Here is a 72,089-nt window from a genome sequence, read left to right on the forward strand (position 1 = left end):
ATAGTTCTTTTAAATATATATTTGTATACTAAAATCTATTTCAACTTATAAATTTAGCCTATATTTTTTTCATTAAGTTAGAAAATTACAATTATTTATTTTATTTTATTCCATGGGTTCTAGCTAATTTAAAATTAGTTGATGTAAGTTTATTCAATGACTTGTTTGAATATTATATTAGTAGCTTAGATGTAGGAGATTAAATAGGAGATAAGATTATATGGACATTATTTTTGATTTCTACAGTATACATACAATTTGATAATTTAGGAAGATGAAGTGCATCAGAATAGTAATCATGAGGAATCCAACGGCTCTTCAAATATTTGATTAGAAATGGATAGGATCATTTTTGAACTAAGATTGAGACAGTTTAAAAGATAACAATCTTTAAATATTTATCAATATAATTTTCCCATGTCAAAAATACAACTTATTCTTCCTTGATATTGTATATTCCTGAAAATTGTCTAGTCTCCATGTATATTGGAGTCCCCACTATTTCTTTTGTTTGCATTTTGTTTTTTCTGAATCGCATTCATTTCCGATGAAATTGTGATGTTTTTTCCCCCAAAGTATCATTAACTTTTTAGTTGTCTTCTGATCAATATAAAACTCTAAATCACTACGTCTATGTAAATACATGAATTGCTTCTTTCTTGAGACATTTTCAAGCACTTAATCATTGTTAAATGGTCAGATAAATCACCAAATAACCAATGATATCTAAAGTTTTTGGTCCCTAATCTTTAAATTACATGGTCCCATTTTATGATTGAGTTTTGGAAACTGTGTGAAATATTGATTTGTTTTGATGACTGTTTCTTACTTTTCTACTAATGGAATTGTTCGGGGGATATCAAAAAGTATTTATTCTCGCAACCTCACACTAAAATTAGACAAAATTTTAAACATTTCGGGGCGAGTTTTGGAAAGACTTAGAGTGAAACCAAAAATATTTTTGTCAACCTTAGGTATGTCAAATTCACCCTTCAAATGTGCACCTTCATACTATTTCATTTTAAATATAGTGGGCACTTTAATGTATATTTTAGTGCTTCCTGAATGCGTAGATGAGGAACAGGTTTATTTCCTTTTTATTTATGTCGTTGTTGTTGATTTGATTTTATGGGTGTCTGCTCTTTCGAGTGACGTTTGCAGGGGGGGGGGGTACGGCCCATCTCAAATGAAGGAATTTTTGTCTTGGTCAAGAAAAAATTATCATTTTGGAAAAATTTAAAAAACGGGGGCCCCCCATAAAAAAAATTATATATATATATATAATCCTATCGGCACCCCTGCTTAGACCTTTTATTATGTCTACATCATAACGAAGTCATATAGTACAATATTCATTAATTGTTGTGTCTAGTACTATTTTCAGATGATTTTCTAAATATATGTCTCCACAAAACCTCTTGTTTAAATTTTACAAGGGATTGTATTACTGTCCTTAGGAGACAGAGCGTATGTATTCTAACACTTATGTGTTACTTCGTTTATTCATCAAAAAGAATAAAAAATGAAATACCTATGACATATTAAGTGAGATGAGGGGCCCACATCTGACAATAAAATACATTGGGATTAATTATTTATGAAGATATTTTCGGAAAAAAAAAAATAAATCACACTATTTCTGAGTAGATTTAGTATTAAATATACATATCTTATTAATAAAGCAAAGTTTGTGTCTTTGAATGTCTGAAAAACAGTCACAGGGTACACTTTATATAGTGCTCCATGATATATATCAACAACATAATTTGATCCAAGAAATAACAATGTAGTTGTCACTTTTTTTTCTTCTCAAACTCTTTAATATTGTTATTCGTTCATTCTTGAGGAGAGAACATGTCATATGAATTGATGTAAGTATTGAGTAGCTACGTGTGGGTATGCTTATGAAATCCCTATGGTTACCCTGACAATTTGAAAAATGGTTTGGAGGATAAACAGAATAATGCTCATGACGTTTCATTAAATCAGCTACAATCAGCTGTGACAAGGATGGAAGGAGAAAATGAAATAAACAAGGACTTTGGCAAGAATTACTCCGATGTCAATATTTCATTCTACTTGGAGACCAAAAAGGACTTAGAATTATAACTATGCAACAAATCCTCTGGGTCTGTTATGAGCACACACGAATATTCAAACAGGTTTTAAATATAATTGAATCTATTTGGGAAAGGAGGTTCACTACTCCATGGAATTAAATAATAATGACAAATGGTAAGTAAAAGAAAATTCATTTTTCAGATTGCCAATTCCAAGAAAACAGGCCAGATAAAATTTTTTCTTGATTTTCATCACTGTATATTAATATAAATGATTTCTTGAAAAGAAATGCTGTCTCTTTGAGAGCATTTAATCCACTAAGAATAGTTAGTTTATGTTGTGTACAAGTTGTAACTTGTATAAGCAAATTGTGAGATAAATAATTTTAAATGAAGGATTTTTCAGTACATGGGATGAGAATAGTGGAAGTATTAAATATTCCATGGGTAATCTATTTATACTATGTATGGTATTTTTGCTATTTTAATAATAATTACTAAAAAAATCTCTGTATTATGTAGCACATTATACAGATCAAATGCTTACAGTTATATTACTAATAAATACCTAATAACCATGTAATTTAATAAATGAAAATGAAACGATAGTATCAATGTACATATAGTTGATAATTAGAATAACCAATGTTGTAATTAAATAATGCATCTTAAGACGAAGAAATGGCAACTTATACAGACATTGAAACTTGTAACGGAATATATATATATACGTATACACTGTACACGCATGATAGATGTGGTAAATTGCCTTTAGTCCTTGTTGGGCTCGGAGTAGAATTGAGGAAAACATCGTTTTAAATCCTTCTTATATCATTGCTAGATACGGAGTTGGTCATTTATTTATTCCTTGGTTTACATAGTTGAATCCCTTTTTCTGACTTTAAAAATCTATGTACTTGCTAATTTAAGATATATCAATCCTATATGTAAAGGACTAAATTAATAATAGTTAACAGAATTCCAATATTTTTAATGGATTCTTTTTTAAATTAAAAAAACAAAAAAATAAATTAACATTCATCTCCTTAACAACCAAAACAGTGTTTACATGACTCGACGGTTTTCATTATTTTATACATATTTTCAACAATTGACCTTCCAGAGCGTGGTGCACCCTTGACATCAAAAATTGCTCGTTTATTAGGACCATAAAAACTATTCATATTTTTAGCCACCTTGCCTGCATTTTCGTCGTTATCGAATAAAAACTATAAATATGGCGCATTTTCTCTTTGCTATTAATATACATTTACATTTGTGTATTTAACGTCGTTGTCCTGATTTTTTATTTATTCATATAGTCTATGTGTAACATAGCACATGGGCTTAAAAGTCCCTGGCTTCACATATATATGGACTATTTCACAATACAATCAAAACAATGACAAAACTATACGAACTGAACTTAGAATTGCATCCACCTTACTTTTCAGATTTGTACCTAAGTGACTACTGGCTGTTCGTAGACCTTTAAAAAAAAAAGCTTGCCGGTAAGAAATTTCACTGCAATAAATAGGTTATCATCGCTTAAACTAAGGACTATTTTGAGGGAAAATATAAAGCCTTTCATAAAAGTGGAATTGAAATGTTAAAGCAGCTCTTGAATGATTGTGTTGCTCTTGATGGAGATTATATTGATGAATAAAGCCAATTTTGAACGCAAAAAACCCTGGTTTTTTCAACACATGTGTTATGTATTTGTAATTTACGTTGCCGTATTGATAGATTATCAATTAAAAAAAATAGCCTCTAGAGGGACCTCCTTTTTAGTGATGAAAATTGTGTGTATTTTGGACATGCAAAAAAATAATAATAACAGTTGAAGAATGTTTGAATGAGAGTAGCTTAGCTGTGAAGGCGTTTCGTTACATCATCTGCAAGCAGCTGTGATGAAAGGCAGAGGGAGATGGAAATGAACAAGGACTTTGGCAAGAATTATTCCGATGTCGATCCATAATTCTACTCGGATTCCAACAAGGATGTACAATTATAACTCCACAACAAATCCTCAGGGTTATGCTCCGTCTTTTATGAGCACACAGATAATTGTTCAATCAGGTTAATTTATTAGAAAGGGAAGTTCACTAAGCAGTAGTTAAATATGAATGACAACAGCTAAGAAAAAGAAAATTAATCGGACAAGCTAAAAAATACACACAATTTACATCACTACCTATTTTTCATAATCAAGGGCTGACTTAAGCTCGAATGATGTCTTTATGAATTCAAAAAAAAAAAAGAAGATCTATGTGGATTTTATAAATTGATATATTTCATTTAGGATATAATATATTTTCGAACATTTTATAAATGGAGGAAAATTTGTATTGTTTAATTACATAATAAGATTAAATGGTTCGTACAATGGAACATATACAGTCAATTCATTTTCTCTAAACTTAGAGAGAGTACAATTAAGAGCAAGATCTATTCAGAAAAAAAGGAGGCAAATTGATGGGGAAATAACTTTTTATTTAAAATGTATGAAACTCTTCGAAACTTAACCAAATACTTTAAATCTCCAAATCCGAGTCAAACTCATCCACCAATGTCTTTCCTGCCAAACTCAGCTTAAATTCTTCAAGTGTGATTTTGCCATCTGAATCGTAGTCCGTTTTTTCTATCCATTCTTGAATTTGCCACTAATTAAATAAATTTATATAACACCATATTAATTAATTATAGGTAATTTTATTTCAAGTACATATTATTTTATATATTATTGCTGGATTTTTGGTTCATTATGGGTTGAAGAAGGTAGATTGCAAATATGATTTTATAGGTCTACTTGACCTTTTCTTTATTGCCCTTTGCCTTTTTGTTGGAGATATCTCTACTCTTTTATATAGTTGCGTCATAAATGTGTGACAGTTCATATATATTTTAAAAAAATGTATATTTGTCTCCTTTAGACAACAAAACAGCAGAATCAAATCAGTAGCTTTTTGACATCATTTGAGCACTTAGGGATACTTGGCAAAACATGTGTTATTCTTTTTGCCCTTAGCCCATGAATTTAAATACACATTTATTTGAATTTAGGTACTTTACTAAAAGCTTGTTTTACACAAAAATGTTGGTCTATAGCATTATGCCTTTCCCTAAAATTAGAGGAATCCTAGAGCTAAATGAGGTAACGGGGCCCTAATGAGTAATTTCCCCCCTTGCTTTTTGGGCAGAAATTCACAGTAAAATAAAGCAAGACAGAGGGTTTCATTATGAAATACAAATTATTCCTTCACTTTTCTGACACAGCATATACAACTGATTTATCCTGGCCCTAACTCTAACAGGCTAACCTTTTTGGACAAAATTCATTTTTTAGTAAACTCTAAGGATTTTATTAAATAAATCTGTAAAATAACTGAATTTACAGACGGCCTAAAGATGCCCTGGGGATACGGCCATAAAAAAAAGCAGTGGTTTAGTAAAACTTATAAAACAAAATAATTGTATTATTTTTTAAATCAATTTTATATATATAATAAAATGATTTAAAAAATCAATCTAATAAAAAGCATGTCATTCTATAGAACAGTAATTTTTAAATGACCACAACATAGATATTAACCAGTAAAGTACTCATCAATCAATATACAACCATTTGAATAAGTATAATAAATACTTCAAATAGGTCAGAATTAAAAAAAGTGGAAAACTATTCTTGTGTTTGAAAGGGACTTACTTGAGTTGTACTTAACTCATTCAAACGTTAAACTAAGATACTTTATAATGTTGAGACTAGTTTTGGGTCCATTCTTACTTAGGACTCAAGACGGCAGTCCTGTTGAGTCTCAGTCCAGACCAGTTCAGTCCTGCATATGAGACTTAAAAACTTAAAAAGTTTGATCTTTGATGATGTCACTTATCTTTATTTCTTTTCTTTTTTTAATCAGTTCAAGTACTGACAGTCCGATTGGACTGATCCTAAGACTAGACTGGACCTAATAAATAAAGATTGGCACAATCCTAGTTGAGACTCGATCAAAGACCGAATCTTTTTTCTAGGTTCGGTCTTAAATGTGATTTTTCTAGACCACGGTCTGAAACTGTGGATCCGAAAAAAAGGTAACTTTTTTATCAAATTTCTTTTTAAAATTCTTATTTTTTTGTAGAATGAACTTTTTACAAGACCGAGCTTGAACATAAATTATTTATATAATTCTCAGATCGGTCAAAGATTTCTGGTTCGAAATTCAAAATGAGTACTTTACTATAATATTGCTGGAAAGGATATCTTATTTACGGCACTTTATAATTATGTAAAGAACATATTTTTTAAGGACCGATAATAAGGTTGGACTGGGACAGATTTAAAATCCTATATATGGGACCGATACAGGCCACCTTTCAACCTAAATAACCTACTTCATGAATGGCAAATCGTTCACGTAGCTTTTTAAAAGCCTTAATAGCCTCTTTTGGAGTGATATATCCATCATTATTATAGTCTATCTCTTGAAAAATGGAAGTAATTTCCTTCTCACTAAACATGGACTTTTGAGAACGAATCTTGATCATTGCATCCTATGTTGAGAGAAGACGACATATATTAGACTATGTACTCTAGATACAAGAATTGTACCTACAGAAAATTCCTCCCATTTGATATAGTGATCCCCGTCAATGTCAATTTTACTGAATGCCAATTTTAGTTCATCATCGTTGACGGACTCTTCGTTTCGTGTTGTCTTTAGAAAGGCTTTGAATTCTCCAAGGGAAATGGTACCGTCTTTGTCCCAATCCATTTTTTGGAATATTTCCTATAATAAATTGTCAATTATAGTAATGAAGATAATATATAGGCCACAATGAGTAGACATATCCTTTATTGAATACCTACTACAGCTATAAATATATAAATAATACGTAGCATGTACCAGAAGACAATACATATTGGATTTGTACATATATTTTTTATAAAAAACCTTGACATTTACTCTTCAAAAAGTAATAAATATCATTTTTTATTTTCCATTAAAAAAAAATCGTACAAGTTTTATATTTCAGCAGTTTTTTCTCATATCTAATAGGAAGTATACTCCATGGAAGGGCCCTTGACTATAGGGTAGAGGAAGGGGTGCTACATCCCAGAGAATAAAACCTTTTAGTCAAATTTGTCGATAAGAAAACGTTTTTTCCCAATTATTATTTTGTATTTGTTGTCACAACTTTGAAATCTATATTACTAAAGTAAAATTTATCTGTCTATCAGTCTTGCTTTCTGACTGAATGTATGTCTAGAGAAAGTCTTTGTTAATTAAAGAAATAACTAGAATGGACACTTGGTAGAGTGCAAAACCTCCTTTTAAAATCAAATTGAGTTACGTATCTCAATTTGTTCCAAAGTTATCGTCAATTTTGGATTTTTTTTCCCACCCCAATGTGATAGTTTATTCACAGATACACACTAAAAAAAATATGTACACATTAGTAAATTGAATAAAATAACATTTGTGTTTAGAATAAAGTATAAATAAACGTTATAGTTCAGAAATTTCTTTTTTCTTTAGACCTCTAAAATCTTATAGATATATATATAAAACCCTCGACATAAATAAAAAAACATTGTACTCAACGTAAACAACTATAAAATGATCGTTGAAAGGCCTTATGGTAAGACAATATATATATATAAAACACTTCTCAGCATGCAATATTCTTACAGTCTCTTTTGTACATATTCATGATGGTTTGTAAAGTGGCATGTCTTATCGTAGAAGATACGTGGTATTTTATAATATCCGAATCGTAATTCCAGGAACTACCATGCAGCTGTGTAATCATAGAAGATAAAAGCTGTATATCTAGCAGTACTTTCTACGTTTTATGTTACCGTGAAGTTGAGCGCTCAAAATTTAATGGCTTCTTACTGTGACCATATATAATAGTGATGGGGCGATTAATTGGGCTCGGGAGTTTTTTCTGGAATCGGACTTGGCATGGGGAAAATAATGTTTAATTTGCGATTCCGCTTCTTATTTATTACTCGTATTTAACTATTTATTACTTTTCCAAGTTTTGAAAAAAATAGCAAAATGAATTTTTGGTTTTTACTAGAAAATTTAATATTTGAATTTTTTTTGCAAAAAATTTCAAATCTTTGAAGTTAAATTATATTTTTCAATTTTTCTTTCACAAAATTAAATTTTCCTATTTTTTCCCAAAAAATTAATATTTATATTTTTTTTTCAAAAAAATTTTGATGAGAAATTTAATTTATGAAATTTTTTACCAACTAAATTATTTTTTAGAAAACAAACGACTCGGAATTTTTGAATTTTTTTTCAAAAAAAAAAAATATTTAAAATTTTTTTCCTATTTTTTTTATTTTTGTGTTGATAAATGTTGATTTTGAAATTTTTTTCCAAAAAATTTAATATTTAAAATTCTTTTCCAAAAAAATGTATTTCTTGTAAACATTTGTGGATTTTGGAAATGTTTCTCCCCAAAAAAGTTTCTTATATGTAGAATAGCCATGGGTTTTTAATTTTTTTTCTCCAAAAATTTAATTTTTGACAAAAGTTATGGATTTTTGAAAAGTTTTAAATATCATTTTGCATATTTGAAATTAGATATTTCAAAAATTTTTACCAAAAAATTTAACTTTTGGATTTTTTTGTCAAAAAAATCCCAAAAAACCAAGCCCCCTCCCTCCCCAAAAAATATAATCCTGTGGACGCCTATGATAGCAAAATTGTATTTTTTTAACTATTATTTAAAATATTAAAGAATCGGAAATCGTTACTAGAATCGCATCGGTATCGAAATTTTTTTTGGAATTGTTTCATCACTAATATATAATCCTTCTACTAAATTTCATCAAAATCGATCTGTTACTTTTGACGTTATCCTGGTGACTAACAAATAAACCAACTATCAAACAGGGTAATAACATAACCTCTGTTAACCCAATAGAACCGAAGTATTTATTTACTTCTTTGGCAGAGGTAACAATGTAATCATAATAATTAAATCTCGCAGTCGTTTTTCATGTAGCATCGAGCGCTTGTGTCATATTAAAAAAAAGAAGATAAAAGGGAGTATATTTATTATAGCTGTAAAACACGGTGCGTAAAAATGAATGAAATCTTGCAGGCGTTTCGGACAACACATATTTTATATTCTCTGTAACGAATGTGACTTTAAACGAGTTTTAGCAACGAGTGTGTGTAGCACAAGCTACGTTAGGGAATGCTCTCAAGAAGAAATTACTCCCTGGGTAATCATGTCAATTGAAAAAAAACAAAAAACAATCAAACATTTGTACGTATTATGATCAAAAGAAATTGGATTTAGTAGAGTTTGAGTCATTGAAGGCTAGTTATAAATAGTATGAATATATTTAAAACTAATGTTTATATATTCTAAAACAATATTTATGATCTTCACATCCACAACAAAGTTGAACAGGGGCTATGTTTTTGCTTCTGTTTGTTAGTCACTCGGATTACAGCAAAAATTAAAGATCGAATTTGATCAAACATAGGATGAAAATTAAATATGGTCAACGTAAGAGGCCATTAAATTTTGAGAGGTCAATGTAGCACAAAATGTAGCAAATACATAATGGACCATAACTTGAGAACAAATTGAGATCCATAACTCAATTTGATTTTAGGTGGAGGTTTTGCGCTCTACTGAGTGCCCATTATAGTTTTATTATGTTTTAAGTTCAAGTTGTCTATGTTTGAGAAAGAAAATGGTCCTTTTTTCTTTGGTAGCTCATAGCTCCAATGACATTGGATCAAAAAAGTATATAAATATTTTTTTATTAATTGAAAGTTTGAATTTCGCTTTAAAGTTAAAACACCTTCAAAAATCTTTTTTGTCATGGTAAGGCCTTCAAAATATTTCATAAAGTTAAACTAATTTCTTGAGATTTGAGAAAAGTTCCAATATTGTAATAAGAGTGGACATACAACGACTTACGCGTCGCGTGTCAAGCCGTAAATACTTTTTATCGAAAAAAAGCTTCTATTAATTTTGTTGAAATTCTATTGTTGATTAATAAATTATATCTTTCTGAAGTTTAAACTTCAAAGTGTTCAGATTTTTATAGAACACTTGGTAATCAGTTCTACTTACTAATGTCTTTGACCTCTCTTAATCATTAATTTAGCCGCCCTTAGTGGAAAGGATGGCTTCCAAGTAGTGGTAGAAGGCATGGAACCCACAGCGGGTATAGTCCTCTGTCATGGCTCCCAGTGCTGTCTGACAGTGGGTTTCAGGGCCTCAGTGTTTCAATGACGGACACTACAGGCCTTCTCCTCGACATACATAGAAAATCTGTAATCGGAAGGTTGACATCAGGGCTATAGATGTCCAAAATTGTCAAAAAAAAACACGTTCAAAATAACTCAAAAACTAATTCAGAAGAGTCTTGAAAATGAGGAGATGGGTTTCTTTCATTTCTGGTGTCAAAAGTGCCTCCATCCTCACGAGGCTCTTTAAAAACACTTTTTTGATAGCTCTCTAGACAGTTTGGTGTGAAACTCTAAGATTGTTTGAATGAGTTTGATTGAGAAGATTGGCCTGGTCGGTTTTTTTAACTCCTCTGGGTACAGTTTGGCCTTTTTAACAGAGTCCGCCTTCATCTCCAACATTTTGGCTTGCTCAAGGCCTAGACCATGGTTCTAGAGACACCCAATTGCTCGGAGTGCGCTAATAGAAATTCATCAATCACGTTCAAATGTCATTTTCTCGAATTGTACATAAGCTAAATAGCTCAGATTTGCTTTGTTTTGTAACTAATTGCTTATGCTTTAATATATGGAAATATGAGCTAATTTCAATCACTCAACCTTAATTAATAAATGTTCGGATTTCAATATACCACCCGGTATATAAAATATATTCTGAAGTATATCTAGGAATTTTTTTCCTCACTTTATTTTAGGACTTCATTTTTATTTTGCAGTACCTTTGTTGCAAAATCTGTGATATTTCTTTCGCTTATTTATAAACTTGATTCAATTTCCTTTACAATAAAGTAAACGATATTTAAATTATGTTTATGATTTTTTACAGAAGTACAGCCTCAAAAAATGGTTATTATATAGGATTAAAATGGTAAAAAATAGTTGGCGGGACGCAAGAGTGCGTGCATTTTGGTTTAATTTTATGTAACTATGGATTTTTACAGACTTACACCAAAGAAACTGTCCACTCTCCTCGGTCTTGCTCATAAGAACAAATCACAATTCTATTGTTTGGTTATTTTTGACTCTATGTAGTCACAGTTAATGTATACGGTATATATTTGAATACAAATAAAATTCACTGAAAAAAAAACATCATTCAATATGTGATCTAGTGGATCCTCTTTCATTTTATGGAAACCAAGACGGGTGTGAGTGATCAAATGATAAGACCAAAGGTCTTGCTAGGTTTTTCTATAACAAATAAAATGATTGCAGTCTTCTTGGTTAATTTTTCGAGAGAGGTTTGAGTGAATTAATAGTAGGCATTTGTTCACCTCTAAACCAATTTCGGAAAATTATCCTAGTCCATATCACCCCTTTCGTTCAATCAGTTCCCATGAGTGTGCAATCAAACTGTGTACTATTGGAGGTATGTGAATTCATCTACCATCAATGAAGCTGTTAAGGGTTAGGTGATAAAATTCAATTTAAAAGCGACGGCATCTTTTAGTGCGGGTCTTTGTTTTGCTTTTGAACACCCTAAGAAGAACCCGCGTCTCACAGCCTCTATTGAACTTCCGTTAAAGTTGCCGTTTCTTGCGTTGGATTTGCACAAAAGTTTGTGGTGCAGTTGGTGAGTCATCTTCGGGGTTTTCATACGACAGCGACAAGTACACCCCAGAGTTTTGACTTCAGATGAAGAACTTGAAATATTTGTACCCGTATTTAGAATTTTACTTTATAGGAACTTTTCCTTGGGATCTTGATCTCTTACTCTCAGAATCGTTCTAAAAGCTAGCATGTCCTTTTCAACCTCCGTTTATTTCTTTTATCATATTTTCTTGTACTCCAAAGACATCTTTTATTCCAGGATCAAAGCTAAAATCAAGTGGCGAAACGACGACAAAATAATCAATTTTTGTCTAAATTTAATTGGCTATTAAAATACTAACTTTGTCCGTTAATGGGGACTGTTAGTACAATGATTATTACTAGATTTGATATGTTTATAATGAAAAAAATACTTTTAATAATTAGGAAAGGAAAAACGATTGTTACATGTGCTCTTTTCCCCCCACTATTTTATCGGTTGTCATAGTGTTAATTCTTTCTCTGAAGTATGCATTATTGCCTTTTTTGGGTGTAAATTATTTTAAAAATACATAATAAAATAAAATATAACTACAGTACTTTCCCTGCACTAACGCACGAATAACAGAAAGCTGCTATTAACTAGGGTCTTAATTCAAATGCACCATATATATATGTATATTTATCCCCTTCTACACGCACTGTTCTTCTCAATACCAAAATGTCAACTCTATCTATAACTAACTATGCAACCCCGAGGACAAATAATTTAGTGATGTCATCTGAGGTACTTCTAAAAGTGCATCTACTACACTAATGAACTTATCATTTTTAGTAACTGGATCTAAAGCACTCGGGTACAGGTTTAGAAAAATCCCAATCCGATGTAACCAAAAATGAACAAGATATACTAAGTTTAAAAAGGGATACAAATTACTTTTTCCCAACCTATATTTCATAAAATTAAAATCCCTCATAGTATTTTGTTTGATACTGTATTACAATATTGATTCGTAATATCTTACTAAAAGTATACAAACAAAAGTTGTATTTGTCTATGATACTCGAAATTTATATATATCTAATTACAATATAAGACGAGGGATCAACAAGAAATTGTATTCCTGCTCTATTAGAAAAGGACCAGAGCTGCAGTATAAGTCTAGGGATGCTATTTTTAAGAGCGCTAGGAAAAGGCGGAAGCGAGAGCGTTATGGTTAATCTGAATTAAGCACCTTGTTAATATCAACTGCCCGTTTTATGATTTTGGAGAGGGAAAATGGATCACTGCCATAAAACGGAGAACCTTTTCCAAAGAGGAAACTGTTAACCCGCCCTCACGAATTATTAAAAAAATGAACAAAAAAGAAGACCGTTTTTCCTTTTTTAAATCACTATTCTTAGTTTTTTCTTTACACGGATCCCTTCTTTAAGTATTACTTAGTTTATTTATCAAAAAGAATAAATTATGAAATAACCATAACAAGTCAGAGGAAGGAATCGACCGCTGACAACAAAATACATTGGGTATTTTGTGTTAGCGAAGTAACGCCGTGTTAGTGATAAAAGTCAAGTCGATCCCTCAATAAAATATCGTATCAACTCGATTTTTTTCGAAATTGAACATCCTTTGAGTCGAGTGGATAGCTGCTTGTGTCCACTCAATTATAATCCGTAATCAAAAGAGTCCACAGGGATGGGGTGGAGGGGCTGAATTTAATATTTGACTTGTAACTTTTGAATTTTTTTTTCCAAAAAATTAGTTTTGTGTAAACAGTTGTTGATTTTTGAATTTTATTCTATAAAATTTAAAATTTGATTTCTGAAATATTTTTCCAAAAAATTTAATTTTTGAAATGTTTTTCCAAAAAAAATAATTGTTTGTAAAATGCAGTAGTTTTTTAATTTTTTTACCTAAAAAGTTAATTTTTTGGGAATAAGCATGGATTTTTGAATTTTTTTTTCCAAAAATTTAATTTTTAGATTTTTTTTCCCAAAAAATTTGATTTTTAGATTTTTTATCTAAAAAATTCCAAAAATTTAGCCCCCACCCCCAACTATAATCCTGCAGACTCTCCTGCTAATCCTTATTACATAGTATTTTCAATCTCCATTGATTCATTTAATAATTATCTGCATTGATTCATTTTATAATTATTTACATATTCTATGACTTGTCTAATATTTATGTATCCTTTGGAATAAAATAATATTGCGACACTTTAAACAACTACTACTAATTATATTGAATATCATTTTGTACTTTTACGTGTATATATGTACATTCTTGGTATTACTGTAAACTTTGTTCATTGTCAATAAAAATCACGGCAGTGACATGTTTCTGACAGAACATATTAAAGGAGTAGTAAAGTAATATGAGTAAACTTTTACTAACTCAAATTAATTTCATACCTATGACTAAAAGATATATATATATAGGACTTTTAAAACAAAGACAGTTTGAGATCCCTTTTGTTACTTTGTTGAAATACATTCAGTTATGTTAGTAATTCTACGTGGCGTGTTCCTTCATTGGTGATCCCAATTTTAACTGCAAAATGCCTTCTACCCGTTCAAAGGACCTTTTCCCTGAGCTTGATTGCTTCGCAATTTGCAAGCACAGTCCTCCCTCCAGCGAAGCACACACCGTACGATGCTCCGATGTACGACTTCCAAAGTTCGACGAGGAGGATCCGGAGACCTGGTTGTTGAGGGCAGAGTTCATTTACAAATCCTATAATGGAAAAGAGTGTTCTGACAAGCTAAACATTGTCGTATCTGTGCTGCCTTTGCATATCCCAAGAGATGAACCTCCCGTGGATTTGACTTCTTTGTATAAAAATTTAAAAGTCATGAAGCAATGGGACATCTCACCTCAAGAACGTGTAAGAAGAGCCATTGATGCCTTTCGGATTGAAAAACGCGGCCCAGTCCTTTCAAATCTTTATGGACTCGCTCTTCCAGGGCATTCCGAGAGGGTTTTTTTCCTCTTCGATGACACTCAAAGTGCTGTTAAAAAAACAGGAGGCCGGGCTTCGCCTCTCCGGCAAGAAGTGGGAATGGGAAAAACCCATATTTAATTTCCTTGGACTTAGAGGGCTAGCAAAGGGAATTTCCCCTCTAAATGATCGTGTAGTAGCGATAAGGGATCTTCCTCTTCCTAAGTCTCGAAAGGAACTCCAGGCTTTCCTCGGTATGGCGCAATACTATTCCAGATGTGTTCAAATATCACACAATACACAGGCAAACTGCTTCCGTTGTTGCGCAAGCGCGCAAAATTCTATGGGGAAGCAGAGCTTGATGGGGCCTTTCAGAAAATTAAGATTGCTCTGTTGGAGCAGATCTTGTTAGCTTTTCGTGTGATAAGTGTACCTTTAGCCCTTACAGCCGATGACTCGTTGAAAGGTATGGGTGCGTCACTTAAGTAGTGGGTTGATGGTGCGTGGGCTCTGTTAGCCTTTTGGTCCAAATCCCTCAAACATTGGAGCATAATTATTTTTCGTTCGACAGGGAACTCCTGGCTGTTAAGGAAGCTATTATCTCACTTCCATTGGTTCTTTGAAGGGGTTAAATTAAAAGTATTTACGGTATTTCACAATCTTTTTCTAAAAAATTTAATTTTTTGTGGATTTTTGAATTTTTTTTTCCCTAAAAAATTTAATTTTTAGATTTTTTTTCCTTAAAAATTCAAAAAATAAGCCCCCACCTCCAATTATAATCCTGTAGACTCTTCTGCTAATCCTTATTGAATAGTATTTTCAATCTCCATTGATTCATTTAATAATTATCTGCATTGATTCATTTTATAATTATCTACATATTCTATGACTTCTCTAAAAAATTATCTATTTGGACTATTTAGAAAAGGGTAAAAATATTACAGGTGTATATTATTCCTCGTTTTTGGACCGTTCGATAACCGAGTTGCAAGGAAAACGTCCAGGATTGGCCCACAAAAAAAGTCATTTTCATCACGACAATGTTCCAGCTCACACTTCAGATGTTGTGGTTGCAAAATTAACGGCTCCAACTTGAGATGCCCACAGGACTAGTTATCTTACTCACCTTCACTCTTCTGTAATCCATCAGCATATCATGGATTTTTTTAATGCTTTCTGGAGTTGTAACCTCAACATTCAGTGTCACTTTTGCGCATAGATTACTCCAAAAACTTCAAAGCCAACTCAGGTCTCAAGTCTGAAGCTGCTTTTTTGTCTCTTGAGGCGTTTTGCCTAACATAAAACAACGTTACATCAACTAACGAAATTCATTTCTTCCATTTTTTGAAAATCACTCCACTTCCTCGATTCAAACGGAAAAAAATAGACCGATCTGGCTGAAAGTTTGTGTGTGTTCTTCTAAGAGATGCTACTAACTAAACATAACCTCGATACGTGCCAATAGCCAATCTCTTGGACTTTACGCAGTCTTTTCAAACTACCCTTGTACTTCCTTTTATTCAATACTACGTCATAATAATAAATTAGTGTTGTGTCATATCGAACGATTATTGAGTCAATTCTACTTGACTTGAGTACATTATTTTTCCACTCGGCTTAACTGATGCTGAGTCGATTTTAATATAAAAAACCCCGAGTGGTCTTCATTTTTTACATATTGGTTTGGATTTATTTGTATAACTAACTCTCGTCAAATGAGGTTTTCAGTTTCGTAGTGGCACTGTTCCCTAAGTGATTCTCGACATAATCCATACTAATTTCTAATGAGGTTTTCTAATATCTGAAAAGATATACTACTAGACATATAGTAGAGGTGAATCCGATACGCCCTAGAAAGTGGTAGCACTTAATTAGACTCGACTTGACTATATTATTTTTCCACTCGGGTTAACTGATGCTGAGTACCCAAAACACAAAAATTATTTTTTGAAGCTCAAGAAAATAAGATAGGAGGTTGAGTTATGAATCAAAAAATGACTGCTGTCTCAAAAAAACATCAATATGAATAAGGACGTTTTCCATTTTGATTCCATAGTTTGTAGAAATTTTCCTGTTAATTCATTTTGTAACGGGTGGCCCATCTAGCGGTTGCATTTTGAACTACCACTTTTATAACTTCTAACAGCTGTAGTAACATTCTCATTGTGTCTAATATTTTGTAAAAGGTCTCCAGTTTACGAAATGGTTAAGTTTACGCTCAAAGAAAATTGGAAAATACTGAAGACTTACTTCCAAAATGGAGAGTCTTCAAACGAAACAGCAAGAAAATTATGTCGGTCGAAATAAAGCGCCTTCCAGGCAGTTTGTGGATAAATTTGTGAAGTGTGTGGGCGAAACTGGTTCATTAATGGATAAAACAACGCATTCCCGTGTTCGTCCAGTGCGCTCAATCGAAAACATTGCTGCTGTTGCCGAAAGCGAAAATACGAGAAAACGAGCAAGGAGCTCCCGTTACGGTCAATGGTGAGCGCTATCGGACCATGTTGGAAGATTTTTTGTTTCCCCAAATGTAAAAGGAAGACATCGGCGATATTTGTTTCCAACAGGAAGGCGCTATGTGCCACTCAGCCAACATTACAGTGGATCTTTTGCTCACTGTCTTCGACAATCGCATCATAAGCCGAAACGATAACGTCAACTGGCCATCTCGTAGCTGCGATTTGACTCCGTTGGACTATTTTTTGTGGGGAACCGTCCAGGAAAAATGTTACGCCAACCCTCCAGAGACGATTGACGATTTGAAACACGAAAAATTGCTATTGAGTCGCCATTGCAGCTATTAAGGCCAGAAGCTCATATGAATAAAACATTATTAACAATCGAAAAAATTATTGAAAAATATCCATCTGTTTTTTTTATAGCGATATCGAAAAGAAAAAATTTTGTGGGCCACTCTTTATATAAATTTACATAAAAATTGATAATTGAATAACATATCTGTCATTTTCTGAATATTTTTTCATTTTTTTTTCAATAAACGTCAATTTTCTATTTTTAACAAAAAATTCTAATTCATTATGGATAGCATTCTGGAACCCGTAAATTCAATATAGTATTATCAATTTCCAGAACATTTATTTCATAAGTTTTCAAGCTTTGCAAAAATAAAGCAGTTAGCGAGGGTTACTTTTTCGATTTAGTATTGGAGTATGAATCATCATCAAATATATTTGTTAGACAAAGTGGTCATTCGGCAAAAATTGGTAATTTGACGAATTAATCATTTGGAAAAGTGCCTGTTCTGCAAAATGGCTTAGGCAATGTTCCTGCGCACGATTAATAGAATCAATATATAGAAAATCAGTTAAATAAATAAAATTATCCCAAAACTACGACAAACTATGTAACTAAATCTCATTTGTTTTTTAACAACCGTTTCATTTTTATGTACTCATAATCGTGTACAATTATTGTATGTGCTTCGTCTCTTTTGGTTCATGTCATAAGGCAATCACATTTAATTACCCTGTAATTTGGATACCCTTCCACTATGCACAATGTATATATTCCTAAGTACTTTCACAAGGATTACCTTTGAACCCTGTGTTTATGAACAATCCTTTTTTATGTAGTTAATGATCTCGGTTTATACCTTAGCCCAAATTTTAAAGTGGACTTTTCTACATGATACACATTGGATAATGAACATAGACTCAAAATTACACTATCTACATTTGTAATGTTTTGCTAGCTATTTCATCCATTTGGCACTCATAAATATCATATAGAAATACCCGCATGAGCTCAAAATAAAGGATACATTATTTTTAAAAATGAATCGTTACAACATTAGATTTGAGCATCAACAAAATATAATTTGTGATTATTACTTCTAAAAAAATATCCATTTCATTTTTGATAAAAACTTCTATGGAATAATGATTAGTTTTAGTGAATTTTAGCTACTAAAAATGTCGGAGTCCACGTTTTGCTGCCCTGTATTCATACCTCTAAATTAAATGTGCATAATATGAAGGATGTTTTGTGAGAAATCCGTCTCTACTTCCTTTGGGCTTACCGTTATTATTTATGGATATACAGGGTAGGGCAACAATGCGTGTACTTGAGAGATGGATGTAGAAATACATCAATAATTTTATATTTTCAATAATAGGCAAAAATAATGTTTTAAAACATGTGGACAAGGGTTTTGAAAAACTTTTTTCATTCAATATGACCTCTTCTTTTGTTTCTGCAAGCCAGAGGTCGATCCGGGGGTTGTAGAATTGATCAACTGTGAAAATCTTCTTGTCCAAGAACATTTTCACAATTGACCCATTTGCCTTGATCCATATGAGGATTTTCTTTCACCTCTCGAGCCTCCTAGCTTTCTTCCCCTCAATGAGAAGGTGGCATGGGGTCCTTGAGAAAAAAATTAATCTAAAGTTGTGGTTTATAGCCCTCCTGATGGTTCTAGGAGCCACAAAAAAGTCGTTGGGCAGGCGATTCATCGACTTAGTGGGATTCTTCTTTATATTATTTTCCAAACTTAACTAGAACTTCGTATCCCTCTTCAAATTATGCCCTCCACTTCCAATTCAAATTTTTTCAAAATTATTTAAATTTTTTTCGCTAAATAACTATTTACTTTGGAAATTTTTCTCCACAAATTTAATATTTGAGTTTCTTATTTTAAATTTTATATTTAAATTTTTTTGAAATTTTTCACAATAAAAAATTATATTCTGTAAACAGTTATTGATTTTTGAACTTTTTTCCAAAAAACTTAACATTTGATATTTAATTTTTCAATTTTTTTTCAAAAAATTCCAAAAACCTATTCCCCCCACCCCACCCCAAAAGAAAAATAATATATATTTATTATATATAATCGCTATAAAAAGATATTTTTAACTATTTTGAGTCGGTATCCGGATATTTATTAAAATCGCATCTGAATTGGCATGTTTTTTGTTTTGTTTTTAAATCATCCCATCACTAGTATAAATGCAATAATGATAAGACTGAAAGGTCCCGAAAATCACATATAGATTCCATTATTTTTAATTTCCCCTCCTTTTTAGTTAGTTTTTACTTTCGAAAGACAGCTTTCAAAATTTCATGACAATCAGTTTTTTTTTACTGGTGAGTTATTGTACAAAGTGTGACGGTTAAGGCTGGGACGTTTAAGCTCATGAGTTAGTTATTGACTTCAACATTACACATTTTTGACTTGAACATAGAGAATAAAAAATATTTCATTAAGGAAACATGTTTTTTGTTTTCAAAATTAGTCTATAATAATACTTCAAATATTTAATTTTGACAATAACTACTTTTCTTCAGTTGTTGATTTTGTTATACATAGATTTGTGACGGTTAAATTGTTTTCAACATCCTTCCGTCAAAGTATTTTGTCATTCTTGAACTCTACTGGAATATTTGATTTTGATAAACTATATAAATACTGTAAGTTACTTCTCTTGTAACAATAGGCTGTGAAAATAATTTAAAGGTGATTTTGATTAAAGTTGAAGATAAATATGTCCTTGCTTTTTGATATTCAAATAAAGGCTATGTTTGTACAAGAAAAACATTACAAATAACTTTTTTAATTACTTTTCGGCTTTTTTGATCATATACTTGGAATAAAAGAATATTCATACTTCTAGGCAATAAGGTAATTTGCTATTATCCTACCTAGTATTAAAGTAGTTTATGTGTGTGTTTGATGTTTATCCCGCTTGGAAAAACAATGACAAAAATGGAGACAGACTTAAGGCATAACATAAAAGTTGTTCAGAATTATTAAATACGTACGTAAGGCTATTTTTCATTCTGATCAGACCAAATTGCTGGGCTCTGGAGGACAAGTTTGTTATTTCGCCAATGAGTTGATTTTTTTTTTAAAAACAAAATTGATTCCACTTGTTTCAAAGTTTTTTTCTTTTTTTTTTAAGTAGAAGTTTTCAATTCGAAAATGCATCAAAATAATTAATAATCCAAAAACGAATTATTGGAATAACGGAAAAAGGGAGAACGTATATTAAATACGAATTAAATGAGGAAATTAGGAAGAGAATGAGTGAGTTAGTCTTATTTTGTATCTTCATTATTCATTATGGTTGAAAAAGGGACATGATAAGTTAACTATGGCAATAAATGAATCACGAGGTCAAACATTTGGATAAACAACAACTTTATATTTACCAAAATCATCATTTTTACATGGTCAAATTATATGTCCATTTTCAAGGGTGTCAAAAGGGGGTGCAGGTTTGATTATATTTACATCAAACGGACAGAAAACAACACAAAATGTTGTAAACAAGGGGACCTTACAATAGAAATTTACCTATTATGTATTTATAGTAGATTGTTTTAGTTTTGCATTTATCATAAACAAACTAAATAAAAATAAAATCTTTTTAGTTTTTGATTGGCTATCTTTAAGATAGAGTGTTTGCACTAGTATCAATATAATTTGCTTTTCCACACCAAGTCTTGGCGTTTGGAAGGTCTATAAATTTAATAATTTTATAATCTTGGAGTTTCCTCGAAATTTGTTTGGAGCACAAATATTAGTTGTATAAGCTGAAGTGGTATGGGACTAAAGGCTGAGCATCTTGGCTTTTATGGTAAAAAAGTTTATTTTTCTCTGTTTAGTTATAAATTCCCTTGCAAAAAAATTAAGAATGTACATTCTGGATGATTTTATCCAAGATATCACTTATTTACTGCCAGACATTTCAAAGTTCAAGCAAGAGACTAATGCCGAATGACAAGATTTTTGTACAGAAATGTTTAAGAGTATAAGATAAAGTGAAACAAAAAATTGAATTTATTCCTGACCTGGCACTTGGGTTATGAGAAAAGTTTGAAAAAGGGTTACATAAATATTAGAGTGTTCACTATTTTTTAAAGTTGACCAAATTCAAAATTATCATGGATCATGAGATGTGTTTAGATGTTGGTAATGACCTCCTCAATTATTATTTTTTTCTGTGGCTTCAAAAACTGTTACTCTCCATCCGATAAAAGTTCCGGAGTTCCGGAAGTACTTCAAAATAAAGTCAAATTAAAAAAAAAAAATCTTATTTCATTTAAGGCATAAGAAAAGAAAAACTTGTTTTTTGTAATTTTTGTGACTTTATTATGTAGTCGATTTTGTAGGTTAAAACTAATGAAGTACCTTTTGACGGGATACAAATATAAATAAATAATTATGGATTTTCTATTTATTCAGCTATTGGTATAACTAATTTTTTTTTAAGAACAAGATACAAATGGGCATAAACATAAGTAGTTTTTAAATCTTTGAGTAATAATCAGTAAATTAATTCATGAAATCAGACTTTTGAAAGTTTTTATTCAGTTTTGATCTTGAGTGATTTGTAACATTTAAATATTTGTCTCTTTTCTCTTGAATATATTAAAAGAAGTAAAATGAACTTTATTTATCATTTAGATATTTATGTATTACCTACTACCACATAGGCCAGTGATTTATAAAAAAAATTACAAGGTGTACTACCTATCAAGATCGCCAAGTACCACATTAACGACCAAACTAGATATGGTTTAGCGGATGCTTAACCTCGTTGAAGTTCCTCCACGGAGTGCTGTGAGTAATAATTTTCTTTCATGGGCGTGGTGTTCTTTTTGACTAAAGATTTATACATCATTACAGAGCGGGGACTCAAAACTTGCAGAAACATGACTAAATTACGAAAAACTTGAATCAATTCGTAAGATGTTTAAATACTGTATTTAGTGATATTTTTTATTCAATATGTCCTCCTTCAGAAGTAATAACAGTCTCGACACGCCAATGAACACATTGGTAGCTCTTAACGATGAAGGACGTGTCCATGGCGTACTATCCTGCCTATTCTCCTAACTACAATGTCCAGGTGGACGAGGTCAAGACTGGAGGCCGCCAAAAGTCAGCCAATTGTTGCTGCAGAAGTTTGGTTCTTCTTTGCTGTATGGGCTTAGTGTTGTAAACAGTTTGGATGGAGTTGCCAAAGATCTCCTCAGCTTTATCAGTACTGACACTGGCGCAGAGAGGATTGCACAACGGCTACCTTTTTTGTTGTTGCTCCGACATCTTTACACTTAGAGTCATGGGATGAATACAAAACTTTGTTATTTTAAGCTGTTGTTTAGTTGCATAATGAAACCTAGTAATTATGAAATACAGGGATACAATCCTAATTAAATTGTTTGTTCATGTTTTGGTTCCCCGCTCTGTAGACCTTTTTTCACACACCCATCCCTTTCAAATTGGAATGAATAAAGCATAATTGTTGTTTAAACATTTTTTAAATAATTTGAGGAGGGTACACTCAATTTTCTAGGGCTCTTATGTGTAGGAAGAAGTCTATCTTACTTCAACTAACTTTATTAGAGTCCTTCCATGAGACATACTATTGGTATAAACAAGAAGAGCTCTAAGAAGTCCTTCATATATAGGGACAGACGAATGTATAGATGTCGATATTTAGACAAATATCTTTATCAATTTAATTTTTTTAAACCCATATTTGTCAATATTAAATCATTTTAAAACTTGGTTATTTGCCATCGATATATCCAGACATCTCTCTATCTCTCTCTATTCTACTCCCTATGATTTAAATTTGAGTTAACTTTATAATAGTTCAGGTGGGTTCATAACTTGACGTGTTACACTTTTTAGCAATTTTTTTATGGAAAGGCAGATCGGTTGTTATTATTTCATTATTCGTTGTAAATCACAAAAGTTATCCTCATAACAAAATATTACTGAGGAAACACCAATTAAAAATGAAACTTAATTGTGTCATTCATGATTGTTCATTTGTGATGTACATGCTGTTTCAATAATAAAATAGTCAAGTTTTGATAATGGAATATGATTGTTTGCAAACCCTCTTGCGGTAGCTCCATGAATGACTATTATTTAATAAAAAAATAACCTGCGTATATGACACAGAGAGATGGTGCTGTGAAAATTCTTCTAAGTATGCACCTTTTTTTTAAACAAGCTAAAGACTGTTACACTACTGGACAGATAATATATATATTTTTTAGTTTGCTCATTCGTCAATAAGGGATGTCTGTAAAGAAAAAACTAAGCTTACCTATTAGAAAAGGAAAACGTTTTATGCCTGTACTCTTTCTTCTTTTTTGTTCAGTATTTAATAAGTCGTGGGCGTGTGAACGTTTCCCTCTAAAAGAGGAATTTTTGCCTATCTTTGGCGTAAATTGTTTTCAAAATGAATAATAAAAAAATATGTATGAAATTAAATATAGTTATAACATTTTCACAAGACTTGCGCTATTTTAATTGTAGAAGGTAACACTCATTCATTTTCTCCCTCGAAAGTCATATAACAGGCAGCTGAAAAAAAAATGTAGCTCGTCATTCAGTAATTCCATAAGTCCTGCTTCCCCCTTCACCTCGTGCTTTTACAAAAAACGCATCTCTACTTATGTCTTATTAAAAATATGCTTATAAAACACACTTTTTGGCGGTTTTTTAACCATATTTACGTAGGAGCTTAATTGTTGTGAATTGCAACAAATAATCAAAAAATTGATATTTTATGAAGTTATAGGGACAAAAATATGTATAAAAATGTTTGGGTGTGTTAATAATTCCTTGTCTGGTTCTAAAGCCTTTTGTCATAAGTAAGCCATTAAGAAAAATAGTGAGGAAAAGGAAGACCAAATTTCTAAATAATCTTCAACTTCTGTTCAAGATGTTTCCAGTCCTTTTTGTTACAATATTAAAAAGACCATTCTTACTTACAAATCTTAAAAGAAGTACGTTTAAAAAAAAACCATTCGTACATTTATTTGAAAGTATTTGATTGAACAACGGTCTCCGAGACTACCAATTATATAATCAGTTCTGACTGCCCTGATGCCAATTATAATTCGATAATTGTTGGGAATGTTTCGCAAGGGAGCTAATTTTTATTCAACATATCAACGTTTAGAACACTAATTAGAAAAAATAAATAAGAGGTATTTTTTTGTTTGTCATTGTTATCTGACAATAAAATACAATGTATATTTTTGTATTAACGAGGTAATGCTGTGAATTCAGGGGCTCTGTAAAGGGGGGTGGGGAGGAGCCTTAAACCTCAAATCAAGGAATTTTTGTGCTGATGCAGGCAAAATTATCGCTTAGAAAAATAATATTGGGAAAATAGGGGAAATAAATCTTTGAAGGCCTCTAAAACCTGCAGACGCCCCTGGCATTAGATATATCAACCAAATGATACTAAAAGCCTGTCAGCAAAAGCTCAGCCGTGTCTGGTACAAATAGGCTAGAAAAACTGAGAAATTACTACAATAACATAAGTTCAAAAGGCCATTTGTCGACCTTTTGCCAGATTTGTAAGAAAAAAAAGTATTACTTTGATTTAAATAGTCAAACATATTCCTATATAAAAAATAACTTAAATCAGAGTATTTATGAATTTAGTTAATTCCAATATTAAGCCTAACAAATATCTCTTTTTTTAGGTATAGGTGTACATTTGTCCCTGAAATTGGAAATCCTTTTCAGAATCAGCAGCACCTAATTTTGGTACTGCAGCTAGGTAAGTAGAATACAAATACAAAAAATTTTCCCAAATTTGGTTAACGTTTACCTCTTGCACAATTGCAATTTTTAAACACGTATGAAGCAAAAAAAAAAATTGTTTTGCATTATTTCGAAAAGATGTATTTAAATAAAATATTTTTATGAACAATGAAAGATTATCGTGTTTGTAAAACATTTTTTGTGACTGCAGTTTCCTTGATTGTAGAGAGTAATAAGTTATCATGCATAGACCGTCTATTAAATAAAGAAGACATTAGTTAACGTCAGTACAGAAAATAAAAAAAAGAACAACCTGTCTTCTTTTTTTTTTACTAATTAAAATAATATCAATATAAATTTATAATGTAAATATCGTATTTATATTCTTACATACAAATATGTAGACACAGTTACAAGTCAATCCGTCAAATTCTACTGCCTAGTTTATAAAAATGTATTTCTTTTTTCAAATATGCTTTACTGAGTGACAAATTTGTATACAGTGCATCATGCATTTTTCATTAGAAGTATTGCTCAATATTTGAGTATTGAGTTAAACATGTCTTTAGCCTTTCTCATTATTTTGTTGTGTATTGAATTAGTTACTTAATATGTGCACTAGGGGTTCTGATTCTCGTTTGGATATTTTACTTGAGACGCCAAGGCCCGAACATATCAAGATAACTGGATCTAAACTCCCAACATAGAATCAAGTTCTGATATCTTATATGGGAAACTTGGAGAAATTATGGAGGGAGGATGTAAGAAAATCTTCCAGATTATCACGGATGTCTGCCAACTTTGTATTCGAAGAAGTGATGCTGGATGCTGCATGACCAAGCGCTCGAATTTTTACAATAGCCAAGATAAAGATGGCTGAAAAGGTTGAAGCTTTGTATCGAGAATAAGTTCATTTAAGAAAATTAAACATTAAAAGAAGAATGAACTGCCCCAAAAATTGTGGTACCTAACTGAAGAGCTAGTACCATTAGCATTGTTTTGTGATCAAGTTGGAAACGACATCAAAACAAAGATGGTCTCAAAATGACTGACTTTAGAACAAAGACTCAGCAGGACTTAGACTTATTGGGCCAAGCTAGAAAATAAGAAAATTTACAGAACATCCTTCAAGTGGTTGAGAACGATAGATATTCTCTTCCAAATCAAAGAAACAGAAGGAAACAATTATTTGGTATTTAAAAATTGACGAATGATCTATTTATATTTGTAAAGTAATCAGTAATTTAATTATAAATATATATTATCATATGATGATGATAATCAGTGAAAAAAAATAAAGAAAAAGGAAAAACCTTCTTTTTCTACTGAAATTTAATAATGTCTTCTTTATTTAATTAACGATTTATACGCCATAATTTAATACTCTCTACAATCAAGGAAACTAGAGTCACAAAAAAAAAAAAAAAAAATTAATAACCCGATAACCTTTTATTGTTCATAGAAATATTTTACTCAAATACATCTTTCCAAAATAAAGCAAAACAATTTTTTTTGCTTCATACATGTTTAAAACTTTCAATTGTTCTAGAGGAAAACGTTAACAAAGTTTGCTAAAATTTTGTATTTGTGCTTTACATACATAGCTGCAGCACTAAAATGAAGTTCCGCTGATTCTGATAATGTTGGGGCAAATGCCTCACCCTAATGTACATTAGATGGAGCATATTTTTTAAATGTTCAGTAATATGAAGTCGTTAGGCTCTCAAAATTTTCCTTTCAGACTATAGATGTCATTGACTAACTCTGACCTTTTTTGAAAAATATTTTAGAGTAGCTCAACCGCCCTAAACTTTTGAAATTTAACTTTTTTATGAAAAAAAAAATGTTTTTGTTTTGATATATGTAATCTATATATTACATATTAAAGTGTTTTGTGAAAAATAACCAATTTAGATAAATAAAATTAGTATCAATAATAATGAATACATTTTTATAAGAATTCCTTATCTACGTTTAGGAGAAAGGTTTGTCATTAATAATGGAAAATAATATCAGCCAAATGGAAGAAGTTGCAAGGTATTAAGCCACAAGATCTCGGTGGCCAATTGGAATCATCTGTTCGAGAGATAACAAGGTCCGGAAACTTTTCCCCTAAAAAACGTTGGTTTCGTTGCTTGTGTGGTACGTAGAGCCATCTTGTTGAAAGTAAACGTTGTCTAAATCAATATTATCCCATTCCAGACCTAAAAAATCATTAATCATCTCATGATAGCGTAATTCATTCACCGTAGTTGTGATTTGGGGCCACGTGAATGATAAGGTCACCACCAACAGCTCTAGGTCAATTGAGGACCTCAAAGATGGAATTAGTGAAGCTATTGATGGCATACACCACCTATTTTGTGATTTGATAATGGAAAATTTCATAAAAAAGATACGGTCCTGTAAGTGTAGTTGTGCCAGCCATTTGGCTGATACTGTTTTCCTTTATTAATGGCATTTACATTGAAATAAACATCCGATCATTTATCACAAAAATGCAATTTTTCTTTTAATATCAAATTAACACCTCTTATTGGAAACCCCAATAAATGCTGAGGATTACATTAATCTCTGCTGCATTTTGGTAGTTTTTAATAGTAACATGATATATATTGTTTAACTCGTCGTTACTCTAGGCCTCGACTGAGTACAGAGGTCATGTTTTTATTAAAACGACTCCTAGTAAACTTATGTTCTAAAACTTTTTTATATATTAACACTTTTTAACTTATTTTATAAAATTATACTATAAAGGTTTTTTCCTCAAGTAAAGATAATAAAAAGGTTAGTCAGTCAAGGCCATACAAATTGGTACTTTTTTGTTTATTTAAGTAAAAAATATGCGTACTTGCACATTTTGGTATGTATTAGTTAATTTTTTTTTTGAAATGATGTGCAGAAAGCTACACTTCATGTCACTACACTTGTTGCTCTTTTGGAAAAGTGGAAAAGGAATTATCATAAAAATTGTTAAAATATTGTTGATCCAAATTTTCTTTATCTAAATTTGTTATTTTTAACAGAAAGCTGTAAAATGTACTATATAGATAGCAAAACAAACAAACAAACGAAATCTAAAAAAGTATAAAATTTCAAAAGTTTAGAACGGTTGAGTTACCTCTAAATATTTTTCAAAAAAGGTCAAATGATTAGGCCATTATATCTATAGACTAAAAGAAGCATTTTGAGACCTTAAGGACCTCATATTTCAAACATTTAAAAAATTAGATCCACCCTAGTGGACATTAAATCTAATAAATAGGTCTTTTTTTCATAAAAATATCACAAATAGTTGACAAAGTGCCTTATAAACTTATTTTATGTCGTTGTTGCAATTTCTCAGTTCTTCTTCTCCATTTGTAGCGCGCGCGATTGAGCCTTCACTTACAGGTTTCTAGTATTAGGTATATCCAGTGATGAAAATCACGGTTTATTTTTTAAGTGGCCCGGTTTTTTTTTGGAATTGGTAATTTGTTTTCCTCAGCAGTTGTCATTATTATTTAGTACCTGATTAATGAACATCCTTTCCAATAGATTCAATTATACTCAAAACCTTATTGGCCATTCAAGCGTGCTCATAAAAGACGGAGCATAACCCTGAGGATTTGTTGCCGACTTATAATTGTAAGTCCTTGTTGGACTCAGAGAAAAATTGGGGATTGACATTGGAGTAATTCTGGCAAATGTCCTTTTCTCCTTCCTCCCGTATCACAGCTGACTGTAGCTGATCTAATAAAACATCATGAACATTATTCTTTCTCTCCTCCAAACATTCTTCAAATTGTCAGGGTACCATATTGAAGGTTCGGATTAAGTCTATTTCTTCCTCATGTAACTCAAAACTTTTTAAATCTGAATAAAAGAAATACATCAACGTTTTAAAAACGTTGTCGTGGGGACTCTTCTAAGTGGAATTGGCTATTTTTTTGTCCATCGGCATTTTTATTATTATTCTGCAGGTCTATTTATGTATCTAATGCTAGGGGCGTCTACGAGACTTTCTTTTTTAGAGGGGGGAGGGGTAATTTTTTCAACATTGAAAAAAAATAAATCCCATAGGCGAATTTGATCAAATGACATTTTTAGATAGAAAATAGATTCTTCAAATCCTGTTCTTTGGGATTGTGTCCATCAGGGTTTTTGTCCTAGAATCTATATATATACAAGGAACGTTTTCCGGCCTAGATACATTGTACTTAATCTACTTGAACCCAACACTTTTTTGGTGTATATGTAAATAGTGAGCATCCTAATCGATTTTTTTGCTCGATTTTAAACGCTGTTCAAATAGTAAGAGCATATTACTCATATTTATATATAAACAACCTTCCATTTCTGTTGAAGAAAGACTTTTTCTACTTAAAATAATTAATTTTATTTAGTGTTCTTCATTGACATTTTTCCAATATTAATATATGAAAAAATATATATATTTGATATCATTAGAAATGCATATAAAATAACTTATAATTTTTATCGATTATTAGTTGAGAAAGTTCTTATTTGCTTATTGACAAAGCAAAGAAATATCAGACAAACTTTATTTGTTAATACCATGTATTAACATTCAACTACTTTTTATTGGAAATGACTAAATATTCAGTATAAGTATGTAAAAATATGATACTTTAAGTAAATCAAAGACAATTTATTAAATATTATAGTACAATAAAAAGTATTTTGAGATTGTTACCTTGAGGTCTTCTGGATTATCAATATTCAATACATTCATTTTAAAGGATTTTCATACAAATGTTATCACGATCTTAAAATGTGGGAGTGAGTCTTTGAGGAATGATTGGTTGTGACTTACTCTTGAACTAGCTATCACTTACAAGAAAAACCAAAAGGAACAACAACAGGCGAGCGAAGTAATAAAAAGTGTACTTTTTTCGAAAGGGTATTTTTTGTTATATTTTTTTATTATTGAACCTTCATACTTTATATCCATTACGCGTGTTATCAAATATGTTGTATAAGCCCTATAGGGAAAATAATAAGAAAGAGTTAGTAAAAGCGTAGAAAGGCTTTCAGGCCTTTTTTTTCCCTTTGTTGATTAATAATTATTTTGTGATTAATTTGACTTTGCTCACTTGCTTTTCGTATTAAGAATAGAAAAAGGCAATTTTTTTATAGTTCTTACGAACGTTGTACAGCAAAAAAAAAAAAACCCACAATTCTCTCAATTCAATTTTAATTTGTTGCCATCTGAACACAAAAACAAACTAGAATGGACGTTCGGAAGATTGCAAAATCTCCTCCTAAAATCAAATCGAGCTATGTATCTCCATGGGGCATGAGCAAACTAATAAAAATATGTACTATCCACCAGGTGCTCTGACTAACTGTCGTATTGATTGATTGAGTGTGTAACTGTTATGTCAACTGTTGTGTACCCCTGGTGTTTAGCTATAATAACTTATAAGATTTATAGTTAATAGTTATAATCACATAAATTAATATTACTTATAAATAGTATTTCATATTTACAAATTGCGATATTTGTAATTTTTAAGTTAGTAAATATTATTATTTATACACATGCCATCGTTTTGTGCTTTCCCTGGGTGCTTGAGAGAAGGATCGTTCTCTGAGAACATCAACGATGGTATTTTTAGCCCAACACAAGATGAAGATGACCAATCGGATTCGTCGACCACAAATGATCAATATGTTCAAACAACCTATTTCAAAAATCAAGACATGCCTGAGGACTTTAAGTCAAAATCCCCGAATATGAGAATGATCTTGGATACCACTGAGATCAAAATCAACCAACCAAGTAATGTTGTAGATCACAGAGCAACATGGCGTTCCTATTTAACAGTAATACGGTAAAAGTTATGGTAGGATTTAGTCTGAGAGGTGAGGTCACCTACATATCACCTGCGTATGGTGCTCCTGTAGTGATCGCCACATAATCAAAATATCAAAACAGACAGTCCTTCGCCTAATAATGTGTATAATCATGATCAAGGAGGGTTGTTTTCAAACTTGCAGACATAACACTTTATTTTTAACTTTGCATTCAATAATCAGGCCATTTTGAACTCAGTAACAAATTCAGGTATGTTGCAGAAACGCTCAGATTGAGGATCATTATCATTTTTGACGCCTGAAATTTAGTTTTGTACAGATGTAGTGCTATAGACGAATATGTTTCCAGCAAGTCTTATCCATTTCTAATCGAATATTTGAAAAACTGTTGTAATCCTCATTATCACTTTCCTGATGCAATTCGTCATTCTAAATTATGAAATTGTATGTGTAGTATGGAAATCACTTTTTTTTAAGAATGTTCAATAATATTAACGAATGGATTCTAAAATAAATAATTGCGTTTATACTCATAACTGAATAAAAACAATTATAGGGTACATATTAAATAAATTAATTAAACGGGATTCAAGGATGCAAAAATATATTTAAAAGGACCATCTGGATATCATCATGTATGCATGAAATATTAACATTAAAAAATAAAAGTCAAAATTGATAAGAATGAGTCCTGAGTATCTAATTCAAAAATGATGGAAAATTTACTACAAATATTATGACATGGGATATTTCTTTCCATTGCACAAGGGATCAGCGGGCTCCGTTAAACATATTTTTTTTAGATTTCCATAAAAGTATGAAGATAAATTCTTAATAGATGTTGACTGTTGTCGTTGTTTTTATTAAGAAGCTAGAAAGTAATCATTCTTCAACAAAAAATTATCTTGAATTTCATGAGAAGAAAAGTTGGTCACTTTCCTCAAATACTTGTTAAAGAGTAATTCTTGCATAGAGTATAATTGTATTGTCTTGAAAGATCCTCATCCAAAAGGATTATTTCTAATCTTTATCTTGGGTAGTCAATCCTTGGTCACTAAAGAAACAGATTTTGATGTTTGAACTTATTTGACATTAGCATCTAAATGAGGAGAGACAGCCCATACTCATCTAGAAACTCTTTCCAAAGAAACTTTGGAAACTGAGGCAAGGAGATGGATTAGTTTTAATGTATTTAAATCCAAAGTGTAATTCAAGGACTTGAGACGTTTCTTATCTCTTCAAAAGAGTATATTCTGTAAATTAACTCCTTGGGCTTTCCAACTCATCTTTGAAAGAACCACTCTACGTCAAGGAATATTTTTAATTTGATTATCACTTAATAATATCACTTTCATAACGTCCTCAAATAATAATGAGTAATAAAATTAAAGGACTTTTATCTCAAGTGACTGAACTTAGTCTGAAGTCCTTCTCTAGCTAGTAGTGAGTATTCTTTGGCTGGATAATCATAATTACACTTCAGAGAGTTGTATTATTTTGCCACAAGAAGGCACCACTATCTGTCGCTTGGTTTACAAACTAGTATAAGTAAACAACGCTCATGCCCTATTAGCTCCAACGTTAGGGCCAATGATGCATTTTTACTTTTTGTGTTAGCTTTACCTTGCCCTCTCAAAATTTAATGGCCTCTTACTGTGCCCATATAAGATCTATCTACTAAGTTTGATTTAACCTGATGACTACAAATCAACATATGTAAAAACATGGCCTCCGTTCAACTTTGTTGCGGAGGTAAATATAATGATTTTTCTCAAAGTTAAGATCTGGATTACAATTGTATTCTTCAACGAGTTATAATCGCCCAATCCTGTGAACAAATTTTTCTGTTTAATCCTTTGGAGGCATCACTAATTTCATCGACATAATGAAAAAAATAGAAATGAATAACTTCTATGGTTAAAAGACCATATCGGAGTCAAATTAAGTCATCTACACCAAATGAAGGTTTTTAACTATAGTTAACATTAAACAACGGCTGCACGCTGTACAATACAAATTATTTCGAGTAATTCCCAAAAACTAGAAATTCCAATGTTAGTACATTACGAACTTGACTCCAAAGTTCGTAAATATTACTCGATCGAGTTATAATTATGTTTCTGTCGTCATTAAATATGTTTTTTACATTTATTCAATAAATAAATTAATTGATTGAATAAAACATTAACAAAGGAATTTACGTTAATATTTGTTTCACAAGTTAATGAAGTTGGAGCCGGATTCTAAATTTAAATGAATGAATGTATAGAGCTGTAGTTTTCATATTGTTTAACAAAAACGACTAACTAGATGTGAGAAAATATCCCTCTTCAAAATGGGAATGAAATTATGAGGAATGGAAAGACATGGAATTAATTTACTATGAATGTATTTACTTAGTTCCGTATCCTTGATGTAAATATTTGAATACCTTTTGACAAAATTATAATCATCTTTTTAATAGAATGTAGATTATACAGTTGGGTATATTTAATACTTTCTCTTAGATTTTGTATGCTGACAGATTTATGAAATAAATTATGTGTTAAGAGCATGAGTTATGATAACCTACACTAGGAGGGGAAAAAATGGTGGATTTGGAGAGACGGCCATATTGAAACATAAGTTGATAGTACATACAGGGCCAATTTGAGGGGGACACTTGACCCATACTTTTCTTTCTAACCATAAAAATAGAAAAAAAGTCGACTTAAAAAATGAAAACACGTGCAGGAAATATTATTCTCCTCATGGGGAAATGTTCGATATCAAGTCGTTCCTAAAAAAAGAAAATATACATGAGCAAGCACATGTAAATAATAATATGGAACTTGAAATTAAGCGTGGGGCTATGTTGAAAATGTGGGGAAATGTTTTTTTTTAACAAAATTATAATCTATACTCTCAATGTGAGCTAGGCCTTAACCTGGTGGGATAAAAACGTTTTTGAGGAGAGTAGAAAAACCTCAAGAAGGTGTGTCCAAGGAAGAAAGTTGACCGTCCGGACCAAAAGGCAGACTAAAACTATAGGGACTAAAGTCATTAGGAGGCTGGCCCAGGTATCCAGAAGTAGGGTCATGAGGATAGTCAAAAAGGGCCTTGGTAAATAGTCTAACAAGAACCAAAGAAGTAACTTCTTTCTGCGGCCACTATGGTCATAAGGTCAAGGGAAAGTTTAGATCGAAAAGTTCCTTGATTTGTACTTAACCTGTCTTGATGTTGTTGTTCTGATATTCTCTGATGAGAAATTTCTTGAGACAAAAAATAAATTCAACTCCCGAAATGACAAAATTTTGGCCAATGCATCTATCCGGGGACTTGAACCTTTAACACAACCAAACACCAGCCTCAATAATGTTGTGGGAATCAGTTGCACAAAATGGTAAGAAATCGCCAGTTTTTCGTATGCCAGATGGTGTAAAAATCAATAAGTATATATATACCTGTACTTATCAATGAGTAAAACCTTTCTATGGGTCTAAGCAGAGTTTCAGGATACCTCTATCTGCTTCCAACAAGATTGTCCAGATTATCTAAATCGTCCAGAATGTGCATCCAATTTTGGGCAAAACTATTTGGGACTCCTTTTTCACCTGATTGCAAATATAAAGGATGGAAGAGAAGAAGGTCAATGCTGCCTCAAGGTCCAAATAATGGCTACATATAAGGTTGCATGGAAGCATCAGCCATGCCAGTGCATATAAGTCCTTGGTATATAAGGAGTTGGTTTGAGTTTGCTTGTTTACTCTCACTGCAGCATGCAGCTGATCTTATAAAACGTAATGACATCTTGTAGTATATATAAGTGATATTCAAAATATTTTTTGCATTACTATGTAGAAAGTAATCACAAATTTATTTTGTTAAATTCCAATTTTATACAAGATTAAGTTATTTGTCAAATTTTATTAAACAACTTTTTGCTTCTATAAAAGAAGGATCACACAAAATGTCTCAAGAAAAAATAAAAACTTCACCTAAAGAAAATAACCCACAACAATTATGAGCTAGTAAAGAAAATATCCTAGTCACGGGAAGGGCAAAAAGCAGTCTTTTATTGCATATTATTTTTATATGTTATATATTAATTGTTTCTCAAATTATTATGGGAGGCACTTATTCTTCTATTACGCAGTCTTTCGTTACATATGACGTATATTTTATTAATTGTGTCTCAAATTATTCTAGGGGGAAAATATCATAACGCCCTTCCGGAGTTTCCCTCAAAGATTAGATTATTTGTAATGGACTGAGTAGAAACTTTAAGTATTCAAACTTGTTATTATTATAACAGAGTGCCCAACCTATCCTTCAGAAATATCTCCTTATTACATCCAAGCTCAGAGTATCCGGGACTTTTTAATAATGAAATGTCTTGTTTTAAGAAAAACAAGTAGTACATATTGGAAATTGACTGAAAGGGTTCCCACTATGCTCAGACAAGTTGCCTTTGATCAATAGATATTACTCTCATGATTGTGAATATTTATATATAAAGGGTAGTTCTTTTATATAACAGAAGAGCTTATACCCCGCGTCAAACAGGGAGAAAAGGGTAATCCGAACCAAGGCTTTGATCAACCTAAAACAGAAGCCACCCGTGATAGAACTTGTCTAGTTCGTCTCAAAGGATAAAAACTGCTATCAGACACAAAATCATAACTCAAGAAACAATACCGTGCCGTGCAGAATTATTTACCGATTTTTGTTCAGAACATATCGCGGACAATAATGACATTTCGAATGACTTGAGAAACAATTTATTCATACATTTTTAGAATAATAAAATAGTTTGTGATCAAATTTAATCAATGTAGCCACTACATGACTCAATGACTCTGGTCAGGCGACGTCTGAAGGTGCCACAGACTTGCTGGATGTAATCGGTGCCCATGGAAGCCCAGGCCTTGTTGACAGCAGCCCTTAAAGCATTTATGTTCTTGTGTCGTTTTTTGCAGGCCTTGGTCTCCACGTGCGCCTAGATAGAGAAGTCTAGTGGGTTCAGATCTGGGCTCTGAGGGGGCCAGTAGTCCTTGGCCAAAAGTTCATGTTGTCTTCGAGCCACTCCTGAGCTTTCTTGGAAGCGTGGGTGGGTGCTCCATCTTGTTGAAAAACCCAAGGAGAGTTGCCGACTATGGATTTGATCCACGGAAGGACCTTGGACGCAAGAATCGTCACATAATCCTCCACTGTTAATCTGTGGCCAGTGGGGAACCATAGCGGCATCATGGCCTTCCCGTTGCAGGCCACGAGACCCAACATCATCACCGAAGCAGGGTGCTTTGTTGTTGCCACATAGCGGTGCTTATCTTGCACATCTCCAAAGCTCACAACACGGTCATTTTGCCTGTTGAAAACAGGATCGACCGTAAAAGTTTTCTCATCTGAAAAAATGATGATGCGTCCAGATGAGCTCTTGATATCATTCAAGATTTTCTTGGCAAGGTCAAGTCTGACTTCTCGCTGACGTTCAGTTAGCAGGGGGCGTTCAGTACACCTCAGGGAATTTCCTCCAGCCCTTTTCAATGCCCTTGAAACAGTTGATCTCGACGTTCCCATCTTTCTGGCAATGAACACTGCCTTTACTTGCCTTGTTGAGACAGTGGGCTTCCTGCCAGCCCCAGGGGTATGTTTGAGATCACCCCCAGCCTCCAAGCGCTTGGAAACGTTGTAAATTGTCTTCAACGAGGCCCCAACCTGTTCCTTGAGGCACTCCCACTCGGAGGAGGGCTGCAATTTCGATCCTCTTTGTCTCCTGATTGGACATGGTCTCACGTGTGGAAGTTGTTACGCTCTCACAGGAAGGATTTTTGTTTATTTTAACAGTAAAAATATGAAACAATCAAATTGGTTGCCACAAAACCTCTTAAAAAGTATATTTACATCATCGGTAAATAATTTTGCACACCCCGGTAGATGGTTCGAAAAAAGTCCTTATGATGTCCCTAGGATCATGATGGTCAAGTACTCATAGCAAGTTATGGTTCTTGGCGTGGTTCGAATATGAAGGTCATGTTAATCTGCCCTTCCTTTTCAAGCAGGGCCTCAAGGTCAAATTGGTGGGGTTCTGCCCACCAAAGTATTTCCCTAGATCTGCAGCATCATAAAAGACTGACCTTGGATCTAGCGGCAAGACAAGCATCCGGTCACTCCAGCAAAATAATACTTTATTTTCATGATTCTGAGAATGTGGTGTAGGTTCCTCCGAGTTCTAAGCCTCCTAACTCCCGGAATTGAATATTTTATAATATTTGGTCTCGGGCAATGTTGAACGGATTTCGAAGGAAGTTCCCCACAGCTCCACAAGATCCATTTGAGCTGGGATAAGAGGACATTCTGGAATTTACAGACTGGGACGGTAAATAAGGCAGTGTGACGTTTTGGAACGTGTGGTATGATTTAACGGTGATTTTATTGATTCAATGTCAAATTAATTATATAACATTTATTTTTCTGAAAATTTTAATAAAAATGGGAAATAAAGTCACAGCAGTGTTTTACTTATTTTTCTCGGCTTGCAAACGTTTCGATGAAAGACCCTGTATTTATGTATTAATGAAAACTAAGCCATAAGCTTATAAATTTAAACTTAGTCTTGAATTGAACTCGGAGGACGCAGACTTGACTTAGAATCTGAAAAGTTGTATTCCAATACAGCTCTTCCTCCAATTTTTTATTTTATCATCTCCAAATCTCAATCACAAGTTCTTGCCTACGACTATAAAATCAAGAGGGATTTTAAAAAAGCTCATCCCTGGAGATTTTAAATTGATTGAAAAGTTGAAAACGGTCCTTGTGCTGAGAGGATCGTTTAAATTTATAAGAGATGATATTAATTAAACAGAAATCGCAGTTTTAAAATGAGTGTATGACGTCATTTTAAATTAAATTGGAAACATGACGATGCAAAGGAAATTAAAAAAGTAATCATGTTCTAAGCAATGAAAAACACCTCCTTGATCTTCGATGCTCTATTGCTCTTGAGACCCTGAATGTTGGCGTACCTCCTTGCTTGAGGGCCTCGCACCGCCCATCTTGTACTCAGTCTTGACGCCATTGGTCTTGAGGACCATAATTACCTTCTTAATGCTCTCCACGTTGTACCTAATAGACTCGGCGATCTAGCAGTCACATTTCCAAGCTTTGTGTATGGCTTTGATAACAGCACAGTTGACCCAGACTTTGGTCTTATTGGTCTTGGAGGTCACCGGTAAAATACAAAAAATATTTTCTCTTTATATTAACGATACTTACTCGTGGAACACTTTTGGTTGCAGAACTTGATCTCAGTACGGTTGTGGTTAGCAATTTTTTTCAAGGGATATTTAGGGACAATTGCTTATGCAATAGGTTTTGTGATATTTCCAGAGCACATGAAAATTGTTACGTACCCTGTTACATCTCTAAACTTAGATTTTTAACCTCGTGGTTTTGCCACCTTTTTAAATTATAAAATACGTTTGCAACACTAAAAGGTCACAGGTAAGAAATTTGCAACAAAATCTGTTTAATGATCCCTTAATTATATATTTGTATTTGTATCCATTAAGTCAAAAAACATTCAAGCTGCTTGAATCGAAGATTCCACATATGATAAGTCAAAATTATTAATTTTATAAATATTAAGCCACTCAACCCCCTTCTCTAAAGCAAACATTTATCATTCAGTCCGAAGGTCCTCCTTTTGAAAATCAAAATATGGTTAACCTAGTTATTATTATTCCAAGGATTTTATAATGTTCTAAAACCAGTGATTTGGTCGCATCTTTTAGCTCGCCTGTTTTTTTGTAGTTGCAAACTAAAGACTGAATTTTCTTTTCCTTAGCTTTTGCCACTATTATTTGATTCCTGAGTAGGGAACTTCCCTTTCTACTACATACAAACATGGACTTCTAGACACATAGAATAATCAAACATGCAGCTTCGTTTATTTTTCTTTAATTCCCCTGTTGAAGAACTGGAGTAAAATATGACGTTGACTCTATTTTTCCTTTTTTTTTTCAACCAATCACTCCTTTTATATTCCCCTAAGGTGGAAATAACTTTTCTATATGATTATTCCGGGTCTCTAGAACTCCTTTATACAACATATAATTGATATAGTTATATCAAACCAGATTCAACATTTGCGTGTACTCATATTACACAGAGTATACCCCAGATGATTTGTTGCGGAGTTATAATTAATTATAAGTCCTTGTTGGAATAAGAGTAGAATTGAAGATCGACATCGGAGATTGTATTTATTTCCTTCTCCCCCTCGTCCCAGCTGCTTGCAGCTGGTATAATGAAACGTCATGACAGTTGAGCTGCTGTCCTCTGAAATATTCTACAGATTGTCAAGGTATCCATGTTGATTTTCGGTTTCTTTTTTTAACATGCCCAAAATGCTCCCGATTTGCATCACTGTATATAACAGTAGGGGCGAGAAATTAGACTATAAACTTACAACTCGACTTGAACTTGTTCTCACAATCAAAGACTCGCCACTGGAGTTGCAATTGGTAACTAAAACTCACGACTATGTAAACTTGGACTCCATTTCTCAGACTCTTAAGTCAATTTAAATATATTGATTATTTTTTTCGACAATGTGACTTTTGTCAATTTGTCTGCACGTGGGTTGAAAAGACTCTTAAATGTTAGATTTTACGTATTCAGTTCTGATATAAACAATTTGCTTCACATTGTTAAAATAAATAGGTTTATGATTAGATAAATGGATTATTTAAAATGTTTAACTGTCCAATGTTAGGTTTTGAAGTTCAAACTGTAGTTTGACAGTATCATTTAACCACTAGTCTTGGTTGTGTTTGAAGTCTTGATTGCAAATCTGAGTCCCTAGTTCTTGTAGTTTTAGAGGACATTAATCTTTTGAACAAGGAAGATACAAACAGTGTTGGAACACATATTCCCTGATAAATTGTTCTTTTCGGTTAGAGTAAATCAACTATTTAACTAATAATTGAGATTTAAGAACCACAAGGCCCTCTATAAAAGAAACAAGGGCTCTAATATATCTTATTCTTAATAGGCAAATGATTTTATCACCACTGAAAGTAAAGTAATTACAATTAATAAATTAGTTAAAACTTTCATACATGTATATGACAAATACGTGAATTTCATACAACATTTGATTTTTTATAGATATTTCACTCTCTAAAATGATTAACTGTTAAACTTAATCAGCACATCATTCTGAACAATAATTATATAAATGGTTAAACATTTTGAATATTCAATAAGAAATTAAGCAAAGTCGGTTTCTGATATATAGTTATTTATACCTAATCTAATTTTGTTTATATCGAAACACTCATCCTACAATGAGTAAAAGGGCATTATGCAATTTTCGAAATATCAGAAAAATGATTTTAAATAGTTAACAGCTTGTCTCAAATTTTGTCAAAAATAAAAAAAACTAATTAAACATGTAATATTTTTTCTTAGAGGGTAAATAGTACTGAAGATGAATCTCGAGGGGGTCTTGTAACAGATGCAAAGAAAGTAGTATCTGAAGAGTTAACACATAAACTTCCATTCTTGTCATTTCACAAGAGATTAGTGTTCAAATTAAAAAAAAAAAAAAAACACATTTAGGAGATTTCTATAAATCGTAGGAAGGGAATTTTTTGAAAGATGTTGACGTGGCGTATGTAATGTATAATAATTAACTAATATAAATTAACAACTATCAATTAGGAGTGAGAGAGTGTACTGATGAATCCCCATAATTCTTCAATAAAAATATTATTGGATCTTGACTCTCCATGGAGGTATGTTTCTGTTTGTCACTTTCTACACAGATTCGAGCTGTTTTCAATCATTGGACTATCCTCCAAGGACCTCATGTCGCTTTTATTCATTTCCTACAGTCTAAAACGATCTAAAAATAGAAAAAAACAATAACAGAAAAGTAATTCTAAAGCAAACACACATCCTAGATATTGTGAACCTACACATGTCACTGACGAATCCAAACTACTCCAGGGATGGAAGATACCTCCGAGGTGAAATCCTTGTTGAGAGGAAAATGTGATGACTCTTCATTCTTCCAAGTGTAAATAGAATGACTCATTGTTTATATTATTTGAATTCATAGTTTCAAGTTGTTATTACTTATTTCAATGTAACCATATAATGACTGGATTTATATTGAATAGGTTCGAATAACTCTTCAATTATTACCGGAACAAAAACCAATCAAAAAGTTTAAGTGGGGGACAACCATAGAGAATATATAGAGTGACGAAGTTTAAGTTGATGGCGCTGCAGTAGGGGATTATGAGTCAGCTGTTGTCGGGAGCAAAGTTATGTTATGAATTGAATCTTGTTAGCTATTAATACTTACCACTTATTAGTTATCAGTAACAACTAAATTGTTTAAATATTGCTTGAATGGTACTGTCATATTTATGTAATTTTGTCAGATGATCGATGAAACATTTTGGTCGAATAATTTACGTTTCAAACAAGCGCTAAAAGTGTCGTTTCGATAATAAAAACGGTTATTCGAGAATTGATTAGTATATACTTAATGTTATTTATTTTTGTATTAAAAAAAACGTAGAATATAAAAAAAACTAATTCATAGAAGTTGTAGCATAAACATAAAACTACAATTTAAAATATACAAAATATTTTTATCCTCTCCTAGATAAAAATTTATGATTTGTTTGAATGAAAGAAGATGCTGTTATTATGCCCATAGAAGTAAAGGATTATCACATAGATGCTTAATGCTGGCTTTATAAAATTTCGTCAAATGATAGATGAAATATTTTGGTTTCGTAATTTATGTTTAGAAATAAAACATTCTTAAAAAAAAGTGAATTTGATACTTATTAGTTATTTTAACCTTGAAAAATATCACCTTAATTTTGGAAAAAGCTAAAAGCAGTATAACTATGAGCCATTTTGGACACTAATTTGGTTTTGTTTAAATTCAATCACGGATAGATAAAGGACTTCTTTTATAATATCTGGGCAATACAAAATTTAATAAGTGAATAGATAATAATAGTACACATAAAGGATAATTGCCTCCACGACCTCTTCATTCAAAATTATAATACGTCATAAATCATATGTACTTCATACATAGAGTTATTATATTATTATAAAGTTATAAAGTATTGTATAACAAATTTGATTGATTTACTGCCCCCGACAAAAGCTGAAATAAACTGCTGCGATGACAGCGCCCTTAAGCAATAATCTTTAATTATCCATGGCCTAGTGGGACAACTCTCATAAGAGGTAAGTGTCGCGCCTTCACTTCTTCTTAAGGAGTATTCTTCATTTTTTTATATTTTCTTACCCTTTTCATTTTACTATTTAAAAATTGAAAGGTTTCGTTAAATACACACACCAATCCGTAAGCAAAAAACCGTACACAACAAAAAGAAGAGAGGCACAAACTTCTTTGCACCCATCAGTGAAGCGAGCTTTAGCACAATAATAATTCACAAACTAACGAAGAGATTGTCATGAAATTTTGACAGCTGTCTTTTAAAGGTTGTTACTAACTGAAAATGAGGTTGATATTAATATAAAAAACAGGGCTATCTATATGTGAAGCCCTGGACTTTTCAGTCCATCTGTTATATAACAAATATTTGATTCTATTCTTTGTTCGAAATATAAATAGCAAATCCTTTTGATTTTCTTAAATCAAAATATATGTTTATGCTATACATTACGATATACTCCTTTTGACTCCTTTTCATATATTCAGAATACCATACATACAAACCTTGCTTTATGAATATAGATAATTGCTCAGAACTTAAAAACGAGCTCATTATACTTGAACCAATCAGCGTTCATGACACTGATTAGTTGAAAAAAATAACAGCAAATAAAAGACAGTCTAATTTTTTTTTGCATAAGTGAGGTAAGGGCATGAGCCTCAAAATAAATATATGAACAATATACGTCATACAATTTATGTATGTTGAATGATTGTTACTAAATGTGTTATTGAAAGTATACATTCTATACATACATTGAAAAAAGGATTTATTTTCGGTCATATTTACTTAGAGCCTTCAAATACACTCCTACTTTATTTCTCAAGAGAACTATAATTGCCTCACTTGCCACTGTTACTTATTTGTATTAATTCATTCATTTGTATATTTCTTTAGGGAGGAACATGGCTGTTGCTTTATTATCATGAGTAATTATTAGGTCTACGTATAAGAAGAATAAATATTGGTATTTGTGCTTTTGAAATATGTTTTCTTAAGGCCTTATTGAGTTAGACTTAAAGGTATATATATATTTAGTTATTTTGCTACCTCATTAATGTTGTCATTCTTAATAATACTCTTTCGAAATTAACAAAAACTCACACGGTTTCTGTTGAAAGGAGCAAATCAATAGGATTTGTGGTTTGATTTTCAAGTTTTTTCGGGTTTTGATTACGGCTGGTATGGAAAAGTTGTCATAAAGTGGTATGGAAATGACTTATGCAAAAATGGATTGTCGTATGAGGTCATATTTAGGTCGCACATCTCGATTAAATTATGGGAAGAGGCAAACCCTTTTTACTTAGCCAATATGGATTCTAAGTAAACATTTATAGTTATTCTTCATAAATAACTTTTCCAAGCTATCCATAGTCGAAATTTGAAAAAAAATAAAATGAAAAAAAACCCACCCAAGTGGGCATGTAGAATCGAGTGTGTATACAGCTTGCACTGTATATAGTACTCCCTGATGTAAATCATATTCATAATTGTATTATATGAAGTAATATTGTATTCGTATTAATCAAGGTTAATAGAAATACAAGGTTAGACCATCATGTAATCGGACTTACTAGAATTTTCAATCTGATGTACTGGACAAGACAGGCAGATTTTGACAAATTGTACTGACTACTGGACAAGACAGGCAGATTTTGACAAAACACGTAACGACAGTCTATAACGTCACTATTACTAGAATTATCCATTTAATGTACCGTACCGACTACTAGGCAAAAAAAAAACACCCCAGATTTTGAGAAAACACGCAACCACTCATCTACTATGACGTCAATACTAAAAGCGTGGTGGAAGTCAAACATCAGTCGTATACACGTTATGGTATAACTTTGTATTTCTATTAGCCTTGGTATTAATGAACTATTGCAGGCGGGCGTGTATAACAAGAGCACTGTTTCTGTTTTTATTTTTTTATTGATCTCTGACGTATGTATATCATATTTCATGTGCATTTTAAGTCATTTTATTAAATATACACACTGGTATTAGAAAAAAAAAAAAAGGTTTTTTTGTCTCAAATTCGGTATTTATAAAAAAATCGAAAGCCCCCCCCCCCATTTCACAAATAAAATCTTTAGTAAGCTCCCCTCCTTCAGACACCCCTGATGACGTCAACATCATATAATTCGGCCCCAAATTTTAATTACATTCCTGTTCAAGAGACCGTTGCCCAATACTTGTTTAAACTATATCAAATATTAGTTTAATAAAATTGAAAGGCTAAATGACTAAATGATCATTACATAATTTGGCCCCTTCTTTCAAATACATTCCAGCACTGCTGCTATTAATTTGCATAAACCTTTGTTGCACCCTCAAGGATGATAATTTTCAAGACTCTTACTTCCGAAAAATGTTCCCTGATCTTAGCCGTTACAAAGTTATACTCATGGAATCTGATTTCCTTAGTATTCCATAACTTTATGATATTTGTATAAAAAAAAAATTCACAAGACTAGGTAATAATACTACTACATTATTTTGGTTGCATCATCCGAATTCATTAAATTTATTAGTAGAAGATTGTATATATTTATATATATATTTGTTAATAATATACAAAACAATTAAAAACACACCATTTCTGTACATAAAACCTATTATTAGACGTTAATAACCTTTGTTATATATATTTTTTTAAATATTGTGCAATGTATAATTGTCATGAAATTGATTTATAATACACTTTTAACAAGTATTTGGTTTCAATTAACACCTAGACGCATCCATATCATATTCCGTTACAGTGTACAATATGGAGCTGCAAATCATTAGTGTAATATTTTCATATTCAAGAAATACCGAAAACGCTACAACTTCTCCTCCAAAAAACATCTTCAAGCAAATGAATTTATTTATTTACAATATCTTTATTTTTTTAAATACTTTTTTAAATTATTATTTTCTCTGTACTCAAAGCGTTTCTTAGCAACGACACAAAATTTAAATATTAATCAGTATAATTTATTTAGTATCAAACTATTTTCATTACGTATTAAATGATTAACATAAGTTAAATTTCACTTTTGTCAGCAAAAAAGTTCATGAGTTATGATTAACTATACTCATCACTTCTCTCAAAGAGAAGCAACACCAATAACGGTAATAGGTGATTATTTAATAAAGTCATGGACTTCAACTTGGAGAAAAATATCAAAATTGAAGAACGCCAACTTAGCAGTTATTTGTGTTTTTTCTTTCTTGTTCCTTTTCTACACGAGGTGCAGTGGAGTATTCGTCCAAACTTATCATTCTCAAACACTCACAATATTAAGAAGATAAGATATCAAAGTAATTATTGTCAATGAAGAAACACAACTCAATAAATTCTCATGATACAAATCGAAAGAAAGATTTGATGTCATTGGCACAGTACACTGGACAATAATTGTTAAATTTTTATCAACAATTGAATAAATTCAAATACAGGGTACGCAAGCTATGTGTGCCGCGAAAATGATTTTTTAAACGCAATTTTCTCTCCAAACAGTTGCCAAATTAAAAAAATAAAAGAAGATTCTGGAAGCTGATGGATTCTGATTTATTTTATTTCATAAAATCACCTCCAACCTCAATTATAGTCTCTATACGAGGCCGAAAGTATCAGATGGCCTTCGCCACATGGTCCTTTTGCAAATCCCGGAATTCCTTCTTGATCGGACGGATAAATTTATCTTTGGTGTTGTAGTGTATTTGATTGGTTTGTCGTTCCATCACACCCCACACAAAAAAATCCATCCAATTTAGATCCGTCGAGTTTGGAAGCCAAAAGTACAGCAAGATAAAGTTGTCAAAATTGTCTTGGAGCCATTTGATACTTTTTTCAAGAGGTTTGGCAGGGAGTCGAGTCCTTTAGAGGCCTCAAATTATTTCCTAACCTTGCGTATGGATGTCTCACTGAGTCCCAGAGCAATTGTTCTTTTATTTGGACAGACACATTCCTCTATTGATTCTATTTCTTTTCTCGACTGGTGCCAGCTGCCAAAGGTTCCCGAGTTTACCCAAAAGAGTGCAAGAAAGTGGCAGCATACATATCTTGCACTCCCTCTACATACATTCTTCATAATCTTTTGATGAAGGTATCTGAATATTGTTTTTGCAATGTTAGCTTATTCTTCAAATCTTAAAACAAAGCTACTTTATCATCCTCAAAAAAGGCTTCCTCATTCATTGACATTGAAAGTTTCTAAGCTTCTTCGAAATGAAGACAAGGCGTGTACGATCTAGGGGTGTTTCCCCAACTGAATTACATTTTTTGCGTATATTGTCTTAATATCTTGGCTGTTTTCTATAAAATCTTTAGAATTAAAGTAAAGAGAACACACTCGAGAGTTTGTTGAAGGAGGCTATGATTCTGTTGGACTTGCTACCATCCAGACTTCTTTCAGATATTAAAATTGGAAGAGAACTGGTGCAAAAATATTATTACTGCGACAACACTTCCATACATATAAGATGTGCAAAAATGGGGAATAACTCGGCATGACTTTTTGAAAACAAATATAAGCTCCATCTAGAAAAAAAAATCTCAATTAGTCATTCATTACATTATATAATCCCAAAAAGGTGTATTAACCGTTAATCAGTTTCAAATTTTCATGGGGGGGTCATCTTTACCCGTCAAATATATGTACTTCATTGATTTTTTTTACCTTAACAATGTTTTTTCTCTGAATTGTATCGTCTTATATAAAATATAAACACATATCCAATGTTAACATTGAATATATCTAGAAAGCAATCGATAAATTTCTGATTTTTTATTTTATTGATCATATCTATTAAGAAAAACAAAAGTAATCAAGAGATTAAAATCAAAAATGCTCTAATATCCGATTTAATACAAAAGAACTAGCAAATTTTAAATTCTAGTTTATTTAAACAAAATGTATTGTACGTTTCGGAAATTTATTTTATGAAAAATATTATTTTCAGAGATAATGAAGGTAAAAAAATCCCATCTTTTTTAACCCTCTGTTTAATTTTCTGGGGTGTATAGAAAGCCCCACTTCAACATAATTCATCTCACTTTTTTGCTCTTCCTTCCTGATTTGTCTTCATTATTCTAGTTTATTCTTGTTTGTTCTTAAATATTATAAGAATTATTTTTGATTAATTATTGCTTTGACTCTTCCTGATTGAGGCTTAGTGAAGAAGAAAATTGGTATTATTTTACTATAATTTAGATTAGATCTAGATGTTAAATTAAGAAAAAAGTATCGAAAAAAAAAACAACTTATTTTTCATTCATAAATTATTCTTTGATCAATCAAATTAAACTTGACTTTTAAAATATAAATAAAAGTTATTGGCTTTAGCTGTTTAAAATATCAATTTAATATATTCAGATAGACATAATAATATTAAAAGTTGAAAAATGTTTAAATTTTTCAGACATACACATATGTACATTTAATCACTTAATTCTCCGTTTTCAATTATAATATCAGAAGACATTATGGATTATTCATATTAGACAGGACTCTCGGATTGACGAATAAACATTAGCACAATATATTGAGAAATGTAAGAGATCTTAAATCCTTGAGAGCCTGAACCTTCCTATAGAGTTGACCTTAACCATACGTCGAACAATTATTCAAACTAGATAATTACTTAAGTGTTAAAAAAACTAATTAGAAACATTTCTGTAGTCATTAAATTATTCTTGCTTTCTTCAATATAGAAGGATGTTCCATTAAGGGAACTAGGGCATTTCACAATGTGACCATGATATAGAATTTGCGTAATCAGAGAGTTGATACAATTTGACTGAATTGAGTGAAATATCTGTTCTTCAGCAAATAACCGTGCTATTTGTCGTCAAAAAGTATTTAAAAAGTAATATCGATTCAACGAAAGAGCCATCTAGCAAGTACAATGTAATTTGTGTATGTATGAATGTAGGAAAACAATTAAATATTCCATGATGTGAACATAGAATCGAACGAGTATACAGGGTGTATTATATATAGTACTCCATAATGTATATTTAAAACATATTGTAGTCCAAAAAATAACAATGTAATCGTATACACACTGATGAAAATCCAGTGTAGAACGGCCATTTTACAAAGAGAAACCGAAAATCAACATGGTAAACCTGACAATTTGAAGAAGGTTTTGGAGGAGAATAATGCTCAAGACATTTCATTAGATCATCTACAATCAGCTGTTACAAGAGAGGAAGGAGAAAAGGATATAAACAAGGACATTTGCTAGAATTACTCCAATGTCGATCCCCAATTCTTCTCTGAGTCTAAGAAGGACTTACAAATATAAACTTGCAACAAATCCTCGGGGTTACACTCCGTCTTTTATGAGTACACACGAATGTTACATCAGGTTTTGAATATAATTGAATCTGTTTAGGAAAATATGATCACTACTCAGGAATTAAATAATAATGACAACTGCTAAGGAAAAGAAATAACCAATTCAAACCGGGCTACCTAAAAAATAAACCGGATTTACATCATTATGTGTAAAGGAAATATTGCAGGCGTGATGATATAGGATTGAGCGTGTGTATAGTGCTCTCTGATGTATACCATATAAATATTTTTTATACAAGAAATAATAATGTAGTCGTACTAATGAAAAATTACAGGCGTGTGCATATATAACAAGAGGACTGTTTCTGTTTGTTTTGTTATAGGTAAAGAAAGAACCGTGTAAAAAAGCTAAGTATAGTGATTAAAAAAAGGAAAAATTTCACATTTCATCATTAAATTTATTTTGCACCTTCAAAGGAATCTCCGTTGGATGCAACACGCATATGCCAACGTTTTTTTCAATCCTCGAAACATTTTTGATGGACACTTTTTGGCATGACTTTTAGCTCGTTTTATAGATTCAATAGACTCAAAACGGATTCCACGGAGCAGCAATTTAACTTTGGGGAACAAAAAAAGTCACAAGGAGCTAAATCAGGTAAATATGGTGGTTGATCGATGGTAATTATTGCGGGATTGGATTTGAATTTGCTCACGATCGTGGCTCTGTGCGAGGGTGTGTTATCGTCTTGTAAAATCCACAACAATTTTTTCAATAATTCTGGCCATTTTTTGGCAGATTTTCTCACGCAGCGCCTTAGTATGGCCAAATAGTAGTCCTTACTGACCGTATTACGATTTTTCAACACAATTTCCTTCACTGCGTCGATTCTCATTTTGGTGGTAGAGGACGAAGGTCTTCCAGAACGTGGCATGCCTTCGACAATCTCACAGCCCTCCTTGTATACTCTTAACAATTCATATAATTGGGGATAATTATGGATTTGGATAATCCACTTTCTATAAAATATTTGAAAAAATATATCATTAAATAAATCATAATAATACTTCTAATCCCATTGATTTTTCACAGAAACCTTAATGGATTTTTATTACTATATAAGCAATCTATATACTTCAATTTATAATAGAGTTTGTATATGTATGTATGTCCTTTATAGGTGCCCACACTGTTGGGCCTAGAAGAACAAAACTTTGCATGTGTGTCTTTTCTGAACCCAGTCAGGCTAAGACGGGCGTGCCGAATTTAGGGGTGCTTATTTTATCCCAAAAAATCAAAAACTGTTTTTTGCAGCTCAAGGAGACAAGATAGGTGTTTGAGTTATAAATCAAAGAGTGACAGGTGACTCAAAAAATATAATATAAGTAAAAAAATAAGGGCGTTTTCAAAATTTATTCAAAATCAAAAAAGTTATGAACAAAAAAAGAAAATGGTGAGAATTGCAGTTTGTTTGTGGTTTTTTTTGTTGGTGTAAAAAATGGATTTCCAATGAAATTCATAGAAAAAATTAAGTTTTTTAGAAATTTTGAATCATAAATATTGATGTTTAACTGAAATATCTGCCATTTTCTAAATAATTTTCTTATATTTTTTTCCTCAAACGTCAATTTTTAAGAAGAAATGCCACACAAACATGTATTTTGTACCTCAATGTTTCTGTGATTTTTAAATCACTAGTTGAAAATTGTATTACATAATTTTTGGAATATATGCAAAAATAAACTAGTTATATATAGCTCTATATTTTTTTTGTTTTTGCAAGTACGTAAAATATGTTAGTAGATTTGTGTTCTTCTTTACAATGCCAATAAATGCTATTAACTTTTTTTTTTTGCAAAATTAGTGCATTATAGTTTTTTGCAATTTGCAATTTTCCAGACAAACTTTTTCATTTGAAGCTTATAACACATTTTCTTTTAATTTCAGAATAATATATTTCATATGATATATAGACGCATTATTTTAATGCTCAACTCGCGGAAGGAGTATAAACATAAAGAAGACCTTGACTATTTTCAATGTAATTTCCGGCTCCCTCCTACGCCCGAGCAAGCCGAGTAACCCTTTGTTCATAAAATTATAAAAATTCAATTTAACAAATTGGGTTCCTCTCCCTAGTTTTTTTTTTTTTTTTGTGGTTTATTAAGTACAAGAAGTTTCCAAGAAAAAAATATTGCATGGGAAATCTTGCATTCAATTATTTCCTAATAAAGCCTTTCCTTATGTTATTTATTCAATAAAAATTAATTGTATATGGAAGGCTTACTTATAACAAAGTTTTGAACGATTTATGGTATAGTGCAAATGACGTATATCGACAAATATGATGACATACAAATCTGGGACAGTCTTAAGGCACTGCAACCTATGTAGTCGTATTGGGACCACACTTTCATTAGGCCCCTCCCTTGATTGAATAAACAATAGGAATTTTTCTAGAAAAATTAGATTCGAAATTAAATTTTAATTTTAAAAATGGAGAGAAACAAAGGAGTCGTCTAGCTCACGCTAAAATTGCCCCTGGCCTCAAATGGGATGTTTGGAAGAGCGCGAGGAGAAGGGGGAGCAAGACTTATGTCACCATTGATTAAAATAATGTTGTGATAATCAGCTGCCTGCATTGTTAACATTTTAGAGGGTATAAATTAAATGTTTTAATAAATAAGTTTTATATTTTATTTGAGATAGAAAGTACGTTATACTCTATAAAATTAATCATGAACTTTATTCCCATGGCATTACTAAATTATTAATGAAATAACAAAGTATAGTATATCGACATATATTTGTGGATCCAAGTATTAAAAGGAAGGATTAAACAAAAATAGTTATATAATTTATTAATATCAAATTTAAGTTGAATATACAAAATTTAACAAATAGAGAGATCAAATAATTATTAATAACAAAAGTAAATGATAAATACACCAATTAAAGAAAATATATATCAAAATTATTAGTAAATTATAAATATTGTAAGTGAAAAATAGTATTAGAATTAAATCCATCTCTTCTAATTATACAGTGGAACAATTAGGGGGGGGGGGAGAAGGATTTTGCGCAAATGAATCGAAGACAAACATCGAACTTATCTATGAGTAAATAATTCAAAACTGTTCTCAGTTTTTCCCTCAGTCCTCTGAATTTTGAAATATCTAGGATTATATTAATTCGGGACTATTATTGTTCAGTACTTTTTTGCCCTTAAAATAATTTCACTAACACTAAAACAATACAAAATGGAACAAAAATCCTTGGAAATGTATAATTTTTTAAAAGAGCATTTTATACATTATACATTGAATATTTTCTATAATATAATGTATGATATTCTTCATTATCATAGTTTTCCTGGGAGGAATTATCCTCCAGTCTTCCCTCGTGGAATTTGGAATCCAAATTTGAACATCCTTGAGATGGACGATCAAATTATAAGTATCTTCCTTCGATTGCTTCGATCTTCCTTTTACCAGGCAAGACGTCATGAAATTGTCTTTGAAATTGAAAAAAATATGATGATAATGTTGACTATTTGCTTGTACACCCCCATAAAACTTGGATAACGACAAAATGGAACACAAATCCTTGGAGATACATATTTTTTAAATAAATATATTTTTTAATTATTCATTGAATATTTTTGTATAATAAACATAAAGTAAGATATTCCTCATCACTATGTATTATGAATAAGTTATAGGGGTCTAAAGAAGAGTATCGTTTTTCATCATTTTTTTAGCCTAAAAATGGAAATATATCGAGTTCAGAAGAAGATACAGAATCAATAAAAACACTTTAAAATCATTAAAAACACTTGTGTATATGCTTTGTTAATCTTATTTTTAATTTACGAATTGTTTTAAGAGTAAAATATGACTCTGAACGAGAATAGCCCCGAATGACTATAATCAAAGATATTTCATAATTCAGATGACTGATTGAAAAACTGAGATCCGTTTTGTATTCCACGCTCAATGATAAATTATTTTCTTGACTTAAATTCATTTTCTACTAAACGAGTGTTCCCCTGTGTAATCTTAATTCGAACGGCAAGTAGAATCCTACTTTTATTTCTTGTATGGCGTAAGTTCATCTAAAATAATATTGCGTGATTAATTATTGACAAATAAATACTTAGTGTTACAAATCAAAAATTTGAAAGTTCCATTCGATAATTAATAAATTTTTATTACTTTTTACTATTAGCCCTGATCATAATTTGGTGTGAATGGCTCTCAATATACTGAAGATTCTCTCTAAATCGTAATTTAAATTGGGAGTTTTACTATAAATTGAATCTTCAAAACTTGTTTATTTCTCGCAATTCTTCATACGCTGGATTTTCAGATAGGAATTTAATCAATTAAGCATAGAATACATGCATTATATTATATCGTAGCAGTTCAACGATGTTCATGCAAACGCGTAAAAGTAATCTTCCTTCTAAACCAGTAATGACCTCGAAAATTTGATGGAAATTATTATTAATTATTATTACCTCTTCAAGTATATTTATATCATTAATAATCTCCTTCGCTGTAATGACAGAAGGCATTTTTTCATGGAGGTTATTTAAATATTACCTTATTATTACGAAATTATTAAAATAGTAATTTGCTGCTTCGATATAAGTTCCCTTAACGTGTAATAACTATAACTGAGGGCAAGGGAATTTGGTAAGAAGCAGGAAAGCTACGTTTTCTTAGTCAAGCATTCAAAAAAAAAATTATTTCTGTTATTAATTCATTTGCCTTAGGGAATTCTTTAAGGACAAATTCACCAATGTTATTGAGCCCATGAGTCACGCAGATGATAATTATCAACTGGGGGTAGTATTGTTTAGGGTCTTTCCCGGCTTTTTTGCAATAAGAAGCTCCACCATTGATGAACACCTTCAGTCTCGTAGCATCAAAGTCCGTTCCAAGAGTTAATTGAATACTCTGGACAAGAAAATCAATTATTTTGCAAATATTAACATTTTTTATACCAATCACGTTGATGAAATATGGGCAACCCAGGCAATAGTTGTCCCAAGGACCAATCAATAAAGCTGTAATTGATTTCTTCCGATTATCTTTAGTCTCATTTACTCTTATAAATATATCCATCACTTCAACTTTTTCTTTGATTTTGGAGATGATATCTAAATCAATATTCTCAAATAATTTAACTATGGTTCTTAGGGAAGGGACGGATTATCCGTTGTATGTCTCTATAAATTTTTTGAAAATAGGATCATCAACAGTGAATAGGAGTATGTTTCAGGCAGCAAACATACTTATAAGGTGATAGTTGAAGTCTGCCTTTTTAAAATTATATTCATCATTTTACATTAATTTGATTTTTTTTTTGTAAATATCCACGCTCTTAATATAGGATGAGGACAATAAGTGAGTAGTAACGTATTACTCAAGCAGGGGGACCAAAGGAACACATAAAGCGACAAATCCGACATGAAATCTGGGTTTCATCCCGTAAGTAATTCCAAATTGATTGGCTTCCATTTCCAGAAATCTAATTTTCTTAGCCATTTCATTCAAACCTCTATTGACTCCCAATATTAGTATAATAAATAAAGGCATGCATTTATAAACTTCTTATTGGACAGAGATGCTTGCAACTTAAAGATCTATAAAGGAATGATCATCATTTAAAAAAGAGCACACGCACGAAGCGTTTTTCCTTTTCGAATTGCTTTACTTATTTTATTTTTTTAAACACCTCCCATCTTATTATGTATAAGTGATGAAAAAAACATGTCTTCCTGGTAATTAAAAACAAAAACAAAATGAGCATGGTAATCCTAACATTTTGAAGAATGTTTGGAAGAAGAGCAGCTGAGTTGTCATACCATTGTATTATATCAGCTACAAACAACAGAGAGAAGAAGAAAATAAATACAAATCCCACTCTGGATATAGCAAGAACAAATAGGGTAGAATTACTCGGATTTTTATTCTCAATTCTACTCCAAACCCAACAAGGACTTACACTTATAACTCCCGAGCATACCATCGTCGTACTCTCTGAGCATACGCAGTGGCTGTTAATTTATATTTATTGTTCTCTCTTCAAGAATAAAATAATAATGATGACAGCTTTGGAAAATAAAAAAGCCTGTTCAGATTGACAACCAAGAAAGCTGCTCCGCTTTCTAGGAAATATTTTATACACCTCTGATTATTATCCGTACCCAGTTTGGCATAGGGTCCGCAATAGTTAATGCCAATTCTGATACGAATCACCCTTAACAAATCAATAAATAAATGCTTAATTATAACCTCAACTTCTAATGTCGGAAACGTGAATTAACTTTGGATCTTTAGCTCCGCCAACGAAGTTAAACGGTGGTTATGTTTTTGGCTCGATTTGTTTGTAGCCAGGATTACAAAAAAAGTTAGGGATCGATTTTGATAAAACTCTGTAGAAAGATTATATATGTTAACAGGAATATGGCATTTAATTTTGAGTTTTTAGGTCAAAGGCCAAGGTCACCGTTTAAAACGCATAATCAATCATAATTTTCCTAGAAATTAGTGTCATTTTGTAAGTATGTATAGTAAATGCACTAAAATATCTATCTTAATCAATACAAGGTCAAGGTCGAATAATCAGGTCCAGTTCAATCTGGGTCCGGTCCAATTCAATCTTGGTCCAGTTCTGTTCAACACATCAGTTCTAAAACTGATAAAGTTTGGTCCTTGATGATGTAACTCCACTTTATTTCTTCCTTTTTTAATCATAGCACTAAAAGGGAAAAGGACCGGTCCTTAGACTAAACTGCACCGAATAAATAAGGCCTGACTCACTACTAGTTTTTATTCATTTTTTTACGTAATAATTATGTTGAGCAATGCACACAAACGATTTATTTAATTTTTTAAAATAATGTCAAATAAGTAATGAATTATGTATTTTATTAAAATAACACAAACAACACTCCCTTAACTTGTGTCTTTTTCTTGTTTTTTAACTCTTCTCTAGAAACAAGAAAATAAAGAATAAAAACAGTGGTCAAACAGCACGTTATCATTATATATATACTATTACATCTGTGGCTCGTCAACACAAAAACAAGGTGGATAAAGCTGGATTATCTTTGAATTTTAAATCTATATAATTTATTAATGTTTCTACTAGTGCTAGTAAAGATAGCCGATAAAAAATTCAAAAGGTTTTATCTATATTTAGTTTGTTTATATTAAATTTCTAAACTAAAACGATTTACTATAAACTATAATTATATAATAGGTAAATTTATATTGTAAAACCTTCTTGTATAAAGCATTTTTTGTTGTTTTCTGTGCATTTGATGTAAATATAATCAAACCTGCACCCCTTTTGACAATCCTGAAATTGACCATGTGAAAATACTCATTTTAGTAAATATAAAGTAATTTTTTCAAATGTTTGACCCTGTGATTTATTTAGTGACATTGTCATTACTAATTTACCATGTTCCTTATCAACCGTAATGAAAATTGAAGATAGATACTAAGAGAAACTACCTAATCCTCTTCTTCCTTTATTTAATTAATTCCCTTTTTTAATTCTTATTTAATAAACGTTCTCCCTGTTTCAGTCTGTACAATAATTCGTTTTTGGATTTTTACTTTTTTTCAGTGCATTTTCGAATAAACAACTCATATCTTAACAAAACATTGCAAACGGGGAATCGGTCTTGTTTTATGGAAAAAAATCAACTTTTTAGGAAAAAAACGAACATGCCCTCCAGAGACCAGGAATATGGTCTGATTAGAATGAATTCCGTTTGACTAAAAAAAAGAATCCTCTAGAAAAAGTCCTTTTGTCCGGAAAGGTTTCTGTATGAAGTAAAAGAAATCTCCTTTTCATAAGTAATTTTTATCCTTTTCGTCTATTATCGCACTAAATCCGGGGGCACACAACGTTTATTTCGCTGTAGAAGTAAGGGATTTAACTTTAGCAAAAATTACATATCGTGTAATATCATTTTTTAAAGCACATAAAGCTTTTTTAAATAAGAAAAAAAAAACATTTTTTTTTTAAATTCATACAGAAACCTTTCCGGACAAAAAGGAGGGTGTAAGTGTCTATTACTTTTTTTCAAACTTAAAGAAATAGCTCCGTGGAAAGAGATTTGACTCCAATGATGAAATCATATCACAAACAAATGTCTATTTCGAGGACCCTGACTAATCTTATTTTTGGAAGGGATACAAAATTGGAGAAACGTTGGAAGAAGGAGACTACGTTGAGAAATATAATTATTTATTCACAAAAACCTGTGTTTTATTCAAAAATTCAGACTTTTTGATCCGCTCATGTACTTTATTAGACCCCAATATGACCTATCATATTATTTTTCTTTAATTGAGACCGGGCGAACTACTTTAAGGCCAAGCCTATGAAATATCATTCATTAATATTAAGTTAGTGATTCTCAACCCTTTAATCACTGTGGGTCCCTATACATTTTTAATATCCTTCGAAGCCGTCTCCTCTAAATATTATGATAAAACATATGTAATTTCACAGGTGAACAATTAGGAGGGGAGAGGGATTTTGTACAAATAATAAACAATAATCGAATTGATCTATGAGTGCAGAATTCAAAACTGTTCTCAGTTTTTCTCTCAGTCATCTGAATTCTGAAATATCGGGGATTATAGTAATTCGGGACTATTATTATTCAGTCATTGTTGCCCTTAAAAGGATCATCAAATTAAAAGTAAGATTTATAAAAATTATGTAAAAGTATTTTTATGATTATAGTGTTTTTATTGATTCTGTATCATATCTGAACTCGATATATTTCCATTTTTAGGCTAACAAAAATGATGAAAAACGATACTCTTCTTTAGACCCCTTTAACTTATTCTTAATACATAGCGATGAGGAATATCATAGTCTATATTATAGAAAAATATTCAATGTATAATTTAAAAAAATATGCATTTCCAAGGTGTTTTTTTTTTCATTTTGTCGTTCTCCCATGTTTTATGGGAGTGTACAAGCAAATAATTAACATTATCATCATATTTTTTTCAATTTCAAAGACAATTTCGTGATGTCTTGCCTCGTAAAAGGAAGATCGAGGCAATAAAAGGAACATACTTATAACTTGATCGTCCATCTCAAGAGATGTTCGAATTTGGATTCCAAATTCTACGAGGGAAGATAGGAAGGAAAACTACCAGACCTTATAAGAAAGCAAAGTCAAGTCTTTGCTTAGGACTGAGATCCCAGGATCAAAACAATAAAGCAATCCATTCACGATGAGAAGATAATTTTAATATTTCAAAATGGGATCACTTAAAAATACAAAATAGAACAAAAATCCATGGAGATGCATATTTTTTAAATAGATCTTTTTTAAATTATACATTATTATTAGGATTAATTTTTTTGAACAGCTGTGGGTTTAAGATTAAAATTTTAAATAGTAGCAATGGTCAATTGAAGAGACCAAGCAAATAATACGTGTCTCTCACAAATAATCAAGAAATGGTCCTGGAAGTCCCTATCCCTCAACTCATTCTATGAAGATGACAAGTATCCTGACTTAACCAATGATGAACGACATTCTCGTTGCAACTTGTCCAATTGGGATTATGGTACAAAGAACACTATCTATATCATTGGAGATATAGAAGAATATTTTGATATTCTGAGAGGTTATGGTGCAGATTTTGTTACGGCTGACGGAAGCATCAATTATTTTAGTACTCCAAATGAAGAAGATAATATGGTTCTACGACTAAAAACTGCAGAAATTATACCAGCTTTAAGGAGTTTGAAAAATGGAGGGTCCTTAGTCATCAAGTTCTTCACTTCTTTTAAACTACGACCATTAAGCTGTTCTTAATCTTTGTTTTGATAAAATCTCCATCTTTAAATCTGTTGAAAGCAAAGAAGGGAATTCAGAAGTGTGTATATATCAAAAGGGTAGAATGGAAAATTTGAGTCTTACTTAAGTGATTGGCTTCAAAATTATGTCCTTAAAAATAGTCAAAATACAATATTTGGTCAAAGTCATTTAAGGACTGGAAATATAACTCTGTAGTTTACTTCAGTTCGTGGTAAAGAAAAGTAATAGAACTGAACTTAATTTCCTCCAACATTGGAGCCACTGAACTAAAAGAGTTCAAGCACTTAGTTTTAAAAGAATTCTTTTATCTGTACCCATTAAAAAGGAGCACAAAAAATTAAGGGGTGCAAAATTAAGTGAGTTTGAAGTAAAAATAATACGCGAATCTAAAATCAATGATGGTGACTATGAATTTCCTACTCAACCCAATTCCCTTAACAGCATAAAAGACGAAATTTGGAAGCACTTAGAGAGGCTCCATGATTAGAAGATTATGAGGATTTATTGAAACTCTACAGGAGGATTTTTAAATAATTCAAAGTTTTGTTGTTTAAGACATTTTTATGCTAAAAAGCTTTAGAAAAGTGTAGCTCTAAGAAAGAATCTAATTCTTTTAAATGAAGAACTAATTGAAAGGCTTTCATCCAGACAGTTAAGTGGTAATGTAAAAACATTTTGTGTAATGATTTACTAAACCAAGAATCAAGTTCAGTATTGAAGAATTCAATTACGGATGGATTTATTACACTTTTAAGTGAGCTTAGATGTGGTGAAAATGTAGTTCTTGTGAGTTTTCCATCATATTCTCGATTATACGCTGGACTTTTATTTATTCTTTCAAACAATTTTTGAAGAATTAGTCTTCCTACAACCGGAAAAAAAACAAAAAAACTACATTCAGTATCTTGCAAGGATTTCATAATTTATCTCACTCGGTCTCTCTGAAAGGAATATATGAAATGTTGTCCCAAGAAAATTCTAGTATATCTACTTTGTCAATTGTATGCATTGGTCCTTTTTGATAGACCATTTTTTGAAGGTATTCTTTGTTTCAATTATCTCAACTTAGTACATCGCATAACATTTAATTTTTTGGTTTTTTTTTTTCAAAAAAACCCCTAAACAAAGCCCCCCACCTCCCCCCAAAAAAAGAAGAGAAAAAACAAATATATATATATATAATCCTGCAGACGCCTTTGTTAAATATGGAATTTGGAACTAGGCTCTAAATCATCGAGTGAAAGCTTATGACATCATCAATATAGAGGAAATGCAAAGAACATATTATGTGTATATAAGTAAAATATTGATTTTTTTTTTTTTTTTTTTTTGCTAATGACAACCAACCACATTGGAATAAATATCATATATACTTCATTTTCCGTCCTAATGATTTTACAAATTGTAATACAATATTATACAGTTGTAAACACATCAATACAAAAAATGTGTCCTGGCGTCTATATTATGGTGGTAGGTCATTTAATTCCCTGTCTTTTCATTCCTAGTAAATGTATTCCCTATAAACTTCATTCATGGACACTTCATTCCCACTTTAAATATGGATATTTAGTGACGTCATACAGTTTCAATCCAGAGTCAGAATAAGCGATGCTTTCCTTCTTAAAATATAAAAAAACTTAAATGGAGTTTGAGCGATGTTGACTTGCATTAGTTTATAAATAAATTAACAAAGAGTGGCACCATCTTATGGAAAAATACTACAACTCCTTGAATGATAACATTATTTAATAAAACATAAAAATTACATATATTTCTCATATAAACAGAGCTATCAAAATTCTTTTAACCATTCACCATTTTTTAAACAACAAGCTACAGACTGCCACGCCACCTTGGGGATTAATATATATTATCTTAGATTGATCAAGCCCTATCGCACAGTATTTATAATTTACTAACAGGATTCCGTTATTTACTAGGATCCCGAAATAATAAAAATCCCGGGATCCAGCTCTACGAGAATTTCCCGGGAAATGAGACACCCCAGTACCAATCTACTTTATTGTATAAATTAAGAAGAACCTGGAATTGCATTGGGGTTCATTTGAGAAGGGAATAATGTCAAAACTACTATTTAAAAAACTATTTCAAAGTCAAATTGCAATCCTTTAACATGTTATTTGTTTCTTAAGCCAATTTCAAACATATTTTTATTTTTGTTAGTACGACATTACGTCATTAAACAATCGATCAAACATTCACTACTTCACCAAAAAAAACTTTCTATTTGATTTTTTTTTTTTAGAAATGGTTAATTAATGTGGAAGAAATATTCGATTCTCTATTTTTTAAAACCATAATCACGAATTACATTATTTCTAAAGGTGATAAAGTTGACGCTGTTATCACTACTAACATTGAATAATAATTTATTATTTATCATTCAATTACATCTCTTATGCAATAACCACATGATATTAGATAAGACTGGAATGGTCATGAATAGATATCCAAGTTTCATCTTTGAATATTTTATCGAATACAAGTGCATTCTTAATTTTTTGATTGTGTGATCAAGTCGAGTCTCGATTCAAAGTACTAGTACCTCTAGTCATGAAAGTTTTAATCTGGGATATCGCAAAGTATTAATATCGGATATGTTAAATTTTTAACTACTAATCTACGATAGCAAAGCATGGATATTAGACTATACCAAAATGACAAAAGTTAGGAATTTGGTCTCGCCAGATATTTATTTATTGTATTCCTCTAAACAAGAAAATAACTATCAAACGTATCAAAAAAATGGTCCTTCATGGACCAGTTTTGATTTGAACATCTGTAAAATGTCAAAAAAAAAAAGGAAATTTTTATTTTATTAGGTATTATAGATAAAACATATATTTTGCATCAATATTTTTCACTAACTTGTCTCATTGGTTAATTATTTTAGTTCCAAACATGCTACCAATAAATGTATATTATATTTTGGTACCGTGTATTACGTGTATGTATATTTCTATTACTCAAATCTCATTTTTTGATGCCAAATATAAAATATATTATTATTAAATATACTTTTATTGTTCATTTAGTCCAAATAAGGCAACCTATATTAACAATTTATAATTTTGGACTACGAAAACTGTCAATTAAATTCTTAAAAATACGAACTTTTATTTAGTTATTCCTTAATTTCTAGTGATGATTTGTTTTTATTTAAGCATATTTATAATTTAATATTAAATCAGTCATTTATTATGAATATTTAATTCCTTTTTTTACGCCAAAAACCTTTCAAAAAAGAAACTATGAATCGATTATTGCTTCAAATTATTTTTTTGTTTCATTAATAGGGAAAACTAAACATAATTTTAATTTTGCTCTGACATAGCTGCCCCATCTCTCTTGCCCACAAATTTTAGCTAAAACGTTGGTTACTTCTTTTACTGCACGTTCACAACTTTGTGTGTGGCATGGTAGTTTGAGAAGTCGAAGCGGTTAAGAAACTAAACTAATCAGTTGACTTTGAAGAATGACTACTTTGAAAATCACCATGGTTCTGGGGTTAATTTTGACTTCCCTGACCACATTTCTTTGCCAGTGAGGATATATTTTTGATGGCCGGCCAGTTCTTTTAGTATTAGAAACTTCTCCATATTTCTTGATTATATTGCGAACAGTTGATTTAGGAACATCAATTTTCTTGGAAATCTTTTTGTGTCCACTTCTTTGCTTAAAAATTGAACAATCTTCTCTCTGACTTGAACACAATGTTCTATGGTCTTGACCATACTAGACGATACTGAGGTAGTTCATCACATCTAAAAAAATGATCAATGGAGTATTTAAAGTACTTAGATTAAAGAAGCTCTTGACTCTCCTGATCTTCTTGTTAGAGAACAAGCATATTAAAAGTGATATTCTAGACTCGGATGAAAAAAATACAACAAAAATCAAGAACTGCCCATGGAAATAGCCGAAACATTTTAAGAGTGCCAATACTTAGGCACATACCAGTATCTAAATAAGCTAATAAATCTTGACGAAAACATTCCTTAGTATTTTTTAAATAAGGATTTATAATAAACAGCAATTAATTCGGCCCAATATATAACTTGAAATATTAAAATATCATAGGAAAAACAAACCAAAATGTATATGGGGTGCCAATACATATGGGCATGACTAGTGTATATATTTAATTTATTTTGCGTTTTTTATTCAGATACACATATCTCCCTCTCGACTCGGCAGTGAGATGGCTGAAAAGTTATCTAGCGCTTAGTAACTTCGTCATCCGCAGCTGTTTGAGGACTGATAATTCCGAGTCATGATTACAATTGAAAGTGACAAATTATGAACCCCAGATAAGAAAAGCAATCACACTGACTGGTAAGCAAGATTAATTGTGGCATATTGCCTCAGCTTACGCTATTAAGTTGATTTTTTTTCATATAAATTGCTGGGGCTGTTTGTTATGGTATACATGCCTAGGCCTACAATAATAATAACAATAAAAAATCTAGTGTAATGTTAGAAATGTATAATTAAGATATAAGTAGTAATAAAAAAGTAATTATAATAGTTTTATTTGTTTTCTATGGAAAATAAAATTCCAAATTAGAAAATATTACCTTAGTTTTTTTTTGTTTTTTTACCATTATTGTTCATAGTGGCACACTCATTGATTAGAAATGTTGAAATTGGCTCTCCATTTCTTAAAGTTTGCCTACCCCTGCTGTATATGATTTATATATTGGCCATTTTATTATTTCTATTCTGTAATTTTGGCTATCATATACATATACAAATGTATAACTACTCTTTTAATAAAATATTAAAAAGCAATACTATAACACAGTATCGAATAAAATACTATATAGATTTTAATAATAAGTAATTCATTTTAAAAATATAATGAAATAATACGACAGTGATAGTCCTGGAAGTACATAAGAGTTAAATAGCAGCTGGTATGATTGACTTATTTGGCTAACTACCATATGATTCTGGCCCTCTTTTTTTCTTTCTGGAGGAAAAGTTGTGTGATACAATAAAGGTAACGAGGTGCCTTCAAAACATTCTTCAAATTTTCAGGGTTACCATGTTGATTGTCGGTTTCTTTTTTCTAACATACCCATTCTACACTGGATTTTCATCAATGGCTATGATTCATAAATCATAGCCAATAAACAATAGGGAATATGAGTTCGTGAATGATAATTATCAATTGTCTAAAAAAAGAGATACCAACGGCCTCAAGCAATCTATACTTATATTAGCCCAGTCTATATCAAATCAGACCACCTTGAGGATAATATATACGTTTTTAATTTGTTGATGCCCTATTTTCTGCAAATATATAATAATTATTCTATATTTGGGAGGAATTAGCTTACTTCCAATTGATTTTGGTGTTTTTTCTATTTATTTTCGAAGTAAAGGTTGCGAAGTACAATAAAGGTAACGAGGAGGGGGGAGTGAAATAAAAATGTCAACTTTATATTTCTATAAGAAATATTTTATGTTAAATGATTATTCTAAAAAAATAAATATGTTTTTTCGGAGGAAAATGTACGTTGCCCGCGAAATTTGAAAACTCACCTTACTTTTTGAACACACTTCGTATATGATTTACATCAGGAATCTTTATATCGTTTCTATATGCGGACGTCTGCAATGTTTTATTTTCTCCGACTACATTGATATGTCTTAACTCAAAATAGTCTATGATATACATCTTGGAGCACTATATATAGTACATCCGGTGACTCGTTTATATACAGACACACTTTACCCTATTTACATTGATAAATTAATAAATACATTCATTGTAACATTACTTTCAATATAGAGTAATACCTTGACGTACAAGTTTAATCCGCGCATATTATCCGAGTTCGTTAGTCATAGTCAATGAAGAGAACCTCCTGTACCGTATAGCATCTTGTATATCAATAAAAACTGTTAAACCAATAAAAATTTAGACTCAAATCCACCTTGTGTATCAATTTAAATTACTCTTTCCGATCTCAGCGTTATTAGATATATAATAATAGTTATATTTTATTAAGAGTAGTAATCCAAGATTTTATTCATTGTAGTTTCACATATTTTGTACTCTTGTATTTGCATCTGGCCCTTTTATAAATATTTTTATTTAATTTACTTGTACAAATGAACACTAAAATTATTCAATATGTTATATTTTAAGTACCTCCTTACTGATATTATACGCAATATAAGAAAACAGTTAGCTGAATAATATATTTGTTATAATAAAATTAGTGATGCGCAGGTTGGCCATTCTTTAAACCCACGGGTACTTCATCTTTGAATCTGTAACTCAAACCTAATACTTAATTATTTCTTCCCCATTTACTTATTAAGTACAAATTAATTCAATGTACTTAATTGAAATTTAGGAGTTTATTTTTATACATTCCCGATAAACCTCTTCCCTCATAATCAAATTACCTTCTAAATTCTTGTTTTAATGTGACGTAACGTTTCTAAATATAACCTTCTTCTATACCCCCATCATTTATATACAAAATTGTCATATAAATGGCAGAACCCTCAATCCTTACATTCAATGCTACTTTGCATCAAATTAAAGGTTTGATTGTTATTACTAGAACTGATTTTAAAAAAAAAAAAAAAAAGTTGAGTGACGTAATCAATGACGAAACTCGTAAAAGTTTTAGGACTGAACTAGACGGGACTGCAGTTTTCAGTCCTAATTAAGGATCGAAACAACACTAGGGATACCTGATTAGTATTAAATATGAGATTGAAAGGGTTAAATAACGGAAATCTTAAGTGATGAAGGCGCCAATTTTTGTTGAAAATACACAACCCGACCTACGGTTGGAGCATTTAAAAAATAATCTGTGTTTAAAGGCTGCTGAAGAAAGAAAATGTTGCTTTATGTACTATTAATGTAGAGAGACGCAGAATATCAAATCACAAATATTAAAATTCATTTATTTAATTGAATATTTCAAGAACATCCAAAACAAAGCATTTCTTTAACAAAAGAAAAATAAAGTAGATGGGAGTATCGTACATAAAAAATGTATGCAAAAAAATTGCACAATAGACCACAATTATAATATCCATATTATTATATATTAAAATATGAATAAAATAATAAATATGTTTGATAAAAAAAATTATTACAAAATTTAAAACAATATATTATAATATTTTAATTTGGGCTCTACCTACTTATAAAGGAAGAATTCAGGAGAAGAAACGTTTTAGTTGGATTTATTATAATTTAGTGAGAAACATTTGATTATATTATTACTAATAAAACATATTTATTTATAAGATACATTACGATTTAAATTAGAAATTTCTATATAGAGACTGCTGCTATAATGCAAATAAGTGGATTTATCTGTTAACGAAGGAGAACTTGCTATGGAATTGACTTTGATCACATTGCGTCAGTCATTCAAAAGATATTAATTAAAGTATAATTTAGATAGTGCAATCATTAGAATATTTAAGTCAATATTGAATTAAAATCAATCCTTATCTTCTTCAAGTATTTCCGCTTAACAAGAAAACATTATCGAAAATAATAAAATATTGACTAACAAAAAGAGAAAAATATCTTTGTTATACAATAATAATATAATGGACTCAGATGAATATTATAATGGCTTCATATTAATTAATCCTAGGAGTCAAGTTGAAGTACTTTTCTTTTTTATATATATTATCACATTTATGGGTATTACGAATAAACCAGATTTCTCCTAAAGTTTCAGACCTTTACCATTTCAGTTTTTTAAGTGGAGGGAGAGGCATAATTAGAGCAAGATGTTGGGGAAAAAAAAAAAATCCAACAAACTATAGCTCTGGACGTGCTGTACATACATTATATATTCATTTCATCATCATTTTTGTCGATATTAGGAATGATTTTAAGAGTAAATACTAAAGACTTGAGTTGTCCTCTCAATAAATACATAAGTGTGTTAGTCCTTGTGAAAGTATATCTACAACATAGGTGTTTTTTTAAGACAAGATTCAATGAATACTACCATACGCAACAAAATAAATAATAACGGATTAATTTAGAAAATAAAATTAATTAATTATTATTGATGTATTTAATATAATGATATAATGACAATTATTCCTCCAAAGAATAACGAATTATCAATGTAAATTTCTCACAAACAATATCAATAGTAAACAAAAATATTCGGGTCAAGAAGGATGCGTCATTTCTGAACAACTAAAAAAATAAATAGAGAAGTAATTTAAATAAGAATGTAAAAAAAAAAATGAAAAAAAAAATAATTGAGAAGGTATCTCAATCAAGCCGTTATACATTATATATTTTTTCTTTTTAGTTATTTTACATTTTGTTATATGTATCTATTTGGACAAACATTTAAGATAACAAAAATTAAAAAAACTTGTCAAGTATTGTCGAGCGAATGCTTGGAAGCATTCTATCACATTAGTTTGTTGACAATGAATATGTTAAGAAAATAATAGCAAATACAGAAATCAGAAATAAATTCGCATAACATGGTAGCCATCCAGTTATATCTGCGAACTTGAATTAAATCTAAGTTCTCCATAAATAAATAAAATGGCAGCAAAATATGGGATAAAACAAAAAGAAAAAAGAATAATGAGAACCTATTACTATTATTATAACCATCCGGGGATGCATCGTCTAAAAAATATAACCTAAATTGACTTATGACACATTCCGGAGTCATATCATTACTGACATTCCCTAAATGCATTAACTATGAATAAGCCTTTTCACATAATGCCATATTTTTCTTCGTCCAATTTTTAATAAAGATTGATAAAGCACGAATAACATTACCATATTTAAAAAAAAAAAAATCATTTTCAAATCTTACTTTAAATCATGCACGTAGAGACATAAAGAAAAAGCCGGTTGTGGCTCACCATAAGGCGACAGAACTAACTGTTTGCTATGGTGTACTAAAAATTTTGAAAGAAAAAAAGCAATCTGAATTTTAGACAGTGCAGTAGTCTTTCTTTTAGGTAAGTGGACTAATACATGACAAATTTAAAACGATTCCTTCCTTTCCTTCTTTTTTAAAAACACATTTCTCTCTCCCTCTTCCTAGCATGATACTGGATGAATAATTTCTTTTCTGAATTAAAAAGTTATGGGGAAATTTAAAAAAAAAAAATGAAGAATTTTGAGAAGAAAAACAGGAGAGAAAATATTTATAAATATTACATTGATAACTATTATAGCATGACATTAATGAGTTTCCATGTTTTTAATGAAATAGAATTAAAAACTTAGATAATCCTTTACATTCTGGAATAAATTTATTTTATCTTGAATGTTCGTGTCATTAAAAGTAATTCTCGCAATCATCTCCGATATGAGTTTTAAGATCATTAGAACTGAAAAATTAATAAATTGTCACTTGCGACTCATGAGTAGGGACTCTTGAAGACTCTTCTCTAGAATAATTTTGTCGTCATTTATTTCTTCCAGACTTTTTCTTTTTAATTTTTCTTTTGAAAAAGCAACAACACTTTGTTTCATCAACAACGTCGACATCAGCGTTGGTAGTAATAGGGGCATTTGATCGATCGGCTGTAGCACCATCATCATCACCCCCTCTTGATAAATCTATGTTAGTGGAGCCTCTCACTACCTGAACAGAAGGATGGCGATTTTCACTGGTTAATCGGGGCCCTAAAGCATCTATTCCACTTGGCTTGGACTCGGACCAGGCAGTATTATTTCTAGGCTCCTTACTCGTTTTTTGACGTGGCGATATAACATCCTTCTGATTACTGGCTTGAATACTTCCTACAGGAGTCTGCATATTTCTACCCGTCCAGTCAAACTCTCCTTCATCGACATACCCCTTCCTTTCTTGTAGATCTTGAAATAATTTACGAAGATATTCATAGTCAGGCGTTTCAAAAAAGTCTAACCGACGAACATAACGTAGATAGGTGGCCAATTCCTCTGGATGATTTTCACAAAGAACTTCAATGGGGGTTGCCCTTTTCGTATCTCCAATTTTTTGATACCTATGTAATGTAACAAAAGAAGACAATTAAATCTGATGCAACCTAAATCAAGAAGTTTGAAATATACCGTTCTTTGAGCGTATCAGCTTTTAAACCCTGCCAGGGTAAGTTTCCTCGTAAAAAGTACATGAACATATGCCCCAAAGCCTCGAGATCGTCTCTTCGGGATTGTTCCTTTCCTAAATGAGTATTTATGCTCATATACCTTGCGGTACCCGTTAATGATTTGTGCTCTCTGTAAGGAATATGTCTATTCGTATCGGGATCAATATATTCTTTGGCTAAACCGAAATCCACTACATGAATCACTTTGTCCTTTTTCATCGAGGTTCTCCCAATAAGGAAGTTCTCGGGTTTGACATCTCGATATATCAGATGCTTGGAATGAACATACTCAATTTGATGCAACAACTGAACAGCGATCAACAAAACACATTTAAGAGAAAACTTTCTGTCACAAATATCGAAGAGATCTTCTAGACTCGGCCCCAACAATTCCATGACAAGGGCGTTATATTTGCCACAGGGCCCAAAGTAATATATTTCTGGGATGCCCTCATGCTGCGACAACTGCTTGTAAAAGCGATACTCGAGGTGAAGCTGCGGGGCCTTGGACTTCATTGGCTCCAGCTTGATGGCCACATGCTCATTGTTGTAGAGATTCTTCCCCAGGCGCAGCTCCCCAAAGTTCCCACACCCAATCTTCTTCCCCACACGAAAGTTGGGGCCCACCATCAAGACAGAGTTGGACGTCCCTCCTCCGGAGCTGGAACGAGATGCGGCCATGGCGGAACGGGTTCGACTTGAGGTCTGGCTCACACGACGGTTTCCCTGCTGCTCTTCCTTACGACGATCCTCTCCAGACACCTTTTGCATCGCGACTACCAACGGCACAGCGCAACACGGATCACAACCCTCTCAAACAAACATTCTACAAACAACCCGGATCCGGACACACCTCACTTCCAATGACAATCCCAACAACAAGCCTAAGGAAAGGGAGAGGGGCTCCAATCAGCCATAGACACACACTCAGCCCTGCCTACACTCCCTCTCTTCTTCAGGGGGGAGCAAGAATCCACACTTCAAAGCCTCGCTTCTGGAATTCAATTCAGGATTTCCGAGCCAAACTCCACACTTCACTTAGGGTTTCTATTTCTTAATTTCTTCTCTCCTCTGTCTTCCCTTTTGGAATTCACAGAAACTCTCTTTCTACTTCTAATCTTCCTTCCTTCTTTCTTTCTCCCTCTCTCTCTCTCCCTCTCTCTCCTTCTACATTCATCATTTTTCTACCTTGTCTCTCTCTAGCTCTATCAATTTTCAGGCTCAAGAGGAGGAGGAGGAGAGAACAAGAAAACGAAAACAGAATTGGCCTCACGCTCAACACCACATTCTCCATTCGGCATATAAAGAAGGAAAAAATAAGGAAAAAAAAAGAGATGAGACTTCTAGCTGCGGATAGTGTTTCTTAATTCAGACAGAATACAGGAGAGGAATGAGGAGAAGGCGCTCCGCTCCGCCTAATGGAAAAAATTGTAAAGAAAAAAAAAAGTAGAAAGAGAAAAACGAGAAAATAAATAAAAGAGAGTGAAGAAAAAGGGCGAGTCCTCTATGAACGAAGACGGGTGACCAATTTTTTTACTAATAATAGTTGGCCCTAAAATATATTTCTTTACATTTTTATAACTAAGATTATAAAGGGAACTTTCTTGAAAATGGATAGGCTGAAGATGGTAAATCACGTCATGTGATTCATGTTTCAAAATTGCAATAGAATCATAGGTAAAGCGCCAAAGATACAAAATATCTCTTTTGTAGTACAGGTGAGCACCTAACCGGCTTTCCTACAGCCCGATCCTGCTGCTCTGCTCTATTTGTTTATTTACAGTTCAATTCTTAAATATTGCATATTATTATTAGCTAGAGATGGAGTTCAGGAAATGATCAAATACTCAACTCTATTATAAATGCGTTCCTCAGATCCATTTTACAATTTCTTTACTACAGTTTTCTTAGTACGATAAATGAATGATCTAAAACTAAATTCCGGTAGAGGATCATTGCTTGCTCCTCTACTATTGTCTATTGATAATGAGTGGAGAGTCTTTAAAATGACAACAAGATGCTCCTTCTAATAATAAAACAAAACGATTATTATTTAGGTACCTAGTATGCATTTATTGAATATTTCCTAAATCTCTTAAGTATGTCCAACAGGTTTCTATGTAGTTAAACTTAAACACAGTCATTATGATCAAGTTAGTAAACATCATATCATACATACCTAGGGATTTGAGCATTCATTTAAAAAACAAAAAGAAGATATGTTGATACTCTGCAAGATATTAGTGCTCATATTAATTATTTCTCCCTATTTTGAAAATTCAAAATTATTGGCAAGTTTTTACATTAATATGATCTCTTGTCAACAGATAATAATGATATGTTGTCTATCAAACAATATGCCAACATTTCTTTTTGAGTTGCACTCACGAGAACTAAGACAAATTTCACATCCCTAATCATATTTAATATTGTTTATTTTGCTTTTCATGATATCAAATATTAATAAAACCAATTGTTTTTTTTACTGATTTAACAAGGTAAAAATGATTTTAGGAAGAAGAAGCTTTATCTTAAATTGCACTTTCTAAATCGTGCAACAAATGTAATTCAATAATATCATTTAAACAATTTGTAATACGGACTAATATCTTATAATATTGTATGCGCTCTCTTTCATCATAAAACCCATAATTGAGGAAGAATACCACAATTTAATTATTATATTATCTCAAGTCGAACTCAAAGAATATTGAGGTGCCTTTCAAATTATAGTTGTCTAATATCATAGCTTTAAGCTAAGTCTAAAGTGTATTTTTATCTTATTAAGGATTGAGTTTAAATTAAAGGATGTTGATAACAAAACTATCATATTATTTTTTTAAATATTCGAGTCTAAATATATGTAGGTATATAATTTAGTTTAGAGTGATCGACCATATCCTTTTGCCTGGACTTTTCCACTTATTACATCCTATCCGGATACATTTTTTAAGATATAAAATTTAAAAATATATATATATAAATAAAACCCTTCGTTGGAAATCCCTATGACTTTACTCAATATCTAATTTGAAAATATGTTTGGAATAACACTTTTAACTTATTTTGTGGGTTATTTATGTAAACAATATAATTATAAATTATGATTTATACTCTATGAAATACTCCTTATTTCGCAGTCATTTCAAATCTGTATAATATCAAGATGAAACTAGTCTTGTTTCATCAGTTCTTTAATAATTCAAACGTTTCTCTAATGGACAATACTTCAAATTATGAGGGACACAATTAAAAAGTAAACCCTTGTTAAGAACAAGAAACTAGAGTGTGGGCAGAATGTTGTAACTTTAGTAGAATCTGAATAAATTATAAGTAATGCGTAAACATTTATTTGAGTTTGGAGGGGGAGAAAATGGTCCCAAAGTGACCTCCTATAGTTACAACACTAGCT

At 31.5% G+C, this 72,089-nt stretch overlaps 2 protein-coding genes across 3 annotated transcripts; both read right to left on the minus strand.

Annotated features, from left to right (window-relative positions):
- Window positions 1-4,331: 4,331 nt before the first annotated feature.
- Window positions 4,332-30,149, minus strand: LOC121123480 (uncharacterized). Of its 2 annotated transcripts, none has more exons than XM_040718599.2 (4): window positions 29,994-30,149; window positions 6,671-6,844; window positions 6,450-6,608; window positions 4,332-4,723 (listed from the first exon to the last, which is right to left on the minus strand). In XM_040718599.2, exons 1-4 carry the CDS (start codon window positions 30,030-30,032, stop codon window positions 4,595-4,597), a joined length of 501 nt encoding a protein of 166 aa, XP_040574533.1. In that variant the 5' UTR covers window positions 30,033-30,149; the 3' UTR covers window positions 4,332-4,594. The 2 variants fall into 2 exon arrangements, with proteins under 2 accessions (XP_040574533.1, XP_040574534.1); XM_040718600.2 differs by lacking the exon at window positions 29,994-30,149 and adding an exon at window positions 6,925-6,972.
- A 36,421-nt stretch (window positions 30,150-66,570) lies between these two features.
- On the minus strand, window positions 66,571-69,835 carry LOC121122379 (casein kinase I). Its single transcript, XM_040717352.2, has 3 exons — window positions 68,640-69,835; window positions 67,182-68,572; window positions 66,571-66,761 (listed from the first exon to the last, which is right to left on the minus strand). Exons 1-2 carry the CDS (start codon window positions 69,446-69,448, stop codon window positions 68,008-68,010), a joined length of 1,374 nt encoding a protein of 457 aa, XP_040573286.1. The 5' UTR covers window positions 69,449-69,835; the 3' UTR covers window positions 66,571-66,761; window positions 67,182-68,007.
- Window positions 69,836-72,089: the final 2,254 nt, after the last annotated feature.

Source organism: Lepeophtheirus salmonis, chromosome 8 (assembly GCF_016086655.4).
Source record: "Lepeophtheirus salmonis chromosome 8, UVic_Lsal_1.4, whole genome shotgun sequence".
In the NCBI taxonomy this organism is placed as follows: domain Eukaryota; kingdom Metazoa; phylum Arthropoda; class Copepoda; order Siphonostomatoida; family Caligidae; genus Lepeophtheirus; species Lepeophtheirus salmonis.

Excerpts from the sequence above, each read along its gene's own strand:
- LOC121123480 (XM_040718599.2), bottom strand. The coding sequence starts at position 30,032 with ATGAATGTATTGAATATTGATAATCCAGAAGACCTCAAG. Across the intron at positions 6,845-29,993 it reads ATAATCCAGAAGACCTCAAG|GAAATATTCCAAAAAATGGA; the intron begins GTAACAATCTCA and ends AATTTATTATAG. Across the intron at positions 4,724-6,449 it reads AACGATTTGCCATTCATGAA|TGGCAAATTCAAGAATGGAT; the intron begins GTAGGTTATTTA and ends TTATTTAATTAG.
- LOC121122379 (XM_040717352.2), bottom strand. The coding sequence starts at position 69,448 with ATGCAAAAGGTGTCTGGAGAGGATCGTCGTAAGGAAGAGCAGCAGGGA. Across the intron at positions 68,573-68,639 it reads GCTGATACGCTCAAAGAACG|GTATCAAAAAATTGGAGATA; the intron begins GTATATTTCAAA and ends TACATTACATAG.